This window comes from Zingiber officinale, chromosome 1B, assembly GCF_018446385.1.
Source record: "Zingiber officinale cultivar Zhangliang chromosome 1B, Zo_v1.1, whole genome shotgun sequence".
NCBI classification, from domain to species: domain Eukaryota; kingdom Viridiplantae; phylum Streptophyta; class Magnoliopsida; order Zingiberales; family Zingiberaceae; genus Zingiber; species Zingiber officinale.
In genome coordinates, this window is record NC_055986.1 from 11,513,150 (window position 1) to 11,584,883 (window position 71,734).

A 71,734-nucleotide genomic window follows, 5' to 3' on the forward strand; every position below is an offset into this window, starting at 1 on the left:
AATGTTAGAATTTATCTATATAATATTTATAATCAATATTATGTAAAATATGAAACACAAACTAATATTTCTAAAATACAACAATCTGCTAATAGTAATTTAAAATTTACAAAAACATAATTTTTATTAAAAGAAATGATGAAACGCTCATGAGGACCCTCAAGTTCTACACAGGAAATTGAGAATTATTTTATAACTTCTTTTGATTTTAATGAAGCAGATAGTAAAAATTTCGATATCTTAAAATAGTGATCATAAAAGGCTCAAAGCTTTTCCGTCCTCTTTGTTTTCGCTAAAATAATTTTAGCTTATCCAGTGTCAACGGTTACTGTGGAGTATACGTTCAGTGTCGACGACAACATATTATATGAACGATAATCAACATTGTCTCCCGACTCATTGGAAACCGAAGCATTACTCAACGATTGGACCAAAGCTGATAAAAAAAATCTAAGGATGCAACTTTCAGATGACGAAGTTGAATATTTTGATACTTAGGAACAAATACAACAGAAATGGGAAAATTGATAAAAGAATCCAAGGATACAACTTTCAGATGACGAAGTTGAATATTTTGATACTTAGAAACAAATACAACAAAAACGAGAAATGGAAGCGAGTGACAACATCACTTTCAAATATAAAAGGGTAAAATATAAAAAATTTATGTGAGCTTTGATTCCCCTATACCCTAAGGGGATAGGTAGATAACTTAAATGAGTACAAACTTAACAAAAAAATAAATTAAAATTTTTAATTTTTAATATATTAATCTAGAACCATGATAAATCATGAACCGACAGTTTCGAACTATGAACAACCTGTTAGGAACTGTCAAATCGATAGTTCTAAATAGTTGAACCAACAATTCCAAACCGTCAAAATCACGATCAAATCTAAAATACAGGTCGCCAGTTTCATAGTAAAATGGAATGATAGCATATGCTACTTAATAGGCGATGAAATAGCGAAGAGCAGGAGATTTGTTTCTATAGAAATTGTTAACCGTGGAAAAAAGAACAAGCCGCCTCCTCTTGAACCCCCACTCTACAACTCGCTCGACCTCATTTGGTGTTACACTAAATGAGCTAAGATCAGAAGTGAAGGTAGATGTTATCTTAGTTTTTTGTTACATCAACCGCCACCACTGGTCGATAATTGCGACCCAGCACACAGCACACAGAATATATATGTACGTGCAAAAATCCATCTTCAGAAGAGATTGCAGAAAATATACATGGTTTTGCGTTATTGCAAAAGCTCGCTTCCGGCACCAGACACGAGTCATGCCATTATGAACAATATGCTGGTCGGGTCTGCAGTACTTAAGCTTGGTCGAGTCACGGTTTCTGAGAGCCAAAGGTGTTCTCTCCGCTGTAGACAACGTAAAGGAACCCATCTTCATCTTTTTTCTCTTCGTAGAGATGGCCCATCAGAGTTCCTAACACATCAGAAATAATAGCGCCGTGAGTTGTTCAATCTGAATTATGGATGGAAAGGGTTAAGATGAAGTACCAATCTGTGGAAGCACGTTGTCGACGAACATGAATATGGCCTTCTCAGCACTTAAATTAATTCTCTTTCGAATGACATAAACAAATTGCCCAAGCGTAGTATCTACCGGAACCAAATACCTGAATGAAGCGATTCAGGTCACAGACCATGGTTAATAAAAAGATAGAGAGAAAAAAAAAAGTCTTGCTCACAAACAGTAGATTTCCCTAAAACTCAAAATTATCATGGTTGGTAAAAATAAAAATGAAAAAAAAAAAGAAAAAAAAAATAAAAATTTACTCCAGAATTATTAGTTAGCGAAAGCACAAGGAATTGACATCATTATTAAATTGTAACAAATTGGGTAAGGACACTCACTTTTTCTTATCAATGTTTGGCACATCACTTCTCTCGGCTTTCTCGACAATTACCTGTAAAGCTCAAAGCAAACATGAACCTAAATCCAATTAACCGAGGCAAGTGAAAATGCTACAGTTGCAAACTAACGCATGATTGAACTGCAGCAAGTATCAGAATACTACAACTGGAGCATGATAATTGAGAACCCAAAATTTTCAAGGATCTAAAAGGTGGTTCACTTATGCATACACGGTTTCAGTTCATTGAAACAATACATGTGACGAAGAAGAAAAAGAGTAATAAGGATGGGAAATAGCAAGAACAAGTAAAGGTTCAATGTGTGGAAGAAAAGTATTTTAAAGTTTTCTTTCCTTTGTTTACTTGGGGGAAAAGTTATGAGGATGGAAACTTAAATTTATTTTAAAAACATACATAACCTTGTTTGCTTATCCAAGGATCAGGATACAATAATCTTTTGGATGGGAATTATTTTCCCTCCTTTCATGTCCAGCGAAATTTGGGCCAAATCAAATATGCAGAAAAAAAGTGCCTTTTCCATTCTCTCATTTCCGTTTTCAAGCATGCTTGTTGAAATCAACGAAGGGCACGAAGGGTTTAATTAAGTTTCCAATCTCCATTCTTCCTTGCATCCAACTTTCCTTCAATGTAACTAAAGCCTTAATCTCAAGTGACTCATCAACTAGGCCAGTTTCTTAGTTCAACTTGATTCAATATCTTTAGGAATAGACTAGATAGGAAGAATATAACTGATCAAGTTAGTATCTTTAGGGTTGAACTAAATATGAAAGATACAATTGATCTAATTTATCTTTAGTCTAGTGTAAACATAAAGGGTAGCTCGGTGCACGAAGCTTCCGCCATGCGAGGTCCCAGGAAGGATCCATATGGAATCGATAATATAAGAAGTAAAGAAATAAATGGTCATGTCAACTTCAGTATATTGCAAACAATCAGAAATGCAAACACTGATGCAATTACATGCTTCCTGAAAAAAAATCTTTGAAACTTATCAAATACAAATATGATTATCTAAATGGCAATTCCTTCTAACTATTAGAGAAATAAAAACATGTAAAAAACATATAAATGCATTGAAACAAACAATTCTACTGATTTAAGTGTTGTCTTATTGTGTCATGACAAATAAGATTCAAGTTCCTAAGGTACTTAACAGATCATCTTCATCAATCCAATTTACTCTATCAAAGAAAGAAGACACCTATTGTAATGGTGTTTTAGAGCTGGTAGATTACCTCAAGCAGATGTCCAAAAAGTATATCAGGCAATCTAGTTTATAAAATGTATGCTACATTAATGAGAGTTGAGATTCTATTTTATGTATATGTAAATTAAAACAAGAATCAGAGCTTTTTGATAATCAATAACGGACAAGCTTAACTTGACAAGGAGCCATCCTAAAAGAAGTGGAAAGTTTAAACCTTACCATATTCGTGGTCCTTCACTTTAGACTATTCTATAAGGGGACAAATGTTTTTTTAAAAATTATGAAAGTCATATTTAGCATTGCAATATCCAATATCTTTTCAGATCTACAAATCTCAAATAAATATCATTTTGTTTATACTAAAATCTTTTCAATGAACTAAAATTGGATAGCAACATGAACTAAAATTTAAACTTTCTCCATCTTTAAATGAAATCCAAAACATTAAAAAATTATAATAAGATTAAATTCAAAGGCACTTCATGTAACAGCAAAAAGTTAAAGAATAATATTATCAATTACAATCACTAGTAACGAAGTTAACAATTGAGTCATGTATGAAATATATTAAGACTTTGAATGCAATGACATATATGCAAAATAGTATGTGATTATGCATGAAATTTGTCGATTTTGGCTAATCACGATTACAGAAATAACCAAAAAAACACAATAAAGAAGAACGATATGGAAAGCAATGAATAACCCATACCGGCACTCTACCGGGGTACTTCTCCTTAATCCTCATTGATTCAGCTTTCCTCTTCTCTACAGAACAAATATGAAAAATCATGATGTTTAGACATATTAGCACAAGGAAAAAGCAAGACGACTGATCACTCACCGAGGTCATGCTGCTGCTTGTAACTGCTCTGCCTCGACATCTCTTCCTGCGACCGATCACAGTACAAATTGCAGAAAACAGAATTAAAATCATCGACGCGATCATAGGGCTCGGCCTCACCACGAAACAAACAAATTCGACAAGAAAAAAACACCAGGGAAAACCGGAAGAAAGCCCCAGAAATGGGAAAACAAAATACTGACTTGATTTGAAAGCTATCGGCGATCGATGATGAATCGTTTGCCTTGCGAACTGAAGAAGGCGAGACAATAGACTTTACGAAGCAATCGGGCTAGGGATGGTATCAATGGTATATATATATAACTTTTCTAATGTGTGTGCGCTAAGCAATCGCTAGCCCTAATTCGATGCCTTGAAAAATCATAAAGTAATAAAAATTGACGTAAGATTATGATTATCATATAAATATTAACAAATAATAATAGATAAAAATTAAATGGACATTCATCCTTTATATTTCAATGGGATGGGTATTTTATTTTTAATTAAAGTTAAATGAGTATTTCATTTAAAATGATTGTTTAAAATACTCTTACATTCAACTAACTTTTCTATGCTAGAAATTAGCATCTAGCTTTTATAAATTATAAAAACTAACTACTAATTTTTATAATACATTATTTGATTATTTAACAGTATAAAATTAACAATTAATTTCTATTGATCCGGTGGTCAAGGTAGATGACCTCATTACGAGGGATCAACGCCACGTGGAGATCAAAGGGTCGGGGGGTCCACCGGAGAAGGGTGAGCCGACCGGCTCACCGGACTTGAGAGAAAAGGATAGACCGATTGGCCGACCGATGAGCATCCAACAGTAAAAGGTGCCCTGACAGGGGTCGGGGTTCCGACGCTCAGTTGAAACAATAGCTAAGAGCCGAGCGGAAGGCCTAAGAGAAGGTGATATACTGCTAACAGTCCTTACGTAGCACCCGTCCGGAAGTCTCCCCAGCATATCAATGCAAACGACAAGCGGGACGTGATGGGCGTGCCGCCCGGCCGGCGCAGGGGATGAGGGCCGTCCGGACGACGCTCTTCGTCCAGCCGGCCGGGCGGACGTCCCGGCCTGTGGTGTATAGAGAAGGACGAACATTTCCTGATAGCTGTCACGTCCTATGGCTAGGTCATACTCCGAGTCTGACAACGAGGTGTTCTGTTGTCCCATCGAAGACGTGATTGGACTGTAGCAGTATGGCGACAGGTAAGCTTTCTAACAGACACATACCGAGGTATGGGCTGCGGACACGTACGTGCCTCGGTGGACGTGTGGGAACTCTTTCACCGCTCTATATAAAGAGCCGCATACTTTGCCGGAGGTACGTGTGGAACTCCTTTTGAGCTACTTTTTCCACCACTTGCTTGCCTGACTTGAGCGTCGGAGGGTCATCGCCGGGAACCCCTTCCCGGCCCGACTTCTGTGCAGGTTCGTCGGAGCTTCGTGCTACCAGTCGAAGATCCACGTCAATAGTCGAAGAGTACCCCGTGCCCACGTCCGTTGGTTCAGCATTCGGACAGGATCAATTTGGCGCCGTCTGTGGGAACGCTCCTGCATCCGAACGGAAACAATGGACGAGGCTGGACGACAACACACGGTGACGCTTTCGACGGAGGAACTCGACGCTCTGATCGAGATAAGGGCCGCCAAGCTTGTGGAGCAAAAACAGAAAGCCACAGCCGAGCGGCCGGAGCAGCAAGCAACGTCAGCGTCTGGTGGTCGAGCGGAAGCACCGCCGGCCACCGTTGCATTTCATCGAGCCCTATTCCGTACCCCTGAAGCCGCAGCAGCTCATAGAGATCGGGGATCTTCTTCGGACGAAATGCCTAGACGAGACGACAGAAAAGGGAAAGCCCCCCGAGCGGATGCATCGCCCGAGCGGATCAATCGCCAATTTTCAGAGGCTATTCTACGAGACCCTTTGCCCAAGCATTACGTACCTCCGACGATCGGCGAATACAACGGGACCACCGATCCGGATGATCATTTGGGCAAGTTTGATAACACGGCCACCCTGCATCAGTACACAGATGGGGTGAAGTGCCGGGTTTTCCTCACCACTCTCTCAGGATCGGCTCAACGGTGGTTTCGGAGGCTGCCGGACGGATCCATCACAAGCTTCAAGGACTTCCGAACGGCCTTCCTCCATCATTTTGTAAGCAGTCGGCGCTATCAAAAAACCAGCGTTAGTCTGTTCGCCATCAAACAAGAAGCCCGTGAATCGCTCAGAGCTTACATCCAGCGGTTCAACAAAGTGACCATGGATATTCCAACGGCCACCTCGGAGACCATGATGAATGCCTTCACATAAGGCCTAGTGGATGGGGATTTCTTCCGATCGCTCATCCGAAAGCCGCCCCGAGATTATGATCACATGCTACACCGGGCTAACGAATACATCAACGTGGAAGAAGCGCAAGCGGCCAGGAAAAAAGAAACTCCAACCGAGCGGGCTCCTCCTGCCGAGCGGAAACAGCACGCCACTCATCAACCGCCAAGAGGACCGAGGGCCGAAGCAATCCGCTCCCCTTATGTGAGGTCCCAAGTGCAAGAAGTAGGAGCCGAACGACCCAAGCCAAAGAAGAAATGGACTCCCATGTTCTGCTCAATCCACCGCACGGACACGCATAACACCAGAGATTGTCGGAGCCTTCCTTTGATTGCTCATCCTGTGCCTCGAAGTGGCGGGCGTAGATCACCGTCGTCTGACAGGCGACAAAGGCCTCATGAAGCCGATCGGACTCGAAACGATAGGCGACAGCAATAGACGCCCGATCGGCACCGCTCTCCAAGGCAGGAGAATCGCTGAAAGTCACGAGAACGGTCTCGACCATCCGCTCGGGAAGAAGAGAATAGAAGCAATACTTCCCGAGGCGAGATCAACATTATTGCTGGCGGGCCGATCGAAGGAGACTCCAACCGAGCAAGAAAGGCGAGCGTCCGGCAGCTCCAAATCCATGCAGTCGGCTGCAGCCAAGAGCGAGCGAGCGGACCCGAAATCAGTTTCGGTCCCGGGGACTTGGAAGGAGTGGAAGTACCCCACGACGACGCTCTGCTCATCAAGGCGGTAATAGCCAATTATACTATTCATCGCGTATTTGTTGACACAGGAAGCTCAGTCAACATCATATTTAAGAAGGCGTTCGATCAGCTACAAATCGATCAAGCCGAGCTGCTACCCATGACAACCCCCCTATACGGGTTTACGGGTAACGAAGTTCAGCCGGTCGGACAGATCCGGCTGGCTATCTCGCTGGGAGAAGAGCCGCTCAGGAGGACGAGGACAGCAAACTTTGTGGTGGTCGACTCTCCCTCGTCCTACAACGTCATTTTGGGACGACCGGCGCTCAGCGAGTTCCGAGCGGCCGTCTCCACCTTCTATCAGAAGATCAAGTTCCCCGTGGAGGATAGAGTGGGTGAAGTACGGGGAGATCAACTTGCGGCTCGGCGATGCTACGTCGAGATGATCCGAACAGAAGCCAACTCCGCTCGGAAGGCGCCCCGGATCGAGGTAAACGCCATAACTGAAAAGCCACCCTCTTTAATTTATGAAGAAAAGGAGGAAGTGCAGATTCATCCAACCCGATCGGAGGCCACCACCTTTATTGTGTCCGATCTGGAGGCCAACCAGAAGAAGGAAGTGATCAAATGCCTCCAAAGAAACCATGATGTCTTCGTCTGGTCGACCCATAAGTTGCCCGGAATTTCACCAAGTGTAGCGCAGCATGAGCTCCACGTCCGGCCGGACGCTCGGCTAGTAAAGCAGAGAAAAAGAGATTTCAGCGCCGAGCAGAATGCCATCATCCGGGCGGAAGTTGAGAAGCTTCTGGAGGCCGGTCATATACGAGAAGTGCAGTTCCCGAGCTGGCTGGCTAACGTAGTATTAGTCTCCAAGCCGGGCAACAAGTGGAGAGTATGCATAGATTTTCGGGATCTCAACAAAGCTTGCCCAAAAGACTTTTATCCTCTACCCCGGATAGATCAGCTGGTGGACTCTACGGCCGGCTGCGAATTAATATGTATGCTCGACGCTTACCAAGGCTATCATCAAGTGCCGCTCGCCCGTGAAAATCAAGAAAAAGTCAGCTTCGTGACGGCCAACGACACCTACTGCTATAATGTGATGCCGTTCGGATTAAAGAACGCGGGAGCCACTTATCAACGCTTGATGAACAAAGTGTTCAAAGAGCAGATCGGGCGGAATCTGGAAGTTTATGTGGACGACATTCTCATCAAGTCCGTCCGAGCGGCCGATCTCTTCAAAGTCATAGAGGAAACCTTCCGGACGCTACGCAAATATGAAGTCAAGCTAAATCCCCAGAAGTGCCTGTTCGGAGCAAAAGGAGGGCGTTTCTTGGGGTACATAGTGACCGAGCGGGGCATCGAAGCAAATCCCATCAAGGTGAAAGCTCTACAAGACATGTCGCCTCTAAGAAATACAAGGGAAGTGCAGCGTTTGACCGGTCGGATAACTGCTCTGTCCAAATTCATCTCCAAAACCGCCGACCGGAGCCTTCCTTTTTTCAAAATCTTACGCAAGGCCAATAAGTTTCATTGGGACGAAGAATGCGATCGGGCGTTCGAAGATTTGAAGGCATATCTGAGTTCTCTCCCGGTATTAGCCAAGCCGACTGCGGGTGAGCCCCTTTATATGTACTTGTCTTCAACCGAGCAAGCAATCAGCTCGGCATTAGTGAGGGCAAGCGGGGAAGAGCCTGTGTATTTCCTTAGTCATATTTTAAAAGATGCTGAATTTCGCTACACTGGACTAGAAAAGCTGGCTTTCGCTCTGGTCCTCGCCGCTCGGCGCCTTCGCCCGTACTTCCTGGCGCATACCATCATTGTCAAAACCAATAGCCCGCTCAGGCGTGTATTACTGAATCCAGAAGCATCCGGGCGGCTCATCAAATGGACGACGGAGTTAAGTGAATTTGACATCCAATACCAGCCCCGCTCGGCAATCAAAGCACAGTCCTTGGCCGATTTTGTGACTGAGGTGCAGAAGCCGGAGCCGGAAGCTATATGGAGAATATATGTGGATGGGTCGTCCACTCGGCTCGGAAGCGGGATCGGAATACTACTGCTCTCCCCCCAAGAAGAGAAGATGCACCTATCCGTCCGACTAGACTATAAAGCTACAAACAATGAGGCAGAGTATGAGGCCCTCATAGCCGGCTTACAGGCAGCTCGTCATGTTGGCGCCGGTCGGGTAACGCTCCATTCAGATTCGCAGCTGGCCGCGCAGCAGCTCTCTGGTACCTTCGAAATCAACAGTGCTCGGCTCAAGCTCTACGCTGAAGCCTTTAAAAGGCTTAAAGCCGATTTTAGAGAAGTTATTGTCCAGAAGATACCCAGAACAGAAAATCAAGCGGCCGATGAGTTAGCCAAACTCGCGAGCTCAATAACGTCGATCGTCATTCAGCAGCCAATTGAACAAGTGTTGGTGGTGGCGCACGTCGACCGCATGGAAGGTCTTACGTTTTCGAGTGACTGGAGGGCACCCATTACGGAGTTTCTGCGCTCGGGCGCCACACCGCCCGATCAGAATGAAGCCCAGCTGCTAAGGAGGAGAGCCGGTCGGTTCACACTCATCGGCGATCAGCTTTACAAGAAGGCTTTCTCACGCCCGCTGTTGAAATGAGTGAGCTCGGAGGACTCGGCTTACATCCTCCAAGAAGTACATCAAGGATCGTGCGGAGGGCATCCGGGCGGACGATCGCTGGCTAAGAAGATCCTGCTGGCCGGGTACTTCTGGCCAACCTTACAAGCAGACGCCGCTCGGACTGTGTCGACGTGCCTTTCATGCCAGAAGTATCATAACTTCTACCACCGACCGACAGAGGAAATGAAAGCATCCACAGTCTCATGTCCGTTCGATCAATGGGGGATGGATATTGTTGGTCCATTTCCAATGGCGACCGGACAGCGGAAATTTCTGCTAGTGGCGGTCAATTATTTTTCCAAGTGGGTGGAGGCCGAGCCGCTAGCCAGGATCACCGAACAGATGGTCAAAAAATTCATCTGACAACATATCATCTGTCGGTTTGGCATCCCTCGCCGACTGGTTTCTGACAATGGGCGGCAATTCACAGGGAAGTTGCTCGAGGACTGGTGCAAAAGCTATGACATCGAGCAACACTTCACGTCCGTGGCCTATCCCCAAAGCAACGGTCAAACCGAAGTAGCCAATCGGGAAATTCTTCGTATTCTGCGCGCTCGGCTCGACCATTTGGGAGGAAGTTGGGTAGATGAAGTGTCGGGCGTCCTATGAGCCATCCGAACGACTCCAAAAGGAAGGGACAGGCGTCACCCCGTTCCACCTGGTGTATGGCGGCGAGGCGGTCATTCCGGTTGAAGTGGGAGTTGAGTCCGCTAGGATCCAAAATTATGATGGGGACAACGTCGAGCGGAGGAACCTGGAGCTGGATTTGGTCGAAGAAGAAAGAGCCAAGGCATCCGTCCGGCTGATGGCGTACCGGCAGCGGATGAAGCAAAACTACAACCGCCGCGTAATTCCCAGATCATTCCAGGTCGGCGACCTTGTGTGGAAGAAAGTCAAGCCGGTTGGCGACGTCGGCAAGCTGGAAGCTCCTTGGGCGTGCCCCTTCAAGGTTATTGAAAAGCTCCGCTCAGGCGCTTATTATTTGGAGGATGGAGACGGGCGCCAGTTGGACCGGCCGTGGAGCGCGAATCATCTCCAGCCTTATCGAGCTGGGTGAAAGGTGCACTAATGTAACTCATTTTTGCATATATTTTGATCACCCAATGTCCCTGTAATGCAGGAAGCAAAATTAATTCAAAGGATGGCTAATGTGTTCACCGAGCGGCTGTGTTCAAGTTTGCCTTTAAGGCCGTCGAGCTCCGACGTTAAATATCGAGAGACGAGCCGGCGTCTATAAACGTCCGAGCGGAAGACCGTCGAGCTCCGACGTTAAATATCGAGAGACGAGCCAGCGTCTATAAACGTCCGAGCGGAAGACCGTCGAGCTCCGACGTTAAATATCGAGAGACGAGCCGGCGTCTATAAACGTCCGAGCGGAAGACCGTCGAGCTCCGACGTTAAATATCGAGAGACGAGCCGGCGTCTATAAACGTCCGAGCGGAAGGCCGTCGAGCTCCGACGTTAAATATCGAGACGAGTGGCGTCTATAAACCTTCCGAGCGGAAGACCGCCGAGCTCCGGCGTTAAATATCGAGACGAGCCGACGTCTATAAACGTCCGGCGGAAGATCGCGAGCTCCGACGTTAAATATCGAGACGAGCCGACGTCTATAAACCGTCCGGGCGGAAGACCGCCGAGCTCCGACGTTAAATATCGAGACGAGCCGACGTCTATAAACGCGTCCGAGCGGAAGACCGCCGAGCTCGACGTTAAATATCGAGACGAGCCGGCGTCTAAAACCGTCCAAGCGGAAGACCGCCGAGCTCGGACATTAAATATCGAGACGAGCCGGCGTCTATAAAGCGTCCAAGCGGAAGACCGCCGAGCTCCGGCGTTAAATATCGAGACGAGCGGCGTCTATAAACGCCCGAGCGGAAGACCGCCGAGCTCGGCGTTAAATATCGAGACGAGCCGCGTCTATAAACGTCCGGCGGAAGACCGCCGAGCTCCGACGTTAAATATCGAGACGAGCGGCGTCTATAAACCTTCCGGCGGAAGACCGCCGAGCTCCGACGTTAAATATCGAGACGAGCCGACGCCTATAAACGTCCGAGCGGAAGATCGCCGAGCTCCGGCGTTAAATATCGAGACGAGCCGGCGTCTATAAACGTCGGCGGAAGACCGTCGAGCTCCGACGTTAAATATCGAGAGACGAGCCGGCGTCTATAAACGTCCGAGCGGAAGACCGTCGAGCTCCGACGTTAAATATCGAGAGACGAGCCGGCGTCTATAAACGTCCGAGCGGAAGACCGTCGAGCTCCGACGTTAAATATCGAGAAACGAACCAGCGTCTATAAACCCTCCGAGCGGAAGACCGTCGAGCTCCGACGTTAAATATCGAGAGACGAGCCGGCGTCTATAAACGTCCGAGCGGAAGACCGTCGAGCTCCGACGTTAAATATCGAGAGACGAGCCGGCGTCTATAAACGTCCGAGCGGAAGACTGTCGAGCTCCGACGTTAAATATCGAGAGACGAGCCGGCGTCTATAAACGTCCGAGCGGAAGACCGTCGAGCTCCGACGTTAAATATCGAAAGACGAGCCGGCGTTTATAAACCTACCGATCGGACAGTAGTCAAGTTCCGACGATAAAATTCGACGGGCGACCGGAGCCTATGAGGCCGCCGGATGGATGGTTTTCTGCGCAGCCCTCGGTAGAACCCGACATAATAAGGTTGGGCCGAGCGGCTACTTTACCACATGTACTTGGGCACAAAAAGCTCAAGACCAAGGCAAAAAACAAAAATTGGACGCGGGAAGAATGGACAAATAACAAGAGACAGTTCATCCACGCCGATCGGCGGATTGACAAAATTTATAAAGTTTGCCCCGAACGGCGCGCATACAGAAAATTACAAAATAGCCTCACAGACAGATTCTTAGTCATCAAAATTAAAAAGATGGTCAGGGATGGAGCCCATCATGGTCGCCAGGTCTTCGGCAGGGACGGACAGATCGGCAGGAGCATGACCTTTGTTCTTCATGTATTCCACCGCCACTTTGATTGCCTCCTCAAAAGTCAAGGAGAGCTTGTCGGTAAACTTCTCGCCAAACTCGTCCGAGCGGATGAAGGCCTTGCGTACCTCCGCCGATCGACCGGGCTCTCCATCTTGGTAATCCTTGAGAGCGATCTGGGAAGCATCCAGGGCAGCCTGAAGATTTTGCAAGGCTCCTTCTGCATTGGTTCAATCGGCGGAGCGACCCTCCCGCTCGGCAGTTAGTGAGGTGTCTAGCTCCTTCACCCGTTGTTCCAACCCCCGGTTCTCCACCTTCATCAAGTCCATATCATCAATGGCCTTGAGCTTCCGAGCGGTCGCGGTCTTTACTTCTTTGTCCCGCTGCTTGACTAAGGCTTCAAGGCGGGCAACCTCGCTTGTCAATCCGGAAGTCTTACCCCGCTCAGCTTCCAGCAACCTTTTGGCCTTCTCCAGAGCGGCCGTCGATTGTCTGCTGTCCCCCGCAGCCTTGAGCTTCTTCAGTTCGTCCTCCAGTTCGGCCAACCGATCGCTAATGGCAATCTGCTCCACCCAGTTCTGCGAGCAAACGTGAACAAGTTAAAAACTTAATTCAAATACACGAACAAAGAAAAAGAGCATACCCCGGTGGCCTGTTGTAGGTTGCTATCGCCTAGCTGTCCGGGAGTCAACGCGGCTACTCGGCGCCGAGCATCCTCCCAAGCTTTTACAAGAGGGCCCGTCAAGGTGATCTACTGCTCGGGGACCACTGGCCGATCAGCAGCAGCCATGTATTCCTCCGAGGGGAGGCGCAGGACGGTTTTAATTAAGTTTGGGCCGCTCGGCTCGCTCTGAGAAGCAGCTGCCTCACCGGACGGCCTACCGGTGGACGAAGAAGAAAGTTCGCCCAACCGCCTGATACGGCGCAGAGTTTTCGGTGGACTGGACGGCGGCACCTCAGAGCTTGCCCTCGGTGAGCCATGCGGGGTCGGGGTGCTCTCTAGGGAAATCGTCCCGGATAACATCGGAGCGTCAACGCCCCGCTCGGATGATGGCTCATCAGATGGAACCGATGCAGGTGCCGACTCTGGCCGTCTGCGCTTCCGAGTGAGCAGTGGAACGTCGTCGGCCGAACGACCCTCTACCTCGACTTGAGCGGAGGGTTCTATGTCGCCCACATCCTCGTCGTGAAAGGCAGGAGCGGCTAAGGCTTCGGGGACATCCTGAGTCCCCTCACCTTCTTCGCCGACCGGATCCGCTGGAGCAAGGCCCCGCTCGGCGATCTCCTTGTTCTTGGCCTCCTCAATATTGGCGGCTTTCAGCTTGAGCTTTTCGGTTGCCTTGACGCGCCACATAACTTCAGCTGCAGAAGCAAAAAATAAATCAGTTAGAACAAAATAAACGGGAAGATGAGGAAACTTACTCATGCTGCAGGGCAGATCGGCCGGGGTAGAAGACAAGCCGAATATATACATTACTCCCGGGAGGAGCAGCTTGTCGATATGATAGCGCTGGCCGACCAGCCGATCGGCTGCATGAAGGTAGGCCGCATCGCCTCTAAACTTGCCGAGCTCTGGTTGCGCGGGCATTGTCGTCTGCCATTTGACACGGAAGGTCGGCGGCTCGGGGAAACGCACATAGAAAAAGTGCTCCTTCCAATGTTTGTTGGAGTTCGGCATGTTATTGAAGAGGACGAAACCTATCCTACATTGGAAAACAAAGGTGCCCCACTCGGCTTGCTTGGGATAAAAAAAGTAGTGGAAAATCTTAGGGTCGAGGGGGATGCTGTTCAGCTTAAAGAGAATTATCACCCCGCTCAGCAGCCTAATGGAGTTGGGAACTATCTGGCCGAGCGGGATGCGGAAGTAATTGCAGACTTGCAAGATAAACTTATGGGGTGGGAAGCGTAGCCCGGCCAAAAATTGGTCTCGGAAGAAAAGAACAGTGCCAGGCGGCGGTTCATGAGGCCGATCGGCCGGGGTGGCTAATACTATGTGGTGGTCGGGAGGAATGTCGTAAGTCCTGGCCAGACGCAACGCGTCCTCCTCATCGAAACGGCTCTCCATGGCCGTGTACCACAGACCAGGAGCGTCGTCGGTCGACTGTGAGGTACTAGTCATGGTATAGGACCGGGAATGAACGCGGAATGGAAGGAAAAAGAAATAAAGCCAGGAAAGAAGGCAGAATGATAAAAGCGACTAACAGGAAGAAAGGAGCGAGGAACTGAGGAGAAGAAAGGCTTACTAGTAAACAGATAGTCGCAGGGGGTTTGAGGTCGTCGGAGGTGCAAGGTCGCCGAAGAAGAAGAGAGCAGAGAGGTGTCTGGAAACGAGGAGGTCGAAATGCGGCGAAGAGCAGGGGTCGGGAGCTTTATAAGGGCGGCAGCAATCAATTTCCACCGTCCGATCCAGGTCGTCGATAACGAGGTCATCATCCAGCCGTTCCTTTCAAACGGCGGCTGTCCCATCGGATGTGACGCCACCGCCATACCCTGACAAGAGAAAGGCAGCCACGTGTCAGCAAGTTACGGGTTAACGCACGTGGTTAACAGAAGCTTCGACATAAATTCCAAGGCACGAGCAAGATATCGCCGAACGGCTGAGCATCCATTAGCCCGTCCGAGCGGACTAAGGTATCGGTCGTCACTCGATCAAATCGGCAGTCCAGTCAGTCGGACTTCGCCTCCTTCGACTAGACTTGAGGGGAAGACAAGTGATCCGGTGGTCAAGGCAGAGGACCCCATTGCGAGGGGTCAACGCCACGTGGAGATCAAAGGGCGGGGGGGTCCACCGGAGAAGGGTGAGCCGACCGGCTCACCGGACTTGGGAGAAAAGGATAGACCGATTGGCCGATCGATGAGCATGCAACAGTAAAAGGTGCCCTGACAGGGGTCGGGGTTCCGACGCTCAGTTGAAACAATAGCTAAGAGCCGAGCGGAAGGCCTAACAGAAGGTGATATACTGCTAACAGTCCTTACGTAGCACCCGCCCGGAAGTCTCCCCAGCATATCAATGCAAACGACAGGCGGGACGTGATGGGCGTGCCGCCCGGCCGGCGCAGGGGATGAGGGCCGTCCGGACGACGCTCTTCGTCCAGCCGGGCGGGCGGACGTCCCGGCCGGTGGTGTATCGAGAAGGACGAACATTTCCTGATAGCTGTCACGTCTTATGGCTAGGCCATACTCCGAGTCTGACAACGAGGTGTTCTGTTGTCCCATCGAAGACGTGATTGGACTGTAGCAGTATGACGTCAGGTAAGCTTTCTAACAGACACATACCGAGGTATGGGCTGCGGACACGTACGCGCCTCGATGGACGTGTGGGAACTCTTTCACCGCTCTATATAAAGAGCCGCATACTTTGCCGGAGGTACGTGTGGAACTCCTTTTGAGCTACTTTTTCCACCACTTGCTTGCCTGACTTGAGCGTCGGAAGGTCATCGCCGGGAACCCCTTCCCGGCCCGACTTCTGTGCAGGTTCGTCGGAGCTTCGTGCTACCAGTCGAAGATCCACGTCAATAGTCGAAGAGTACCCCGTGCCCAGCGTCCGTTGGTTCAGCATTCAGACATGATCATCTATAATGGTAGAAATTAGCATCTAATTTTTATAAGATCTAGAAAGTAGATGTTAGCTTCTATCTGTTATAAAAATTAATTATTAGCTTCTATAATTTTATATTATTTTAATTTTATTAATTAAAATAATATTTCAATCGGTAAAATAAATAATTAAGACTCCGTGACATTCATTATATTTCAAATGCACATATGACCATGTAAAAGCTAATATATATCTTCTATAACGTTATGAAACTTTGGTTGATGGATTTGGGAATAAGAGAATGGAATGATAGTAAAAGATGATGTTTAGATTATGAATTTGGGAATGACAATTTAGGAATGATTTCTAGATTTATGGAAATCAACCAAACTCATATAACTAGATGAGTTTAATTTTCATTCTCATTCCTATTACACTTTCCTATCAAACTCATATCAATAATCATCCTCATTATTTAACCAAACATCACCTAATTGTTAACTATTACAATAAAAAACTAGCCAATAATTACTACACATTATAAAAACTAAATCCTGCTTGTACAACAATGTTAAATCAAATGGTATTTTCTAGGATATAATAATAAAAAAAGAAATGTTAATCTGATATTTCTGTTAATTTTATTATTTTGGACATCATTTTAATTTTTATCCAATAATAACCAAATCAATATAAAATAGTAACAAATTATTTTTATATTTATTGACTTGGTCACCATCTTTTAATTTCAGATATAATAAAATGAATGTTTTTTATCCGTTCCTCGTAGTTTCCGCCTTCTATTTCTTCATCACAGTGAACACATTACTATGAATTCGAAACACATTCGTCAAGTTTGAAGCCAAACTCTTCGATCTCAAGAAAATAAATAAAACATTCTGTAAAGTAAAAGGGTTCACATCAAATATGGGCAACGAATTGGTACAAGAATTCTCATCTCCTAACCATCTGGTGACCTGAGTTCGCTCGCTCATACAAATCCGCATTCCCCATTTTCGCTAGCCATTCCCTTGATTCTCCCTACATCGTATCAAAATCCAAGCATTTCAACGCGTGTGAATGGAAATTTCTCAAAATTAATACGATTAGTCAATTCTGATCATCTGCTTGGAAGCAGGCCTGTTTCCTGTGCAGCTCAATACAGTTTGTTGAACTCCGACATCTCGGTGGACTCCCCCAATCTAGGAAAGAAGGCATCCCTTTCGACTAAGTTCTGCAAGGAGACTATAACTTTCATCAGAGACGACCATACAATTGGCGAGCAACAGAAGGCGTAAGCAAAGACCACCAACGCCCTGACAACACCGTCAGAATACCAAGGAAACGCCATCACAAACAGTGAGCCCAGCATTCCCAGCAGTACCGTAAGGACTGGCAGGGGTGGCAGCAGGAAGACATTGATTACGATTGATAGAAGAGATGCGACTCCGAGCATGTAAAGCGACCAACCGAAAAGTGGGTGCACAGTTCGTGGAATAAGGAAAAAGGGCACCGCGTAGGCAGCGAGTATGGACCAAAATGCTGCTATCTTGAGTGTCGTATGTAATATTGTGATGCTTTTCTCTGGTCGACGGTTATAGCACAACTTGGACAGGCCTGGTCGAGCCAACCGAGTGATTGCTATGATTCCGATATACATGACTGCTTGGATCAACAAGACAGGTAATTCTGAACCATACCTGTTCACAAAATCCAAAAATTAGATCTCAAATGTACAATAAAAAAAGTGTTTTTATCATGGAACTGCTTGTGGTTTACTGGTTTTTGAGTGTTTGTTCACGTACCCAAGGTTTTCTCGACGCTGCTCGTGCCAAGCAAGACCCAATGGTAAGACAGGCCAAGACCACCAATACCAAGGTTTTAGCCATGGGGCGCTGGGAAATGTGATCACACTATTTGGTCCGCATGGTATGCTCCATCGGAGTTTCAGATCTGCGATGTAATCAAACAAGAATTGCTCACTACAAAAATTTCTACTATTATTACAGCTTATTTCTAAATGGAAGTATCGTATTATAAGGGATGGCAAAAATTGTAATTCAGGCACTTACAGTAATACGAAGCATCCATCTGGTATCCCAAAGGAAGTCGATAGGAACCAATGAGCTTGGTGCCATTGGAAGGTGGATGAAACATTGGCTGATCAAGCAAGTCAGAAAAATAGCTTGCAAGAAAACCCTGATCTGCACCATCTGGGTTATCACGAACAATTTCTAACTCGTGAAGCATGTCTTTGAATACCTTCATCGACGGCTGCAAGTCAAACAAAAGAGAATGATCTCACTGTTGAAGACAAAATCACAGTTCCCTTTTTGCTACAGATGACTTTAAAGCATGCTCACAAATCATGGGAATCTTATGCATAACTGGCAATGCTGCTTGAATATTGAAATCTTCTCAAATCATCATAATTTATTAAATACAGCATTCTTCTATTCTTCAACTAATGTTTTTCCTTTGTGATATCCTATATATCCCATGCAACAATCTTAATGTTTTTAGTAGACTAAAGCAGATATCCAGGAGTAATGTAGAACTTTTGTGAAGCTATAAGGTCTTTGCCTAGTAGTGTTGATTATATTGCTTCCAGGCTTCTGTGCTAGAAGCTTAAGAAATGATTAGAAAAACTATTCATAAATTGCAGTTGAAGACGCTAAGTTTCTGATAGATTGATATCCAACTTGAATAACATTTTCTTCGTGACTGAAGATGAAATTTGTTGAACACCAAGCAAAATTTCCTGAATTCATTCCACATCTGCTATTAGCAAGATTGTAGAAGAAACTTCACAAAACTGTAATTCATGGAGGCACTAGGAAAAAAAATAACAAAAAATTAAAGTCCGTGTTACATTTCTTGTTACCTGCAGATTAGTGAAATCTGACCAGGATGTTTTCCTCCATATAGATCTAAGATTGGAGGTACCATCAATGCATGCTTTAAATCTAGTTGTGGTACAAATTGGACTGAAGTATTTCAATACACTAGTGGCTTCTATTAAAGTCAATGGTACAGCTCAACAACAGGCTTGCACCATTGAATTTTTCAATTGGATGTGACAGGGCATAAGAAACTAGAATCCAATGTTTTAACAAGTTGGCTATTTCAAGGTTTCTCAACTGACAACTGCTAAATGGCATCACTTCAATGTGCTGTTTGCATAAACATGTTACGAAGTAAATAACTATTTGGTAGCATCTTACATTCAGCTATAGTTTAAGCAGTCCCGTTGTAAACATTAAGATCTCATGTGTGGAGTACATTGCTGATAATGGTTTCAGCACTCTTTAAATTGTTTCACAATGATGAGTGATTATGTTTATTCTACTAATTTGGGATGGACTGCAGGAAAAGAAGTTAATCCTTGCAAAACTAGGAGTTTGAGAGGGGTACCTGAAGAACAAAAAGTCCAGTATGAAAGATGCAGGGATTGATAAACACAGCACAGAACTGCCCACACTGGAAAAGTTCATCAGTACGCTGGAGGAAAATGTTATCAGAGTCGAGCATAACAACCCGGTCATATGAAACTAAGCTCCATGCATAAAGCTTGTTCAATGTCAACTTGAATCTGGTGTTGAAATTGCCTTGGTTCTCATACGGATTCTTCAAATTCTCAACAGAAACCACCTTCACGCCATCTTCCTCTTGCCTGATCATGCCAATTAATCAAGTATAAGTACTTAATGCTCCGAGCGCACTATCAACTGCGTTGCAGTTTTGCACAATTTATTCTTAAATGTTTCTGATGACAAAACAAACTTATGTGATAAATTTGCCAAAAAGAAAATCAGGTTAAACAAAAAAAGTTGAAAGTTTTAAGTTGGTAAACTCCATATATATCATATAAAATTTAGATTCAGTTCAACAATAACTGAAATTTGTGCTGAATGAATTTTGAATTATCATGGTTGTTTTTCTCACTCTTTAATTTGCAATTAAATCAGGTGAAAAGTTCAGAAACTTATGTTGGCCATGAAAGGAATCATGGAATTAATAATCATTAATCATGGAAGTTCAAACTGAATTAGAAATATGTACGTCAAGAATATAGTGCCAATTTGTAATAAATTAACTTGGACTTCTTCTTCTTTCGGTTCAACCTATCTTGAATCTAGCAGTTCTCAAATAACTGGTCAACGCCGATAAAAATCTATGGCCCAAAAAAGTCGTCGTTTGCTTTCAAAGCACCTAAAAGTTTTTAAAAAAAAAAATGAAAATGGATATCACGAAAAACATGCCACCGCGAAGTGAGAAGAACAGAAAACATTAGCAAAAAAACCTAGAAAACCACCCCATTCGTTCACGCTACAGACTAAGAAGGCACACAGTGCAAGGACAATTTCGGTAGGAAACATAAATCCATGACATCTAATGCTCCTTTCTTCTTCCTCGGATCACTTTATTCTACACTTTCCAGAAATAAATAACATGATTTAACAAAAAACCGGTGTCCAAAACTCGTGTAAGATCGACAAACCAAAGACAATTAAATTTGTAGCAATTAAACCACAAATTCTTTTTTTCAAAGAGAAACCTTTCTGTTTTGAAGGGAAAAAAAAACAAAGAGTAAAGTTTGAGTAAACTAAACTTTCCTCTGAAGCTCGTTTCAGAAGCAAAGCCATCAATTAGATCAAAAGGTACCACGCCAAAAGAGAAAGCTCGCCAAAAGGGGGAGATTTGAGAGGGGGTGGGAGAGAAATAGAGATCTCACAATGTTTGGACCCATCGTTTGGGCACGTCCACGGAAGCGATGACGACGAGATCGGCGTCGACGCCAAGTCGCGCAAGAGACCTCATCATTACCCTCGTCGCCACATAGAACTCGTAATCCCTCGGCGTCCCCATGTACATCATCGCAGCATACGCGTTCCTCCGCCTCGGCGCGGTCGTCGCGACCTCCTGGGCAGCCACGAACGCCATCACTGGTGCCAGCAGCAGCGCCAAAAGCAACCCCAGAGGCCGGCCGCTCCCCATCTCAGCCACTTCCAATCTCCGAACACTCGGAGGAAAAAAAATACCAAGTTGAAACGGGGTAAGATCAGATCTTTAGGTTACCACAGTTCGGATCTCGGCTTCAGCACCCTTCCCTGAGGCTCATTCTTCAGATCTCCTCCGTATCAATTGCCAACTTGGCACATCTCAGCCACGCGCTACACCCGGCCGGTGGAAGCAACCGAAGTGGAGGCAAGGCTGAGGGCAGCGGCAGATCGCCGAGATTGGGAAGAAGCAACCACTCCAGCCCACGAAGACGGCCAGAGAGCGAGAGGCGAAGAAAGAGATAGAAGGAGCGCCTAAAGAGAGTTTGGAATTAAAACCCACAGCTATGTGAAATAAAAGAACAGAAAGACGCGGACACCCGATTCCACCCATTACCGACTGTGACTGAGGATCTCTGGTCCCCACTTATACGCCTCCAATTGTGTGATTCAAATTAATCGGGTACTCAACACGGTGGCCCACTTCATATTGTTAGATAAAGCAAATTGTATCGGTTACGTTGACGCTTGCAAAGCACCGGGTGATCCACTCCACCATTCCGGACATATGCCGTGTTTACTTCAACCAATGACAGTGGAGGTAAAAACAAAAATAAAATTAAAAAAATCTTATTTTATTTAGAATGAAGAAAGTGAGAATTTTATTTTATTTTTTCGATTTTTTGTTTTCATCTAAATCGAACACAAATAAGAATAGATATTAATAAGCGCGTGTGATTATTATTTTCCCATTTTTTAAATAGGCATGATATATGATATAAAACAGAAATAAATTTCTACAACTTAATTCTTGAATTATTTCCCTTTTTGTAGATCTTGTTCCTTTGCAGTAAACACAAAATAAGAAACTTTTATTAGAGATTCTGATAAAGAATTATGAAAATCAGATTAGGATTTTATCATTAATAAATTGCTCACCAGGCGTTTAAAAAAATTAGTTGTTCATTTTACCATTATACCACTATTGATGACCTTGTGTAGGACATGCACTCAGAATCTAGTTTAATAAGTCAACTCGAAGGTTAATTAATTAAATTCGGGAAATTGCGGCTACGCGCAGTTCATAGCTCGGAAAGGCCGGTCTGGACTGGAGAAGGTCAACAATATTTGGGTAACATATAATCAGCCGGTTACATCTGAGTGAAATAGCATTCGAGTCCGGTTGATCCATTTAATTATAATATCGGGTCATATTTTTTAAAAAATATTAAAAAAATATTTTTCTAATAATTTTTTTATCTAAATTAAATTTCGACCCGATCGTTACCGTCATTATCTCACACTTACCAATTAAACCAGCTTTAGGGTCAAAATAATTTGAATAAAACAACTATAAATTAGGTTAAAATAAGGAAAAATGGTTAAAAACTTCCTATAACAAGCTATTGTTCCTCCCCAATCCAAGTTTATTTCCACTCCCTATGTATAAACTTTAATTTATTTTAATTTCCTAATACATATCGATTTATATAATTATATTTTATTTTTATAGGCAAATATTTTAAAAAGAGATATAATTCTTTCTAAATTTAGCGTACTTAAATTAGACTCTAATATATTTTTTATTAAATTAAGTACGACTAATTGATTCAGTTTATGTCAATCATTAATATGATTCTCAATCGATTAGTCAAGTAAAAAAAAAGTTGTGCTCAATTAAATAAAAAATATATTAATTTATTTTTAAATTACGTTGAATTTAAGAGGAATTATTCGGATTTTTCTTTTTAAATTTTTTATATTTATAAAAATAAATATAATTAAATAAATTGATATCCATTATATTTAATTACAGAGAGTGAGAATAAATATTTTTTTTGACATGATGATGCACGGTAAAGTTTAAATAATGGTTAGAAATTTTAAAACAATTTATTATTAAAATAACTATAAAACCATTTTGATTAAAATAATTTCAAATTTAAAATATATAGATATATTTTAGATTAAAAAATAATGAAATATAAGATGAGCTAACCAGCATATATATGTTCAAGGCTCGGTTGGCTTTTGTCATCTTACATCTGGTGTCACGGTCTCTAGATTTTGTTTAATTACCACGAGACACCAGCTGTACTCGCTAACATACAGCCCAACACTGTATTATTTTATCTTAAGGAGCTACCCAATCCTCACTTTTAATCACAATTAATTAATCATAATCAAGTTAATTACTAGGACGATGAAGAGAGCACGATGAAACCAGAGATCTTTGAATCAAAATTCGATCGATTTCAAAGAGGAATAATAATTTTAAAAAAACACTTATATATTGTGAATCAGAGAAAAAATTAATACTTTTTAAATCACTGTTACGATGAAGCCAGAGGTTTATAATCGGTACGTTATTATCTCCCCGTGGGATGAACGAGCTGAGAGAACACGGCGGTGGTGGTCAGGGCATCGGCCTCCTCGCCGGTCCCACTTCCTGCGACAAAGCTGTCGCCGTCGCCGGCCGCCGATGCAGGCTTAACGGCACCCTCATCTGCGACGGGGTTCCCGCTCTCAAAGCTCTCTTGCAGCTGAAGTGCATACTCGAGGTTCCACAGCACGCTGCCCATGGAAGGCCTGTCGACTCCGTGCTCCAAGAGACACATCTCCGCCGTCTCCGCGAACTTCTTCAGGCACTCCGGGCTGATCTTCCCTTCGAGAAGGGGATCGACGATGTCGCCGAGGACTCCTTTCTTCTGGCAGTGCAACGCCCAGTCAGCGAGGCTGACCTGCTCCCTGGGAAGGCTGGGGTTTAACGCTGCCCTCGCGCAGAGCACCTCGAACAGAACCACGCCGAATGAATAGACATCGGATTTGTCGGTCAATTGCTGCCGCCGGAAGTACTCTGGATCGAGGTAGCCGAAGCTTCCCTTCACCACTGTGCTGACGTGGGACTGGTTCATGGTCGGGCCGGTCTTCGACAGTCCAAAGTCGGAAACCTTGGCCACCCAATTCTCGTCCACCAGAATGTTGGTGGTCTTGACGTCTCTGTGGATGATCGGGTACCTCGCGCCGGTGTGCAGGTAGTGAAGCCCTCGGGCAGCTCCGATGCATATCTCTAACCTCTGCTTCCACGACAGGGGAGGCTTGTTGCTCTTGTAAATGTGCTCCCTGAGAGTGCCGTGCCCCATGTAGTCGTAAACCAAGATCATCTCCCCGTTCTCTTCGCAGAAGCCGATGAGGGAGACCAAATGCTTGTGCCTCAGCTTCGAGAGCATCTCGATCTCGGTTTGGAACTCGTTCACGCCTTGCTCCGAAGAAGGGTTGGATCTCTTGATCGCCACTTTAGTTCCCTCGTCGATGATTCCTTTGTAGACTTTCCCGAATCCTCCGACTCCTATAACGAGTGACTCGTCGAAGCTCTTGGTTGCCTTCTTGATCTCTGGGAAGGAGAAGTACCTGCAGTTCGCGGCGGCCAAGTTGGACAAATGGCTGCTCGCGGTGCTCTTGCCGGATACCGTGGAGTTTCCGGTGTAAGAGTTGCCGCCGTAGAGAGGAAGCCAGTTGCCGCCGGCTGAGTCATTAACGTCCGTCCTCTTCTTGCGCTGGTAGACCACGAGGAAAATGGCAAGGGCGACGCTGGCAACTGCAGCTCCACCTGCGGCTCTGGTGATTATGTGCAGCTTGCCGTTGGGTTTAGACTCGAAGCCGGGCTGGTCATCCTCCAATTCCGCTTCCGCCAGGAGAGCAGACGGCTCGGGATTGGGGCCTGCCAAGTTTCCGGCATTGTCGCTCACCTTAAAGATCTCCAATCCGTTGAGAATGGCGTCGTAGTACTCGGGTTTGGCCGAGACAGAGGGGTGCAGTGCCACCCATATCTGGTCTTCACCGGGCTGATCGGCGACGAACACCGCGTAGTCCTTGTGCATGGGGACGGCCGTCTCAGAGGTCCAACCGATGACGTCGGCTTGCTCTTGAGCGGTTCGGTTGTTGATGAAGATGTCGAACACTCTCTCGTTGACTTTGGTCATCTGGAGCTCGCAAAAGTGGAAGCGGACGATGTAGGTGAAGTTGGCGTCGATTTGGAAAATCCATGTCAGATTGTAGTTCATGTTGACCTTCGGGTCAGGACCCATCGACCTCGCCGTCTGGTAGACGTCGGTAGGGGCGAAGTAGTCCGGCGATCCTTCTGGGTATTGGAGCTTGAGATCGTTGCCTGCCGCGAAGGTGACGCCAAAACCGGCACCGTAGAGGTAAGGGGAGTCGTCGTACCAAGTCCGGCTAAGGCTGGAGTCGTTGTTCGGCGGCACGTACTGGCCTCCGACGTTGAGCCGGTACATGGTCAGCACGGCAGAGGTGCCGACCTCCACATCTTGATCCGAGAAGCCGACCAGTTGCGCGGGCTGGTCAAAGATGTCAGGCATCGATATGACCTCGATGCCGTTAACGAAGGCGAAGGAGGCGTTGTACTTGTCGGACGGCGTGAAGGTGAGGCTGATGCTCCCATCGGAGGACGGCAAGATGGAGAATTCTTTGATGATGTAGGCCTGCGTGAGGGCCTTGGCGGTGACGTAGGCGCTGAAGTTCTTGAGGAGAGTGATGCCGTCTCCAGTGGAGACGGAGAAGTAGGAATTCTCCGGCGGGAGGCCGTTGTAGGTGGAGGGGTAGAAGTGAAGGCGCAACCAGTGCCGGTCGGACTTGTTGACGGCGAACCTGTAGGTGGACTCCGAGGAGAAGATACGCGCGGTCATGTAGGGGACGTCGGAAGGGAGAGATGGGTCTTGAAACACAGCGGTGGCGGGAGTCGAGTCCTTGGACGTGAGGGTGGTCTTGGAGGAGGTGGAGTCGGCCAGCCATTTGCGCCCGTCTGCATCGGCAGCCTCCGAGGAGGAGCCGCAGTCGAGGAGGATTTCGTCGGAGGGCACATAAGCGCCATCAGACACACAAAATGCCAAAACTAGAAGGATAATATGTAGGAACCGGAGAAAACCGGAGGAGGGGTTCATGATACCGGCGATGCTCGATTACTGACCGGGAATTCAATCGGATTAATGAATTGGATCAGTCCATGGAGAAGGGAGGATGAGGGGGCAACAGAGGAGAGGAGAGAGGAACTTTTCATGAGCCTCTCTGCGTTCTCGCTCTGCCGGTGGGGACGTTGGTTTGGCCGCTCCAAATCATTTGTTTGATTTGGAAAAGAAGAAGAAGAAGAGGAGGCTTTGACGGGAAATGGGAGGTGGGGCGTGGCGGGAGCTGGAGGAGAATGAAAGGCGGGAAAGTGGGCTATTATTGGCTGGTTGGTTGGCGGGAAATTATTGGACGGAAGAATGGGTCAAACTCGTAAAGGATGACGTGTCAGTACAATAGCTCACGAGCTATTGTACCGTTTTAAATAATTCGTCACACCATTCTAAATAATAAATCAACGATCTTGATTAATTTTAGGATATTGTGAAAGAAAAGGTAAATATTGGGAGGAGAATGAAAGATTTTCCATTTTATCAGACGCTGCGGAGTTTCTCGTCGGAACAAACAATCGCTGCGAGACTGTGGGAGCTTTCACGAGGTTTTTTTCGTTTCTTCTTCCTTCTCTTCAATTTTATGATCGCCTTGCTGATTTTTTTTTTCTTTTTTTCTTTTTATTTCTCAAGTTCTGAGTCAATTTTGCCCTAAATCCACTTCTAACTTTGCAGCGAAAAGGAGATGATTTATTTTTTTGGGGGTTATTCTAAAGTATGTTGGAGAGGCACGATATCGGATATAGGCGATATGGAACGAGTAGTATTGTATTTGGGCAAAAAATCAAAAGGACGCCTCAGATTTTACAAATCACAAAAAGGACGTCCCTTTTTCTGAACAAATCAAATGGGCGACCCTACCATAATTTGATTTTGAAATTAGCTCTAGAGGCGGAGAAATCTCGTATGAGCACAAGAAATACAATACAAAAAAATGAAATCAAATATAATGAATACACAATTTTACATAAATCTTGCTTTGAGCGCTTTCTTATTGCTCAGGAATTGCCTCTTGTTTGATTGAAAATGCAGCAACACTTCTCCCTCAACTTCCTAAGATTTGGCGTGTGGAAATTTTCACTCCCCTTTATATGACTGCTGTTAGATGTGATTTCCGCCTACTAACCGATTAACTTTTCTTCCCAATTGATTGTCACGTCATAATTCAACCGTTCGACCGCCGCTATTTTTCAAACACCTAATCGATATGTGAGTCATACCAATCGATTCGGCGATTCCTAATCGATTACAAAATCGATTCCGAAGCTTTCTGTTCTCTCAAGAAAACATAGCTAATCAATTACCCTAATTGATTACCATGCTGAATCGATTACCCAATCTATTCCAACTTTTCTGTTTGCGGAGAAAGCAACGCCCAATCGATTGGCATTGTTTGGATTAATTACTTCAATCGATTTCAACCCTTCTAATTTTTGCGAATCAACCTCCAGCCTAATCGATTGGAACATACCCCAATCGATTAGGCACTCAACCTAATCGATTGACCTTGGGCTAATCGATTGTCTAACCCTAAACTTTAAACTCGAGTTTAGGGTCCCTTTATCCAATCCTAAAGTCATATGTGACTAATTAGGACTTCCCGTTGCCTAGCATCTGGTCACCCTTGACCTGTTAGAGCTTCTTCATTAGGTGTCCGGTCAACCTTTGATCCACTTGGACTTTTCATCTCGTGCCAACTCCCATTGGACTTTTGATCACCAAGTGTCCGGTTAACCTTTGATCCACTTGGACTTTTCTCTTGCCTAGCCTGCTTGGACTTGCACTGCCTAGTTGACTAGTTCCCAACTAGATCTTCACTGCCTAGCCTCGTTAGGTCTTTCATTGTCTAGTTCTCAACCAGGTCTTCACTATCTAGCCCCACTAGGACTTCAATTGCCTATTTCCCAATTAGGTCTTCACTGCCTAGCCTCCCTAGGACGTTCACTTCCTAGCTTCATTCATTAAGATTTTTTCGTTGCCTAACCTCCGGTTAAGATTTCTCGTTGTTTAACCTCCAGTTAGGACTTCCCTATACAAGTATCTGGTTCTTTCTTGACCTACTTGACTTCTCTATCACATATTGTCAAATATCGAAACTCAAGCTCGATCCAATCCGACCTTAGTCAAACTGGTCAACCTTGATCCAATGACGATTGCACCAGCACTAAACTTTTACACTAAACACGTTGCAGCAATTACTAGATAGCTTTTACATAGTATAAATCATAAATCTTAAGCTCACCATAAACACGTTGTAGCAATTACTGAGTAATTTCTAAACGTTATAGCAGCTACCAAGTAACTTCTACACGTTATATCAGCTACTCGACAGCTTCTACATGGTATAAATCTTAAATTCTAAACTCAACCTAAACACGTTGTTACACGTTGCAGAAGCTACTTGGTAGCTTCTACAACAACACTAGATCAAGGGGTAATTTTGGGATAAAATCATGGGAGAGACGCCCATTTGATTTTTTTTTTTTTGGAAAAAGGGTGCTCATCTAATGTATAAATCCTAAATCCTAAACTCAATCATGAGTTGATGCTTTATGTTGTAGAAGCTACCTTGTAGCTGCCAACCACGTTGGATCAAAGGGTAATTTCAGATTAAAATCATGGGAGAGACGCCCATTTGATTTTTTTTTTTTTTTTTTTTTGGAAAAAGGACACTCATATGATGTTTCTCTTAATTTGGGGCACCATCTTGATTTTTTTCCCCTCATTATTTTCATAGCTACATCGTTACAAGGATGCCTAGAAACTCGTATTTTTCTATTTGGGCAGAAACAAAACGGAGGATTGAATGAAATTATGTTTCATTCTCAACTCGCATTTCAATGTAAAAATGGCGATGTCTTCTATTGCAAACAAGTAAACTATTATGATTCGATATCTATATTAGATGAATTAATAAACACATATTTCAATGTATAAATGTTCATGGGAACCTTAAAAAGTGAAAAGATCTAATTATCATATGCTACTTGTAGATTGAAATCCTTGATTGGTTACTTTGCTTCAGTAGCTTTTGAGTTTTCTATACTGTGTTCGCTAATATCTGCAATGATCTATTGCCTGTGGTAATGACTGCGAATAAATTGCAATCATTCTGCCATCTCAATGAGCTGGGGAAATGGCTATAGCTGAAACTGTGATTTACACATTTTCAAGTTTGCTTGACAATTTTCCTCCTGCAAAAGAACTTCTCACATGAACACTTAGACTTCATTTGACAGTATTTTTGGACCAGGGTAAATTTGCTTCTCACTATGTTTATTTCTATCTGTAGTTTTTTTGTTTTAATTGAAGTACCATAACATTCTATGATACTCTGCACTCTCCCTTGCATGCTTTTATTTCTGTGTGTCCTTAGTAATAATTCTATGATATCTTAATGGGTTCTGTGTTCCCCTCTCTTTCTAAATCTTCATTCTAGTCAATAACATGATTTATAAATTAAAACATGTATTACATCATATGAATACTTTTTATTGGATATTGAAATAATCAAATTAGAAGTGGAATTTGGAGATTCTGTTGTCAACTAACATGGTACCAAGACCTAACTTCTTTAGTACATCTCTGTATAATCATTGTGTTTATCTAACACTCATTGTACTTTTAGCACTAGTGATTCACTCTGAAACTGCAGTAAACAAATTGAAAAGATCTGTACCTAACACTTCCATTTGAACAAGTAGTTCATTGATCTTAAAAACAAACTGTGCTACAGATTGCATGCCAAGATCATTTGTTTAAGCCTGTTAAAATAAAGCTTTCTTTTTGATCATCCTATCATTAATTCTGTTTGCCAGAATATTCTTGGCTCTCAAGTCTAATATTGTAGTTTCAAGTTATCATTAATCATTATACAAATTGATTTGGTGGGTGACAACATGTGAACATGATCAGAGAGACTGAAATGCTGTGATCTGTTAGTCCCATGACATTGGAATGTGAAATTCATCAACTTTTTTTTATCATGGGAAAGTGTGACTAGCTACTCTCTGTGATCTTTGATTGCTAACTGCTTCATGCTCACTTCAGAATCATATATGAAGATGTTTGACACTTCAAATAGACTTCAATTTTAAAGTATACGAAGTGGAATTTCTAGATATTGTCTATATATTCAACATGTCTAAATCATAAAAGTAATGTCTCTACAGCACAACTTCATGAATAACAGATGGCTACTTTTGCATGCTTCTTTCGTTTCAGGGTTTCAAAGTTCGTTCACTGAATAACAGATGGCTGCTCATAAAATTGCACATGCTGCGCTAAAAGGTCCTAGTGTTGTTAAGGAGATCTGCATTGGCCTCACACTCGGACTCTTTGCCGGCGGCCTGTGGAAGATGCACCACTGGGACAAGCAGAAGAAAACAAGAGCTTTCTATGACATGCTGGAGAAGGGCGAAATCAGTGTTATAGTTCCAGAAGAATAATCAGCCTCTATTTTTCTAGCTTTCAGAAGAGTAATCTAGTTGAATACATGTCAAAATTCTTTGTTTTAAAATAAAAAAAAAACTACATTGAGTCTATTGTAAGTAATCTTACTTATCGAATCTTATTCTAATTGCTAAGCAATAGTTCACATCTTTACTTATTGCTCTGTTGCACTATTGCGTCGGTCATAGATATCATTGGCATCAAATTGATTGGCCGTTAGTGACTTGCAATGGCCACCATCGGCGCTTGGCCGTTGCTTTTCCAAGGCAATGAATGGCATTTGGGGGACGCCGATAGCCAACAGAGTCAATGGTGGATACGTGACGTCCAATCTCTGCGTCGAGTAGTCGCAAAAACAAGGCTCTGCTTCTTCGGAGGGCAGTGACAAATTTGACTAAAGCAGGAGCAACAGTTTTCCATATATTCTATCGCAGAGTGCCCACCTTCTCCAATCCAGCGCCACTGATTTGGGATGGAAATGGCAAGGTGCATGATCTCAAAAGGCTGCAAGTGGAGTGGAACGACGGCCACCACCATTAAAGAACCCTGCACCTTATGCCTTTGTTTTGAATAATTGATCAGGAACAGGGGAAACTGAGTTTGATCATTGCTCCTCCATCGAGTGAATGATTGTGACACAATGTCGACACTCAGGCTCCTTACCAATATTCTTATAGTGGTAAAAATCACTGTCAAGCTTTTCTAAAATTCATCTTCAGTTTTAAGTATTTTCTTTCCAAAAAAATTAGTTCCTATCATGTTTTTTTACATACAATCGACAATACTAAACTAAAAAGATCAGTATATTTCGACACTCAGTCAGACAACTTGGTGGATGCTCCCACAGTAGTCACTTTGTTGCCAAATGCCATATCACTGTTTATGAGATGAAGAGTAAATTATCCTATCTCATTATCCACATACATTATTATGGACAATGAGATAGGACGATTTACTTTTGGCGATTTGAACCCAAAGTAGAGTGTCAAATGAGTAGGAAAGCGCTTGAATTGAACTGAGTCATCGGCGACTCAATCCGATAAACGACAATATTCACTTAAATTTATCTTCAATAACACATTGTTTTACTATTAAGATGGGTAATGGGATTCGCATGCATCATGGCATGAAATGAACCAACTCAAATATTCTCTGGCTTAAGGGAGTCTTATTCACAGATATTAGAGATGGCATGAAATGAACTCTTAAAGTTCTTGACGCGACGTACGTGGACAGAAACAATAGAAAATGATGCTGATAATTTAGATTAAACAGACGTGGGTAAAAGTATATATTCCTGGATTGCTATGGACCACTTAACAAGAATAGTTTAATTATTGCATTGAGACTTCGATCGAAATTATGAATCGAAATTAATAATTAAAATGTCTGAAATTACCAAAAGGACTGCGTAGCCTTTTCTCCTTGCAAGGGCGACTCTGTCACGCCCTGTGTGAAAACGAAGGCGTCAACGGAATCCTTCTACCTCCCCCAAGGCCAAGCTGATAATATATATAGAGACCCCCTCTAGCATCGGGGAGTGTGGCATCGACTGATCGTCTCCGAGTTGTAGCATTTTAATTAGTGTCCATGGGAGGGGAAAACGAAGAAGGTGAGATGATGCTTGTTCAGAGGATCTCGGGGATCTATGAGAGGATCTCCAAGCTGGGGAGTCTGAGCCCATCCGAGGAGGTGGACGGGCTCTTCACTGAGCTGGTGCATTTGTGCATCCCTGTCGTCGCAATTGAAGTGTGCGAGCTGAGTCCGGAGGTGCAGGCCATGAGGACTAAGCTGATCAAGCTTTGCGGCGAGGCAGAGGGGCTCTTGGAGTGCCACTACTCCGATCTCTTGGCCTCCTTCGACAACCCTCTCGACCACTTGGAGCTCTTTCCCTACTACAACAATTATGTCAAGCTGAGCCAGCTCGAGTATACCCTCCTGGCGCGTCACGCTCCGGCGCCTGCCCGCGTGGCGTTCGTCGGCTCGGGGCCCCTGCCGCTGAGCTCCATCGTGCTCGCCGCGCGTCACGTGCCGGCGTCGGCGCAGATCGACAACTACGACGTCGACGCGGCGGCCAACGAGCGGGCGCGGCGCCTGGTGAGGGGGGACGGCGGTGTTCCTGGCGGCGCGCGGCTGGAGTTCCACACTGCGGACGTGATGGACGTGACGCTGGCGCTGCGGGGGTACGACGTGGTGTTCCTGGCGGCGCTCGTGGGCGTCGAGCGCGAGGAGAAGGCTCGGGTGGTCGAGCACCTGGCGCGCCACATGGCGCCGGGAGCCGTCCTCGTGGCGCGGAGCGCGCACGGGGCGAGGGCCTTCCTCTACCCGGTGGTGGACCCGGCGGAGGACCTCAAGGGCTTCGAGGTGTTGACGGTGCACCACCCGGCCGACGAGGTCATCAACTCGGTCATTGTCGCCAGGAAGCCAACGCACGGCGGGGTGCATCCGCCGGCGCCGGCGGTTCTGAGGCCCTGCAAGCGCTGCGGGATGGTGCAGGGGTTTCATCACTTAGGCCACGAAAGCATCATATAATTAAGAGGTCGATCGGCGGCGCGCCGGAAGAACTTCACTACTCTAAATTAATTACTTAATTATATATCTACTTTAGCTTTAATTTAATGATGTATCAGTGCTGCAAGAAGTCTTTTTTTTTTTTTTTTTTTTGCCAAGGAATAAGTGGCATTTCTATGTTGTCATGCATATCATAAAATAGCAGAGTCTGAATTACAGTCTTAATTTATATGCAATTATAGCTAAACCTAAACCCTACAGGAACCCTGCAATCTTGTCTTCTTGCAAAAGAAAAAGTAGATGCTTTTGGTCCGATGCTACCTAAGAAGATTGATTTGTATGATAATATTTTATAATCAAGACGATTGCGTAAAGACGTCGAGAGAGAGAAAGCGTGTGGAGCCATTTCTCACGGCCGAGAGCTCGCACTTTTAGACCTGCGAGGCCCACGCATGCAGCTGTTCAGAGGACGATGATGTAACGAACAAATTCCATATATCAGTAGTGGTGCAAAAAAGCAGCACGTTGGTAGAGGTTGGTTGTTCGTTAATTAGTTAGTTGAGCAGTAGAATTTTCAGCTTATTTGCTCAGGAAGGAGCGGCTCTGTTGCTATATATTACCAGAAAGACATATTCAGGAAGGAGCGGCTCTTACTCTCCTGTGCTAGCTCCGCCACCTTCGTCGCTTGGTTGCTGTCTAATTTGGAGGAGAAGATAGAAGAACCTGCTCTAGTTCCGTGATCAAATACAACGGGAGAACTCTGGAGGATTTGAAAGAGTTAAAAATGAGAGCAAATGCCTCTATGGAGCTCGTAAGAAGGAGCTGTCAAATTAGCTGGTGAAACGGAAAACAAATCATGATTTTCTACGTATGCGGAGGTCAATCGTCCTGTTGAACGGAATTAAAGTCAAAGAGGTCAATTATAATACCTTGATTGATTTGCCCAAGGTAAAAGAATTTATCATCTTAGTCTGTCGGATCCAGTGCTCTGACTCTTCCAATAAGCCCATCCCATCCCATCCCAGAATGTCAGCTCTCCGGCCATCACTCCACTAAACCAGCTTTCTTTCAACTTTTCTGATCGGTCCACCTGACTCTCGCTCCCAGACCCAATTCTAGGAGCTCAACTTCTCTACGCAATTCTAGGAGCTTACCTCTCTGATCCGACACCCAATTCCATTCGGCCTCACCAACTTACTATTCAGCTCCCTGATCCGACTCCAGAAGCCCAGCTCTATTATTCCTTAATAGAGCGCTCTGCTCAGCTCCATTCAGCCTTGTCGACTCACTGCTTAGCTTCCTCGACCATTCTAGATAGGTGATTCGCCTCTCATTTTGCCTAAATGGGATAGGTCCTTTAGCCCCATAGATGTTCCTCTCACGGGCTAGTACCATAAATACTACAGTACTTGAATTGTTAGAGCACATGAAGCGATATGATTATATCAGATACGGAGTATGGGCAGTGTCATATAACGGAAATACAGTGATGAATATTTTCTCTACTGTGATATGACACTTAATTAATGAGGAGAGAATATCATTTCATCAAAATTATATAAAAAGCTCGTTCCAGGTCACAAGTATGCAGACATCCACGCTCACATTCACTAACTGATACAAATACATTCTCTTCAATTGTTCATCTCCTCCATTTTTCCCCCACCAGAAACTAACTTGAGCCTTGAAATGCTTGAGTCAAGGCACCTCTATCCTCCATTCTAACTCTCCTTCTCCTAAGCTTTGTGGGCAATTATGGAGGTTCAGAGCTTCTTTCCTTCATCCTCCTTGGCATGCAATGACTCCATTAATATAGAAGATAGCTCACCGTGTCACCGGTGGCTTACCCATTAGCGATCTTAAATAGGAACAAACACAACAAAAATATCCAAATTTAGTAATGAAATTTTTCGTCACTATTTGTTCAATAAACTCATTTAGTGACCGATTTGCAACGGAAAAAAATAGTCATAAAATTTTCCGTCACAATTTAATTTAATGACCAAATTAAAAATTTAGTTGCAAATTTAGCAACCGAACAATAATTTCGGTCATTAATTTTAACGACGGAAATATTTTCTATCACTAAATTTAGCGATGGTAAAATATTTTTCCATCGCTAAATTTATGACTGAAATACTTTTTCAATCGCAAATTTGCAAATGAAAATTTTTCTCATTCTAAACATAGCGACAGAACCAAAATATAATTTCAGTCATTATTTTTGAGATCAAATTAAAATTTTGATTGCTATGTTTGCGACCGAAATTTAAATTTGGCCGCTATATTTGGGACAATTTTTTTAAAAATTAGCATAAAAAATTTTAATTCCCGTCGCTAATTTTCTTATCAATTTCAACAACACTCTCTCTATTTTCCTTATTTATAGGGGTGACAATTCGGTTCGGATTCAGGTTGACGGGTTCGGGTTGACATGTTGGCGGGTTAGCAAATGACAACATGAACCCGACCTGATTATTAATTTGGGTCAAACTATTCAACTTGAACCTGATCTGTTTATTTGCACTTGACCCGAACCCGACCCGTTTGACCCGTTTAACCTGTTTGACCCGAACATGACCTGAATTCATTAAAGAAATTTTGTATATTAAATTATAAATTATAAATTATAAATTAAAAATTAAAAATAACATTTATCTACACAAATTGAAAATCCATATCATAAATGATAAGCCATAGCAACATTACAATCAATAGCATATCTCTATGTTTAGGGTTTTAAAATTTTTTAAATTTGTAATTTTAGTTTAAATTTATAATTATTTATAAATAGGTTCGCAGATTGTAATTGGGTCATTTCAGGTTGACCCGAACCCGACCTATTTATTAATTGGGTCAATTGGGTCGACCTGATTTCGACCCGAACCCAAAACTACCCAACCCTAACCTGATTTTTTCATGTTCGGTTTGGGTCGTGTTTTCGTGTCGGGTCAAAAATTGCCACCCCTACTTATTTATACCCTGTTATATCAAAATATCACAAACAATACATGATATATATCCAAACTTCACAACCAACATACACGATGGACAAATAAAATACAATCAACATTCACATCCCTAAGCCATATTGTAAACAATATTCAAACAAAACATCAAACTGTAAGTACCCCGTGTTAGTTTTGATATGGTCAACTAAGTCAAGTTAAGTCCTGTGTATTTGATCCTTATGTCTAAGCTAAGTGTGCATGAGCTTAAGAACACAAGAAGTCGAGTGAAAAATGCAACGAATGAAAAAGATGGCATGAGAATCGAGTTGACGGGCTTGGTGCATCCGAGGGATGAGAACGTCAGTGGAGCTAGAAGGATGCACGCAATGCTTTGACGGATGAGAAATCGGAGCAAAAGACTACTCGAGGAGAGAAGGTCGGATTTAGGCTTGGGTGAGCTCAACTTTGGATGGCCAGAAAATCAATCAAGTAACCGGAGTGGAAGGGCAGACAAAAAGTCAACTCTGAGTTAACCCTTGTTTGGGCGTTCGAAGTCCGAGTGCCCGGACTAGTTTAATTCCACCCAGGGCCCCTCGTCGAGTGGATCATCTATGGGTCCACGTCTGTAGTGGTCCTGACACCTGGGAGTGGATAAATGCTTATCCCTTTATCATTGCCAAGTGGATCGAGGCGACCAACTAGGGGCGCCCGGAGCGTGCCACATCATTCAACAATCATTTCGACTAATGAGCCTATAAAAAGAGGCCTGGTGCTCGAGATTTATGACAACACTTTCTATATTCCAGTTATTTCATTATGTTCTTCAAGTTTTGTGCTTTCAGCGTCTTGTACGAGATTTCTCCACCTTCGACTTATGTTGAAGAAGGAGACCACTAGTTGAGCTCTATCTACCTTGGATTAGCAACCTCTCCGGTTGCAAACCAAGTAAATTCTTTTGTCTGGTACTCTCTTTATGCTATTTAGTCTTGCTTTTTAAAGTGTTTGTCTTAATTAAGTCAAAAGCTTCGAGAAAGGGTATTTTTGTCTTTTTAGGGCAATTCACCCCCTCTTGTCGGCAGCACGAGACCTACAATTGGTATCAGAGTGAGGACGCTTTAGAAGAACTAACCGCCGACCAAAACATACAACAAATAGTCGGACTAAGCATCTATCTCCTAAGTTCAAGGGGGAGTTTGCAACTTGGAAAAAGAAAATGGAGATATTCTTCAAAATAAATTTTGATTTCAGCAATGAGCCGACAAAGAAAAATATCTATGGATAAAGAAGGACCAAGTCGACTTTGTTGTTAACGGCAAAGGAGAATTCTATATGCTGAGCGCTTTACCACCATAAGAAGTCAATCAGATTTGAGCCTACGAGTCAACCAAAGAGCTTTGGAAGAAATTCCAAGAACTTTACGAAGGGACCTCAGAGGCGAAACTCACAAGACGGGACCTGCTCCAGAACCAAACAAGCAACCTCTGAATGGAAGAAGGCGAAACAGTCATACATCTACATTTGAGGATCAAGGATCTGATCACCGAACTCAGGAATCTCGAAGAAATGGTAATAAATCGGGATTCATTAAGGTACACTTTAAATACATTTATGAGAATACTTGAGTGGATATCGATAGTCAACTCGTTCTACATCTCTAAAGACCTCGAAGTGAGTACCTTAGAAAATTTGTTTTCTACAATTGAATTTCATGAATCGAGATATGCAGGCTTAAAGAATAAAGAAGAAAAGACGACTCAAAACCTAGCATTGAAAGCTAACTAGAAAGACGAACCAAATTCAGACACGTCACTTGACGAAGACGAAGTCACGTTTATGTAAGAAAATTTGGTAAATTCATTAAAACTAATAAATTTAACAAGTCACAGGCTAAGAAACATTCACGAAGCAAACGAAAGGTGTGATGTTATAACTACCAAGAAGAAGGGCATATAAAGGACCATTGCCCAAAATTGAAGGACAAGGAAAAGAACAAAAGACCAACCCAGACAAAACACAAAAATCTAAAGGTGATATGGGATGAAACATTATCATCAGAATAAGAAATCAAAGCTTACGTCGAACTTGCACCGATGATAGGTCACCAAGAAAACAACGAATCGAGCTCATCTGAAATGAACATCAAGAGCATCGACGAAGGGGGAGCCACTTTAGAAGAAAGCAGCAATATAGGGGGAGCATTGGATAACGAGATTGACAAGATAAGTCAAGTACGATCTCTACCTCATGATAAATTATATAAATTTATAAAAATGCTTTCAAAAAATTTGTGTCAGTTAGAAATTGAAAATAAAAAATTTAAAAAGGAAAATATAGAATTAAAAATAATATTAGTAAAATCTTGTTGATTAAAAGATTTCGACAAGTTAAAAATTGAAAATGAAAAATTAAAAGACCAAATAGAAATATTGAAAAGGAATGATGCATGCCCAAATCTAGGTTCTTTTCACAATTCTAAAGTTTTGAAATTATTGTAGGCTTAATTAGTATTTTAGATATCATAAGGGATAAATTAAAAAAATAATAAGAAAATTAATTCATACAAAGTATCTGATTAATCCAGTAGATAAAAACTTATATTGAGTTCTAAAATCACATTGATGCTAAATTTTCATGCATGTGTTAATTTTAATTTGCCTTAATAGTTTATTTGCATGCTTTAAATCGTCTAATTTTATCAAATAAATTGTTTTGTAATATTTCTCTTTGAAATTAATTAGATCTTAATTTTTTTCTTGAAAAAACATTTTATTAGTAAGCAAAATTATGAAAATCTTTTTACCGTTAATAAATTTTCTATGATTTTTTGCCAAAATATTGATTTTTAATATTATTTTTTTAAAAAAAGTTAATATTTGAATTTTTTTTTTTAAATATATAATTTCTGTTTTACATACTGAGAAAAAGTTACAAGAATTTTTTAGCTCAAAATCTATTTATTAAGTATTTTTCTTTACAAATACATCTCTCTGTATAAATAATTTATTATTGTTTATATTAATTTTGTTTATTTATGAAAATTTTATCATTCTTTTAGATAAGTATGTTTAACCATTACAAAATTTTTTAGATTTTTTAATAATTAAAAATAATTTTAAAATTATTTCTTCTAAATCTGACTTTTAAATTGTAAAAATTTAAATTTTCGAAATATAAATGTCATAATTTTTTTAAATATTAGTCACTATTTGTGTAACCCTTAAAATTTTTTTATACCCCTATTTTTAATGTGATTAAAGGGGAAGAATATTAGATTAAGTTTAAGGGGAGGTACACAATTTTTTTATTAAATGTTTTAATTTTACATATTTATTAATTGCATTTCATGTTTATTAATTGTAATTATTTTATTGTTATGTTACTATTTTTTAATCCAAACTTAACTTGGATTGATAACATCAAAAAATGGGAGATTGTAAGTATCCCGTGTTGGTTTTGATATGGTCAACTAAGTCAAGTTAGGTCTTGTGTGTTTGATCCTTGTGTCTAAGTGTGTAGGAGCTTAAGAATATAAGAAATCAAGCGAAAGACGCAGCGGACGAAAAGGGTGACATGAGAATCGAGTTGATGGGCTTGATGCATTTGAGGGATAAGAAGTAGTGAAAGAGTATGCCGGTGGAGCGAGAAGGACGTGCGTGACGCTTCCAAAGGACAAGAAGCTAGAGCGAAAGACTGCTTGAGAAAAGAAGGCCGGAGTTGGGTTCAGATGAGCTCAACTCTGGATGACCAGAAAATCACCCAAGCGACTAGAGCGGAAGGACGGACAAAAAGTCAACTTTAAGTTGACCCTTGTCCGAGCGCTCGGAGCTGGTCCGAGCATCCAGAGTCCGAGCGCCCGGACTAGTTTGGTTCTACCTAGGGCGCCTTGTCTAGTGAATTATCTTCAGGTTCACGTCAGTAGTAGTCCGGGTGCTCCGAGCGGGTCTAGGTGCCCGGGAGTGGATAAATGCTTATCCCTTTACCATTGCGAAGCGATCGAGGGGACCAGTTGTAGGCGCTCAGAGCGGGTCTAGGCAACCAAAGCGTGCCACATCACCCAACAATCACTTCGACCAATGAGCCTATAAAAGGAGGCATGGTGCTTGAGATTTATGACAACACTTTTTGTATTTGAGTTATTTCATTCTGTTCTTCAAGTTATGTTCTTTCAACGTCTTGTATGAGGTTTTTCCATCTCTGACTTGTGTTGAAGAAGGAGACCACTAGTTGAGCTTCATCTGCCTTGGATTAGCAACCTCTTCAGTTGCAAACTAAATAAATTTTTTGGTCTCGTACTCTCTTTATGCTATTTAGTTTTGCTTTTTAAAGTGTTTGTCTTAATTAAGTTGAAAGTTTTGAGAAAGGCTTTTTTTTTTATCTTTTTAGAACAATTCACCCCCTCTTATCAGCCGCATGGTGTAAGTATCCCATGGTAGTTTTGATGTGATCAACCAAGTCAAGTTAGGTCATGTTGTGTTTTGATCCTTGTGTCTAAGAGAAGGATGACACAATAAGTCGAGCAAAAGATGCAACTAGCGAGAAGGATGACACAGGAGAGAGTCGATGGGCTTGGTGGGTCCGAAGGACGGGGCACTGTGGAAGAGTACACTAGCGGACGAAAAGGAAGCACGCATCATTTCCGAGGGATAAGAAATCGGAGTGAAAGGTTGCTCGAGGAAAAGACCAGAAAATAGGTTCGGGTGTACCCTATTCCGAATGGTTGAAATCACCCAAGCGAATGGAGCCGGAACAAAGAAGAAACGAACAGTCAACATGTTGTTGATTGCCCGGGCACCTGGACCAAGTCAAGGCACCTAGACGGTCCGGGCGCTCGGATGCCCAGGGCTATCCCAGGGTGCCTCGACGAGGCGTTCCTGTTCGAAGGCGGTCTGAGCCCTCGAAGTTGTTCTAGACGCCCGAACTAGATAAAATATTATCTTTTGCCATTGCATAGTCATTTATGAAGAGATAAGATTTGCCACACTGGAGGTGCTTGGAGAGGGTCAGGGCGCCTAGACCGTGCCACGTCAGCAAACAATCAGTTTCGACCAGCAGAGTATAAATAGAATCTTGGTCTTCTCCTTTTCGAACAACATACTTTGTACTTCAAGTTTCTTTCTGTTTTTCATTTTCGAGCGTCATTTTCGTGTATGAGGCTTCTCTGCCTTGGACGTTTTATTCAAGACAGAGATCTTCTTACTGAGCTGAGTTTCCTTGGAGTAGCAATCCTTTGATTATAAATCAAGTAAAACCTTGTGTGTCTCGTACTTATTTTAATTCTATTATATTTTGATTAAGTGTGTAATTGTGTTAAGTCTGATTGTTTGAGAAAGATGTTTGCTGTTTTATTTTGTGCAGGGAAATTCACCCCTCTTTCTGGTCACAAGGGACCAACAATTGGTATTAGAATCCAACCACTTCAGAAGGACTAACCGTCGAATGAAGCACAAAAGACGATGGTCGGAACAAGCATCCACCTGCCGAAGTTCGAGGGAGACTTCTCACACTGGAAGAAGAAAATGGAGGTATATTTCAAAACTGATTTTGATATATTTCTAATCCTGAAAAATGATTTTGCAGTATCTATCGACAGCAATGGCTAGTTAAAGAAAGAAGAAAGCTGGACAAGGAAGGAACATGCCGAGTTTGTGGCCAATGGGAAAGCAGAATTCCATTTGCTAAGTGCGCTGTCACCACAAGAGGTAAATAGAATCGGAGTCTACACTTCTGCAAAAGGCCTCTGGGAAAAATTCCTAAAGCTTCACGAAGGATCCTCTGAAGCCAAACTTACAATAAGAGATCTTCTTTGGAATCAACTGACAAATCTATGACTAAAGGAAGGTGAAATAGTTCCTCAACTGTATGCCAAGCTAAAGGAGCTAGTCACTGAACTCACGAATCTCAGACAAAAGGTAACCAACTGAGATTCGCTAAGGTATGCACTTAATGCTTTTTCTAGAACACCTGAATGGTCAACTCTAGTAGATGCATATTACATCTCTAGAGGTAAGTAATTTAGAAGAGCTATTTTCTACATTTGAAATTCATGAGTCTAGATGCACAGATCTAAAGAATAAGCCGAAGTAAAATATTACATTAAAGGTGAAAATGGATGAACAAGATTTTGAAACATCTCTCAATGAGGATGAAACAACATTCATGGTAAGGAAGTTTAAAAGATTTTTTAAAGCTAATAAGTTCAATTAAGTGTAGGCCAAAAGAAGAAAAAGGAAAGTGAGGTGCTATCATTGCAATGAAGAATGACATATGAAAGACAACTGCACAAAACTGAAAAACAAGGACAAGGACAAGGACAAAAGACTAGCCTAGAAAAAACACATAACCTAAAAGTAATATGGGACAAAACGTCATAAGAATTGGAGATTGAAGCCTACGTTGGACTTGCGCTTATGGCAAGTCACAAAGAAGATGATGAAGCAAGCACATCCGAGATAAGCATCGAGAGTATCAATAAAGGGGAAGCAATGTCAGAAAGAAGCAGCACTACAAGGGAAGCTTCAGATAATGAGATCGACAAGGTAAATCAAGTACGATCTCTACTTTCTGGCCAGTTATTTAAATTTATTAAAATGTTAAAAAAAATCCTGTCAATTAGAAAATAATACTAAAAATTATTAATGGGAAATAAAGAGCTAAAAGGAACTTTAGCAAAATCTTGTCGACTAGAAGATTTCAATAGAATAAAAATAAAAAATAAAAAATAAAAAATTAAAAGAACAAATAGAAAATTTAAAGAATTATGTATGTTCGAATATTGTAATTTCAAATTTTAAAAATTATCAAGAACTAAATTAGTATTTTAGATATTATAAGGGCTAAATTAGAAAATTATCACAAAAATATATTGCTAGGAAGTATTTTATTATTCGGGTAGGAAGGATCCTATATTGGTTGCAAAATCATGCTTAGATTTAATTTTTATTCATGTCTTACATTTAAATTGATTTAATAATTTTTTCTTAGAATTGTATAAATAAATTGTTTAGTATAATTTTTGTTTGAAATTATTTTTATCTTAATTTTTTCAAGGAAGAGGATTTTATTACTTATTTGTAGAAAAAAATTTCAAAATTTTTTAACTATTGAATTATTTTTTATGAATTTTTTAACAAAAATTATATTTTTCATTTAAAAAATATTTTGCATAGTGTTTTTTACAAACTTTATTTTTTTGAGAAAATTTATCATGTTCCTGTCAATGAAAATAGTTTCAAAATTTTTTACTCATTATTAAATTTTCTATGAATTATTTATCTAAATACTAATTTTTAAATACTAAAAATTCTTAAATATTAAATTTTTAAAAATTTATTTTTTCTAAAAAATGCTTTCTCTATCATATTCTCATAAAAAATTTTAAATATTTTTTTAGCTTAAAAACTATTTTTAAGTATTTTTTTAAAGAAGATACATTTTTCTATAGAAAAGAATTTATTACTGCTTAAATTAATTTTAATTTTTTTTGAAAATTTTATCACTTTTTTGGATAAGTCTGTTTAACCAATATAAACATTTTTAGAATTTTCCAGCAATTAAAAATTATTTCTCTAAAAATGTCTTATAAATCGTAAAAGTTTAGATTTTCAAAATTTAAACTTCATAATATTTTTTAATGTTAGTATTTTTTTTTAGCCCTTAGAGATTAATTCAAATTTATTTCAAATTTCTTCTAATATTTTTCCTATTTTTAATGTGATCAAAGGTGAAGAATTAGAGATTAAGTATAGGGGGAGGTTACATTTTTTTCATTTTGCATTAAATGTTATTAATTATAATTTTTGTACTTGCTATTTTACTATTATTTATTTTTAGTTTATCCTAACTTAACTTGGATTACTCACATCAAAAAGGGAGAGATTGTAAGTTCCTCGTGGTAATTTTGATATGATCAACTGCTCTAATGCCGCGACCCGATCCATTAATGCTTAATTTTCTAGCTGTAGCTCTTGCACATTAGTCGATGAAGAATTGGGTCAACTCATGATCCTAAGAGTCATCATATGATCATATGCAACCCATACATGAGAGCCAAGGCCGTAAAGGTCGTCTTTTTACTTCCATCAGCAACATCATAATATATATCATTCATAGCTTCATCTGATAAAATCTGTAAGTCCTCTCCCTCTACAATAAGTTGAGATGTCTATGCAACTCGATCAGTCATATCATCTTATTAAAGAAAAATATTATTTTTATATAATAAATAATTAATAAAGCTAATTATTTTTAAATGTGTGTGGTAAAAAATGTATATTCTTACATCTATGGCCTTTGATTTCGCATCCACAAATATGTCATCCTTTTTCTTATGGGTGTTACGTAATACATCCTAACTAGTACCAATTTTTTGTAAAATATTTTCCTAAAAAATAAAATATTTAAAAGATTAACATAAGTTTATTACCAATTATTGTAATGTTATTGTAAAATCACCAATTATATTGCATGTTCAACAATAGATTGGAATCCAGCCGTATACTTTGATGATCCCGTACTCATGCCATCGACTTTAGCCGTATACTTTGATGATCCCATACTCATGCCACCAACTTTAGCATTTCTATTGCTTTGCGTAGTCACTGAATTTCATTGTAATTTTTTTGCAACCCAAATGTTCTACCATACAACCCAAATCTCATCTAGTATATATGATGACTTTATTCCCTTTCTTCTCCACTTGCACATCAAGCCATTGTACAACTTCTAACAATAATTGTTCTATGTTGATTTGAATTCCACCTCATATTCTAGATTGTAGGTATACTTTTTCTACAATAATATCAAAAAAATATCAGTATCAAAGAATATCATTCAGTATCAATAATATTCATATTACTTACAAAAAATTCATGAAAATAAAAATCTTTCATATCTTATTCTATATGCCTCCATGTGATACCAAAAGCACATTGTCATTCTTTAAATTTTTTTGACATGTACGCAACAATACTATGACCATTGGGAATAAAATTGCATAAAAAAATTAATCATGTTTCAATATAAAAGAAGAGCTAAATTTGAAATACTAATAGCATCAATATATATCAACCCCTAAAAATACTCAACACAATCTGACCACTCTATTCTGGTGCACTAGCTGAAAGGATTATATCTATAAAATAACATTATAACACATTCACAATCCAACATGTAGAAAGCAAACATATTAATAACAATAACAATTTTCAACCTTAATATTTAATATCATTATAATCAGAATCATTAACATTAACCGTTTCTATTTCTTTATCGCTAGACACTATCAGATCAAACTACTCCTCACTGCTAGACAACTCTCCATAATCTATTTTCTTGTAAATGACATTTACATGTATAAGTAATTGGGAAGTGGATTGAATATCTGAATCAACTGAATATATCTCCACTTCCTCATTCTGAAATGAATTATGGTTTTGGATCATGATGGAGTTCAACATTTTTATGTTTGAGTGAGGCTTGATTCGACAAAATGATAACCATTTACTAGATCTCCTTCTCTTCGTCAAATATTCAAGATAGAAAATTTGCCCAGCTTGTACCATGAAAATGAAAAATTCAAACTTGTCGAATCTTTTATTTGCATAAACATCAATTAAATTGTAATTTACATGTATTTTAGTACTTATTTTTGGAGTTGGATCATATCATGAATATTTGAATAATACACCTTTTTATGGGCAAAGCAGGATATTCGACCTCAACAATTTTATCAAGTTTGCCATAGTAATCAAATTCAATACCAACGTTGGTGGTAGATCCTTTTACGCAAACACCTGAATTAGAAGTTATTGTATGTGAATCATGTTATGCCATGTGAAATTTGAAGTCATTCACAAAGTAATTAGAAAAAACTCTTATGTTATGGAGAGGTCCTGACACAATATTCTTTATCCTTTCACCTTACACATTTGAAATTTTATAGTCCTTTATCTAAAAAAGTAGTTATGATATAAATTGACTATAGCATACATAGGAAAAAAATTATTCTCAAACTTACATATATAGATTTCTAACCAAAGTGCAAATTCTATCTTTATCTTCTTTTCTAATCTCACTTGCACTTATTATGGATTTTCTAATTGTAGTTGTTGTTTGTACAAGTTATCAAGGAGTCATTTTAAAACATATGGTATGAAAAACAAACATAACAAGATAAATGTTTCAAATTATAAGTTAACTCACTTTAAATAGGGTTTGACCTCATCACAGTTCCAGAGTATATATGTTCTTGCTGTATGGTATTCATTTGGATTTAACCATCTACTACCAAATGCACCCATCGTCTTACCAAGTAACTTAAAAATAGAAAGAATCTCTCTCGGTCTATTGGTTGAGTATCATTAGCATTTTAAGGACGCTTGTGATTCTGAGTTTCACATTATCAACAAAATAATATGAGCAAAAAGAAATTTTTTAAACCATATAAGCATTACACATTGACCCCTCAACTCTTGTTTTATTATGAACATTGTTCTTTAATCTCCTTAAAAATCATTTAAATGGATACGTTTATCTGTACTGCACAGGACCAACTAGTCATGACTCGTAAGGTAATGAACTGGTAGATGTTTCATTACATCAAAAAAAAAATTAGGTGGGAATATGCGCTCAAGTTTACATAGTGTAAGAGATATTTCTATTTCGAGCCGAAGCATTTTCGCTATCATAATAACCCTTGATGTCAAATTTCTAAAAAAAAAACTCAATTCTATAAGTGCTCGCCAAACATTATTAGTAAGTAGATTATGGAAGGCGATTGGAATAAGCCTTTGCATGAACATGCGATAGTCATGACTCTTTATTCCAAATATTTTTAATTTGTTCATATCCACGTATTAAGTCATATTCGAGACATACCCATCAAGGAATTTGACTTCTTTCAACAAACTACATAATATTTTCTTATTTTCTTTATTCAATGTTTAACAAGTTTTTGGAAATTTACTAGTTGTTTCATTGTGATGCAACTCAGGTCTGTTAACTAATTGTTTTAATTCCTTACATTTTGTCATGTCTTTAGTTTTACCCATAATATTTATCACAGTATTGAAAATATTATCAAAAAAATTTATCTACATACATCACATCTAAATTATGTCGAATGAACAGATACTTCTAATATAATTATAAGTCCCTTGAGGCAGGTTAGAGGTGGTGAATAGCCTTGTATTTTAAAACACACTTTCTTTTGCTTTTTTATTTAACAAGGACAAACACATTAATTAGTTAGAAATAAAATCATAGAATAAAGAAGAGGTAAGAATGTTTTACTTGGTTTGCAACTGGAGAGGTTGCTAATCCAAGGCAATGAAAGCACTAAAGATCTCCTTCTTGAAAAGCGGAAAAGTTTCTTACAAACGTTGAAGGCTCAGTAAAGAAATTATAGACTAAAGAGATGAAAGCATAGAATTCGTTTTACACGTCTTGTTCTAAGCTCTTAGTGTTGGACACAAACAATCTAATGCCAGAGATTTATGGGTAATAGTTGAATTTAACCTACATTGAATTAAATTCAACTTACAGTCAAAATGACCTGAGTGGATAATCTTAGGTTGGCAGCAGATGCTGGTTTCTGTAAAGTACAGAGCGAAAGACCAGGTCAGCAGAGCGGAAGACCAGGTCAGCAGAGCGGAAGACCAGGTCAGCAGAGCGGAAGACTAGGGCAGGTCTGCAGAGCGGCAGACTAGAGCGGTAGGGCAGAGTTGCAGTGTGGAAGACTAGAGCAGCAGGGCAGGTCTGCAGAGCAGCAGACCAGAGCTACAGTGTGGAAGACCAGAGCAGCAGGGCAGGTCTGCAAAGCGGCAGACCAGAGCAGCAGATCAGAGAGGCAACGCAGGTCTGCAGAGCGTCAGACCATATCTGCAGAGCGGAAGACCAGGTCTGCAGAATGGAACGACAGGGCTAGTTTGTAGAGCGGAAGACCAGGTCTGCACTTGATCTGGCAAAAGACAGATCGGGCGAGGAGACTGGCTGACCGGGAAAGCTGACCGAGGCCTACGAGTGTCGCAGTTTCCTTGAAACAGATTTGTCCACTTCCGGCTGTGCTTCAAGGCTTACAAGGGTCGTCTGTTTCCCAAGATACAACGGTAGATCGTGAATCCGACCAAGCACTGGTGGTCACGGCGAACTGAGTGACACCCGATTGCTATCACGGGCACTCCGCCGAGCAGGAGCTGCACGACAGAGGAGGAGGAAGAAAATGGAGAGTCTTTGCTATGCTGTGCGCGTAACCCTTTTGCCTGTAGTCACAACCTCCTTTTATAGGAGCTCAAATGAACGACAAAATTAATGATCGATTAATGATCATTACTCACCAAGCTACGAAACGTCAGTGTTTCTCTCGCCCATTTTGATTCTGCATTAATCTTCCTTAATGCATCCGCTACACAAGTAGCAAAATGTTGGTTGTTCCACTTGGGCGAATTTTACCCAGACCGATCCGACATTTGTGTGCGTAGGTCGCGCTCGCACACGAGTCAACTTGGTTCAGTGCAAATCCGGGTCCTGGATTTGCACCCCCCTGCGCACCCACGCGTGAGAGAGAGCCTCTCCCCATGCATTTGTTCACAACCTCAATGTATGTGAATCAATATAAACCAACAAAAGTGCCTTGAAACTTCCAATGTGAGACTAAAGTCTCATTCACAATGGAGCATCTTTCCTATTCCATTTCTTCTCCATTCACTTATTCAACACTTAGGACCAGGTCTCTATTTATAACTTAATGGTCGAATTTGTTAGTTGGCTGACGTGACAGCTCTGGGCGCCTAGAGCAGGTCTGAGTGCCCCCAGTAGTGCACCTTATCTTCTTCGCAACGACACTTCAACGACTTAATGATAATATTTTATCCTCGCTCGGGCACCTGGATCTGTCCAGCGCCTGGATTAGTCTAAGCACCTGGATTGGTGTTGACATGGACTCTAAGAGTTATCCTTACCGCAATAGTCCAAAGAGGCACCTGTGTTGTACCTGTTAGGATCCTTCGTACGGAGGCTAGAGAGGGTGGGTGTGAATAGCCGACCCCAAATCGTCGTTTCTTTCTACAAAACGTGTTAGCGCAGCGGAAAATAAACACAGAAACGAAAACAAGAAGATCAAACCTCAACGCGTCGATGTAACGAGGTTCGGAGATGATACTCCTACTCCTCGGCGTGTCCGTAAGGTGGACGAAGCCTACCAATCCGTCGGTGGATGAGTCCCCGGAGAACCGGCTAATAACTACTCCTTGTGGGTGGAGAAACCTCGCCACAATACTTGTAACAACAAGAAAGGAGTACAACAGATACAAGAAAGCAAAAGACAATATGAAACACTTGCTTGCCTTTCTTGTTGACTGGAGTGATGAAGCAGCAACCTCACACCAGCAGCAGCTGACTAGAATCCAGTCGAGAAGCTCACGTGAAACTTCAGCAGCGAGGAGCTCAGCAAAGCTCTGATAGCAGGTAAGAGCAGAAGCTCTAGAGCACCAGAACAGAAGTTCTAAGAAAAAAAGCGGAAGAAGAGATCAAGAAGCAAAGGCTCGATCTCCTTTTATAACCTGCGAAGAAGAAGACACAGGAACTAGCCGTTGTGTCGCAACGGCTAGGACCTGGACCGATCAGGCTCCACCATGATCGGTCCAGAGCCCCTCTGATCGGTCATGGGACCGATCAGGCTCTAGTCTGATCGGTCCCCAGACCGATCAGCCATATCTTCACAGAGCCACTGATCGTGCTCTGATCGGTCTGTGGACCGATCAGGCTCTAGGCTGATCGGTCCCCAGACCGATCAGCCAACTCTCTGTGAGAGTTGGCTCGTCTCTGATCGGTCTCCAGACCGATCAGAAGAGCCTCAGTAAGCCACTGATCGTTATCTGATCGGTCACCAGACCGATCAGATACCCAGCGTATCGCTGGATCGATCCACTGATCGATCCAGAGCTTGGTTTTTGCCCAAACCAAGTCCCAAGTCTCCCACACCAACCTCCAGTCAACCTTGACCAGTTGGTACATCATGCTTAGCATCCGGTCACTCCCTTGACCTGCTAAGACTCTTCACCAAGTGTCCGGTCAATCCCTTTGACCCACTTGGACTTCCTTTTCGTGTCAAGTATCCGGTCACTCCCTTGACCTACTTGACCTTCTCAACACCAGATGTCCGATCACCCTTGATCCATCTGGATTTTCCCTTGCCCGGCTTCACTCACCAGGACTTCCCAACTGCCTGGCTTCACTCACCAGGACTTTCCCTTGCCTGGCTTCACTCACCAGGACTTTCACCAACTACCTGGCTTCACTCACCAGGACTTTCCCTTGCCTGACTTCACTCACCAGGACTTTCTCGAATGTCTGGCTTCACTCACCAGGACTTTCACCTTCACCTAGCTTCACTCACTAGGATTTTCACCGTGCCCACTCCCTGTTTGGACTTTCCCCGTGCAAAGTCTCCTACTGGGACTTTTCCCTGTGCCAAACTCCCTGTTTGGACTTTCCCCGTGCCAAGTCTCCATACTTGGACTTTCCGCGTGCCAAGCTACCTGCTTGGACTTTTCCCGAATCAGGTCAACCAGGTCAACCTTGACCTAAGGTTGCACCTACAATCTCCCAAACACCTATTCTTGTCAAACATCAAGAATACAACTCTCTTCTCGTCAAACATCGTCAAACATCAAAACACAACTCGAGTCAGGTCAACTCGAGTCAGGTCAACCAGGTCAACCTTGACCTAAGGTTGCACCAACAATCTCCCCCTTTTTGATGTTTGACAAAATCCAAAATCAAGTTAGGTTAACCCGATAACCTAACTTAGGTTTTCCAATGTTCTTCCTTGAACATTCTTCCAAAACCTACACTCTCCCCCTTTGGACATCTCTCCCCCTTTTTGACACACATCAAAAAGAGGGAATAAAGGTCAAGAGTTTCTTCCTAATGAAAGTCCCATACCTTTCATTGAAACCCTTAATTTCCCCCTTGATACTAAACTCAACACTCAACTTAGTGACAGTCTCATATCACTAATCCTCAAAAGTCTTAAGGAGTAAAAACTCCCCCTTGACAATTGGTTAACACTCCCCCTAAAGGTCAACTCCCCCTTGACCATTGCACCAACAATGTCTTGGAGAGTTTCAAACCTTTAGAAACCCGAAACTCAACTCCCACAGCTGAAATTTCAGATCACAGTCGAAATTCAGCAAATTCAGCGCGCCTGATCGGTCACCGGACCGATCAGGACCCCTCTGGATCGGTCCCCAGACCGATCCAGCCTTCCTTGGATCGGTCCAGTGACCGATCCAAGTTCAGATCAGGCGGTTTCTGATTTCTTCTCTCCCGAAATTCAGAAACTCACAACAAATTCCAGAAAATTCGAAAAATTGTGAAATTTTGAGAATACATTCCTCATACCATATACTATCAAGGAAAAATAGTTTTCTATGAAAATAACTTCCATTTTCAAATCTTGATACAAAGTTCAAAAGTCTTTGAAATAATTCAAAGTTAACTCATCTTTGTATCAATTTGCTCAATGATGAATGCTATCACTAGAAAAGTTTCATCAAGGTTTTTCAAACCAAATTCAAAATGATTTTAAACCTTTTTAATTTAGGACCACAATCTTAGGGCTATATGTACATGACTTGTACATAAGCTTTCCCTATGATCCCCATTTTCGAATTAGGCTCATCTAGGTACAAGAACTATGCACCTTGATCCTAACTCATGATTCTAATATCTCACACACATCTAAGGTGTATAAAACACATCCAAGTCAATTTTGATGTGAGATATGGGTTTAGGTTATCTTAGGCTAAGTTTTCATGCATTTTCTAAAACAACAACTTGATCTCCATATCAAATTGTGTTGTTTATCCTTAGATCAATTTCATTGATTATAAATGCAAGAAATGATGACATGACATAAAAATATATCATAAATGAAAACATGTGCCAACATCATGATGTCATGGCATAAAGTATGAAACTTAAATAAAGCATGACATATAGATAACCTAAGCATTATCATGACATTTTAAATGATCATAAACTAAATATGATGTCATGACATGGCATATGACAAACAATATATGGCAAATAGCACATAAAGGTATAGAAAATACCTAATTCTAGCCTTAGTTGCTATTTTTGATAATTTTGATCATTTTGCCATAGGTTCTATATTCCTAAGTGTAATAGACCTAAAATCATATACTAAAGATTTTTAGATCACCATGTGCCAATTAGATTGATCCTAGAAAACTCCTCAAATGAGATTGGCACATCCTAATCACCTTAGGAATAATTCTTAATTTCATTTTCAAGGCTTGATTATACCTTGAAAAATCCTAAAGTGCCACCTTTTGCCATGATTAGGTTAACTACCTATTCAAGTAAGGTTGGCACACCCTAACTCATCTAGTGTGATGAAATCACGCTCCTAGGAACCCAATACCTATTGGAGCTCATTGGGTTCACTAAATATTCACTAGGGATGACTTCCCTAGCAACCCTCCTAATGACCCTCTTAGGCTTTAAAGCCTTGGTCATTTGGGACTCATCAAGATCAACTCTAGGGGTGACTCCCCTTGTGACCTTGGTGATGATCTTCCTATCCCTAGATTTTGTTCCATAATCGAATGGAACATTGTGATAAGTGGTCTTGACCACTTGGGACTTAGGTTTGTGACCCAAACCTTTCTTGTCCTTGGACATTGGTTTTTGACCCTTAAACCCTAGAGATGACTTCTCCAAGTTCTTAAGAGTCTTTTCCAAAGTATCAAGTCTTGACCTCAAGACTTGATTCTCCTTCTCTAATACCTCAATTTTTAATTTTTCATTTTTCTTTGAGGTATTCCTAGGCATATGTCTAGATGATTTGGGATTTCTATCTAGGTTTCCCTTAACCTTAGATGAGTTAATCCTAGGGTTGGCTTTCCTAGTGTTATCCTTATCTAGACTAACATCTTTGGCACCTAAGCACATATATTGGTTCCTAGAATTAACATGCTTATCATTCTTGACAATAGCAATAAGGCTACTAGCATGCATCCTACTAGAATTGCAAGAATGTGCCTTAGAGATTACCTTAGGGTTTGCCCTAGCTCCCCCTATACATGTGCTCGATCTCTTGTCCTTGTGAGGTTGCCTCCCCCTTGGACATTGGCTCCGATAATGTCCCCTTCGCTTGCATTGAAAGCACACCACGTGCTCCTTGCCTTTTCGTATCGGGACTCCGGCTTCCTTGACTTTTGGTGCCGGTGGAGTCTTCCTAATCCTCCTTGGACACTTACTCTTGTAATGTCCATACTCCCTACACTCAAAGCACATTATGTGTAATTTGCTAGAAATTAAATGGCTTGAGTTACCTAGGTTTGAGGATGGATGAACGCTCTCTCCTTCATCCCTTCCGGAGGTAGAAACTTCTTCTTCTTGCTCCGAACTTGAAAAAGAAATCCCCTCCTCTTCTTCTTTAGATGTTGAGTGGCCCTCAACTTCTAAATCCACATCCCCATGGTGTGAGCTACTTAGCTCACTTGACTCCTCTTCATGACTTGAAATGGAGCTTTCTTCATGGAGCTTGGCCAGATTGTTCCACAATTCCTTGGCATTGTTGTAACCACCTATCTTACACAATATATCATTAGGTAAGGAAAATTCAATGATTTTCGTTACCTCATCATTGATGGTTGATTGGTGGATTTGCTCCTTGGTCCACTCCTTCTCTAGGGTTTCTCCTTTCTTGTCCATCGGAGACTTGAAACCTAATTGAACACAACTCCAATTTTCAAGATTAGTCATAAGAAAATACCTCATTCTTACCTTCCAATACGCGAAGTCGCAGCACTCGTAGAATGGTGGAAACGTGATGTCTTCTCCGAGTCGATCCATTCTCTAGCTTGTGCTCCCCCGGGTGTTAATCCGACGAAGAGCAACCTTGCTCTGATACCACTTGTTAGGATCCTTCGTACGGAGGTTAGAGAGGGGGGGTGTGAATAGCCGACCCCAAATCGTCGTTTCTTTCTACAAAACGTGTTAGCGCAGCGGAAAATAAACACAGAAATGAAAAAAAGAAGATCAAACCTCAACGCGTCGATGTAACGAGGTTCGGAGATGATACTCCTACTCCTCGGCGTGTCCGTAAGGTGGACGAAGCCTACCAATCCGTCGGTGGATGAGTCCCCGGAGAACCGACTAATAACTACTCCTTGTGGGTGGAGAAACCTCGCCACAATACTTGTAACAACAAGAAAGGAGTACAACAGATACAAGAAAGCAAAAGACAATATGAAACACTTGCTTGCCTTTCTTGTTGACTGGAGTGATGAAGCAGCAACCTCACACCAGCAGCAGCTGACTAGAATCCAGTCGAGAAGCTCACGCGAAGCTTCAGCAGCGAGGAGCTCAGCAAAGCTCTGATAGCAGGTAAGAGCAGAAGCTCTAGAGCACCAGAACAGAAGTTCTAAGAAAAAAAGCGGAAGAAGAGATCAAGAAGCAGAGGCTCGATCTCCTTTTATAACCTGCGAAGAAGAAGACACAGGAACTAGCCGTTGTGTCGCAACGGCTAGGACCTAGACCGATCAGGCTCCACCCTGATCAGTCCAGAGCCCCTCTGATCGGTCATGGGACCGATCAGGCTCTAGTCTGATCGGTCCCCAGACCGATCAGCCATATCTTCACAGAGCCACTGATCGTGCTCTGATCGGTCTGTGGACCGATCAGGCTCTAGGCTGATCGGTCCCCAGACCGATCAGCCAACTCTCTGTGAGAGTTGGCTCGTCTCTGATCGGTCTCCAGACCGATCAGAAGAGCCTCAGTAAGCCACTGATCGTCACTCAGTAGGCTACCGATTGGTTACTGGATCGATCCACTGATCGATCCAGAGCTTGGTTTTTGCCCAAACCAAGTCCCAAGTCTCCCACACCAACCTCCAGTCAACCTTGATCAGTTGGTACATTATGCTTAGTATCCGGTCACTCCCTTGACCTGCTAAGACTCTTCACCAAGTGTCCGGTCAATCCCTTTGACCCACTTGGACTTCCTTTTCGTGTCAAGTATCCGGTCACTCCCTTGACCTACTTGACCTTCTCAACACCAGATGTCCGATCACCCTTGATCCATCTGGATTTTCCCTTGCCCGGCTTCACTCACCAGGACTTCCCAACTGCCTGGCTTCACTCACCAGGACTTTCCCTTGCCTGGCTTCACTCACCAGGACTTTCACCTACTGCCTGGCTTCACTCACCAGGACTTTCCCTTGCCTGACTTCACTCACCAGGACTTTCTCGAATGCCTGGCTTCACTCACCAGGACTTTCACCTTCACCTAGCTTCACTCACTAGGATTTTTACCTGGCTTCACTCACCAGGATTTCCCGACTGCCTGGCTTCACTCACCAGGACTTCTCCGACTGCCTGGCTTCACTCACCAGGACTTTTCCCCGTGCCAAACTCCCTGTTTGGACTTTCCCCGTGCCAAGTCTCCATACTTGAACTTTCCGCGTGCCAAGCTACCTGCTTGGACTTTTCCCGAATCAGGTCAACCAGGTCAACCTTGACCTAAGGTTGCACCTACAATCTCCCAAACACCTATTCTTGTCAAACATCAAGAATACAACTCTCTTCTCGTCAAACATCAAAACACAACTCGAGTCAGGTCAACTCGAGTCAGGTCAACCAGGTCAACCTTGACCTAAGGTTGCACCAACAGTACCAGGGTGGTTCGGCCTCTCAGATTGGCCCGGGTGCTCGGAGTGGCCCGGGCGCTCGGATTGGTCCGGGAGTCTGGAGTTGAAGCGCTTAACTAGGTCTAAGCACCTAGACAAGTTAACTTCGTATTGAATTGTCCAACTGTTACTCCGGTCGCTTAGGTGATTCTCTAGCCATCTAGAGTTGAGCTCACCCAAATCCAACTCCGACATTCTCCTCTATTAGTCTTCTACTCCGGCTTCTTGTCTCTCGGAAGCGCTGCACGTATCATTCTCGTCCGTTGATGCACTCTTCCACAACACCTCGCCCCTCGAATGTACCAAGCCCATCGACTCGCTTCCTGTGCCATCCTTATCGCAAGATGCATCTTTCACTTAACTTCTTGTGTTCCTAAGCTCTTGCACACTTAAACACAAGGATCAGACACAACAAAACTAACTTAACTCGATTGACCATGTCAAAACTATCTCAAGGACTTACAATCTCCTCCTTTTTGATGTATATTAACCTGAGTTAAAGTTAAGGTAAACAAAGACATGATATTTTATTTTATGAAATAAAATAACAATTAAAGCATGAATTTTGCAAGAAAAAATTACAATAAAAATCTCTCATAAATTTAATCTCTATATTACTCCTCTTTGATCACATAAAAAATAACATGTTAAGAAAATAATTTAAAAAATAGTTAGAAAAATATGAAAACTTTTTCTAGGGGTGTTTCAACAAAGCTTTAGTAAATTACTTTTTTTATTGGAAATAATTTTCAAAAAGTTAATATGTAAATCAATTAATTTACTTTTTTGACAAAAATAAATTAAAAAATATTTTTATGTGTCAAAAAATTCTATAAATTTTTACCAAACTCAAACATAAATAATTTGATTAGGAGTAAAATTTTCAGTAAAATCAAATATTAATGTCAATCGTAATAAATCTTTTTTTAAGAATAGAATTATTTTCAAAATTTAATTTTTTAAAGTAGTTTTCTATCTCTAAAATTTTGGCTAATTTTTTCAACACCCAAAATATAATGGTAATCTCCTGAAAATTTTCAAAATTTTTAAAATTTATCTCTGAAAGAATTTTAAATTTTAATTATATTTTTTATACAAAAATCATAAAAACTTGGTTAATTATAAAAAAAAATTTAAAAAAAATTATTCTAACATAACATTTGATTCACTATAATAAAAAAAAATAAATTTTGAAAAATAGATTTTCATAGTTATTTTTAATGATCAAAATTTATTTTTCTAGTCAAGAATTTTTAAAAATTGTTCATATGTCAAGAATTTGTTTTAAAAAAATTGTAGTTGAAAAAATTATCTTGTAGCACAGTAAAAAATTTCAACTCAAATTGTGAATATTAATTATATAAAATAATTAAATTTTGTAAGTAAAAAAGTTGAACTAAATTTGTGTTTGATGTATTTATAAAAACTAATTTAAACTAAGCAGTATTTAGGAATCTAAAATAAGTTTCTACCTAATGGATTTATTAAAAAATTATATGGGATGAAAAATAGTTAGAAAAATATGAAAAAATTTTATAGGGGTGTTTCAACAAAGCTTTAGTAAATTACTTTTTTTACTATAAATAATTTTCAAAAAGGTAATATGTAAATCAATTAATTTAGTGTTTTGACAAAAATAAATTAAAAAATATTTTTATGTGTCAAAAAATTCTATAAATTTTAATCAAACTCAAACATAAATAATTTGATTAGGAATAAAATTTTCATCAAAAACAAATATTAATTGCAATCATAATAAATCTTTTTGTAAGAACAGAATTATTTTCAAAATTAAAATTTTAAAAGTAGTTTTCTATGTCTAAAAATCTGGCTAATTTTTTTCAACAACAAAAATATAATGGTAATCTCCTAAAAAATTTTAAATTTTATCTCTGAAAGAATTTTAAAATTTAAATTACATTTTTTGATAAAAAAATCATAAAAGCTTAGTTAACTGTCCAAAAATTTTGAAAAATTTATTCTAACAGAACATTTGATTCACTATAATAAAAAAAATTTAAATTTTGAAAAATAGATTTTATCAGTTATTTTTAATGATCAAAATTCATTTTTCTAGTCAAGAATTTTTAAAAATTGTACAGAAGTCAAGAAATTTTATTAAAAAATCTGTAGTCGAAATTATCTTGTAGCACAGAAAAAAATTTAAACTCAAATTGTGAATAGTAATTATAGAAATAATTAAATTTTGTAAGTTAAAAGTTGAACTAAATCTGTATTTAATGCATGCATAAAAATTAATTTAAACTAAGTAGTATTTAGGAATCCAAAATAAACTCCTATCTAATGGATTTACTAAAAAAATTCTATGGGATATCTTTTTATCTACTTTTGTAATTTGTCTTCTATGGTTCCTAATATACCAATTAAGTCCATCATAATTTTTAAAATTTGAAAAATTTGAACATGGATTATTCTTTTTCAAGGATTCTATTGTTCTTTTAACTTAGAATTTACCATTTAAACTTTGTCAAAAAGTTCTAATGGACATGCATTAGCTAATTTTGTTTTCAAATCAATATTTTCTCTTTTCAATATATTATTCTTAGACCTAAGTTTGCGCATTAATCTAGACAGAATATAACTAATCAGGAGGTAGAAGGCATACCTTATTTACCATATCTGATCTGAAGACGGATTCCCCCTCTTCATTACTACTATCTTTTGATGTAACTCCCTCTTCATCGATGCTCTTAATTTGGTGAATCGCCATTAATGCCAGTTTGGTATATTCCTCTAGTTCAGACTCTTCTGATGACTCATCCCATGTTATTTCGAGGTTCCTTTGTTTTGGCTTTCTTGATCCTTTGTCTTTGTCTTTTAATTTTGGATAGCTTTCTTTTATGTGTCCTTTCTCATCACAGTTGTAGCATCATACTCTTCTCTTGTTCCATGAAAACTTCTTAGCCTGAGACTTGTTGAATTTATTAGTTTTAAAGAACTTTGAAAATTTTCTTACCATGTAAGCTTTTTTATCTTCGTCGAGAGATGTGTTGAAATCCGATTCGACCTTTGTCATGTTCAGGGTGACATTGTTGTTTGGCTCCTTGTCCTTTCTTATGTCTGCACATCTAGATTCATATAGTTCAAAGGTAGAAAATAAATTTTACAAACTACTTACCTCGAGGTCCTTGAAAATGTAGTAAGCGTCTACTATCAAGATCCATTCGGGAGCTTTCGGGAATGCATCTAAAGCATACCTTATTGAATCTCTATTTGTTACTGCTTCTTCGATGTTAAGTCTGGTGATCAATGCCTTGATATTCATGTGTAGTTGAGCCATTGTTTCTCCCTTTTCCATCTGGAGGTTTGTCAGTTGATTCCGTAGTAGATTCCGTTTTGCTAGCTTAGCCTCCGAGGTTTCTTTGTGCAACTCCATAAACTTCTCCCAGAGTTATTTGGCTAACTGGTAGGCTCTAATTGGGTTGACTTCTTGGGGTGACAGAACACTAAGCAGATAGAACTATGCTTTATCGTTTGCCATGAAGTCTGCTTGCTCCTTCTTGGTCTAGTGATTTTCTTCTTTTTCTTCACCGTTCTGATCGATGTGTGTTACAAAATCATACTTTATAGTTAATAAAATATCAAAGTCAGTTTTTTTAAAAAATACCTCTATTTTTCTTTTCTAATTGGTGAAATCCTCCTCAAACTTTGGTGGATGAATGCTCGCTCCGACTATTTATGCTTTAGATGACGATTAATCCTTCTGAAGCAACCTCACTCTGATATCACTTGTAGGTCCCTTGAGGCTAGCTAGAGGGGGTGATTAGCCGTGCAATTAAAAACACATTTTCTTTTACTTTCTATTTAGCAAAGACAAACATGTTAATTGGTTAGAAATAAAAGCATAGAATAAAGAAAAGGCAAGAATGTTTTACTTGGTTTGCAACCGGGGAGGTTTCTGATCCAAGGCAGTGAAAGCACTAAAGATCTCCTTCTTGGAAGGTGGAGAAGCCTCTTACAAATATTGACAGCTCAGTAAAGAAATTATACACTAAAGAGATGAAAGCACAGAATTCATTTTACACGTCTTGTTCTAAACTCCTACTGGTCGAATTTGTCCTTTAGCTGACGTGGCAGCTCTGGGCACCTGGAGCAGGTCCAAGCGCCCCCAGTGGTGCACCTTATCTACTTTGCAATGACTCTTCAATAACTTGATGATAATATTTTATCTTCGCCCAAACGCCCGAATCTATTCAGGCCCTTGGATTGGTGTTGATGTGGATGGCAAGAGTTATCCTTGCCACAACGGTCTAAAGAGGCGCTTGCACTGTACCAGCCTGGTCCTGGCGCTCGGATTGGTCTAGATGCCTAGAGTTTGGGCGCCTATACAAGTCAACTTCATGTTGACTTATCCGGCCGCTGCTCCGGCCACTTGGGTGATTCTCCGACCATCTAAAGTTGAGCTCACCCGAACCCAACTCCGGCCTTCTCCTTGAGTAGTCTTCCGCTCTGACTTCTCGTCCCTCGGAAGTGTCGCGCACATCCTTCTTATCAGCCGGTGTACTCTTCCACAACACCTCATCTCTTGGATGCACCGAGCTCGTCGACTCGCTTCCCGTGCCATCATTCTCTCTAGGTACATCTTCCACTCAATTTCTTGTGTTCCTGAATTCTTGCACACTTAGACACAAGGATCATATACAATAGGACCTAACTTAACTTAATTGACCACGTCAAAACTATTCTGGGGTACTTACAATAATAACTCCTAAAATATGCTTCTTTTCTTCCAACTACACTTGCACTGCCTAACAATGAATTTATTTAATTCATCAGAACCAGTTTGAGTTACTTGTACAAATCCATAGTTGTCTATTTCCTTAATGATTTCTTCATCTGACTTAATTGATGGTGAAAGTTTTTTGACTATTTTATTTTTGATGAAATCTTTCTTATTTCAATTGAAAGAGTGCTCAACTGATAAAAATTTACGATGATTATCAAACTAAGATACCTTCCCACTGCATGGTAATGAAATTTATCAGACACAGTCATGCAATGTGGACATGCTAATTTAACAGCAGTGCTCCGTCCTTACAATATTGAGTATGCTAAAAAATCACTAATCATCTATAATAAAGCAACATGCAGGATAAATTAGTTTTACTTGCAATATTATAATTCTCCGACTCTATATTCAATAATTCATTTAGCTCGACAATCAGAAGTTGTAAAAAATATCTATCTACTCTTTTGGATTCTTTTGACATGAAATAAGCATGGTAAGGAACATGAATTTATCTTTCATGCACATCTATAGTGACAAGCTATATGGTATTATTATAACTGACCAAGATGAATATTACTATCCAGATTGACAAAATAGCTTAAATTCATTTGCTAAAAGTCTCAATCTTTCATTATGAGGTTCCATTACAAAGGAGGAAAATGTTGTATCAAGATGTTTACGTGTAGATGAGTTAGAGGGATGACACATTATATCTCCTACATGTATATGTTGATGATTCCACATTATGCGGTCCGTCGTTGCGGCAGATGTATACAAGCGTTATAGTCTAGCAATTAATGGAAAGTAATATATAACTTTTCATAGTAACTTTTTGTTCTTCTTCCTTGGTATGTGATTGTACTGCTTATAATGAGGGTGATTATACATTCTGTATTTAATTAATTCATTGTCTTTATTCCAAAAGATTATATTGTTGGGATCTAGCGCGCCCAAAGACACAGAAATGTAGCGGAAATTAACTAGATCCTCTATCCAACAGATCCATGCGAAGGGAAGAAACATGTTCTGAAAATAATCTATGCTAAGCTACATGATAGGATTATACCTTTGTTGTGTGCCCTTCGCAATCCCAACAGCAACCTCTTCTTGTTTAGATGCATATCTCAGCACGTTCAAGCGTCCGCGCCTCTACGGTATCCACACGAACACGCCTTGTCTTTGATTGTCTCACAAACAAAGCTAGATGGAGAAAAACACACAAGGTGGTGCTAGCAACCTTCAAGAGTGTGTTCGACCAAGCAAGGAAAGGAGAAAGAAGAAGAAGCAAAGAGACTTTTCACCTTCTCAAGTGATGAAAATCTTATGAAAAATATCATCCAAATGATATTTATAACCATCCCATGGAATACCAAGAGTCTCCACCCTTTCATCTTCTAATCCAATGGCTCAAAATTAATCATTCAATCCAATGGTTCAATTTTGACCATTCAACTTCCTTAGTGAACTCAAGTTCACCCAATGAGTCCAACCCATTGATTCTCAAGCAACTCGACTCAATTCAACAATTGGATCCCTTTAAGTCTAACTCAATGAGTCAAATTTGGATTACACTTAATCCATTGATTCATCACATGAACCCATCTCCATATCAACTTGTTCTTTGTGTGTGACCCTATAGGCTCTCGTAACGTTAGCAATGTACTCAAATCACCATTTGCGCTACATAAACAATGAGTGACATCTAGCATGGCATCATTGCTACCCAAGTGACGAGAAAGTCGAGATTTGACCTAACCTGTCCATGGCTATCATCATGTATGACTTGGTCCCTTTATCCTTGATATCTAGATTGATTAATGAGGCATAGATTGTATCATCCTCTTATCAATCTTTGTGTTTCTTGATATCCAAGTAGACACACTTATCAAATAAGCTCAATATCTCATATTGACTTATTTACGCATGACCATGCTTTCTTGTGTCCACTAATCAAGGGGCTCACAGTTATCGCTTCCGTCATATGGAAAGGATAAATCCCATCTACATCACTCACATCCCTCCGCATAATTTATTGCATACCCAGTGATCGACTTTATAGTTCACCTTGTTACGGGTGACGTTTGACGATACCAAAGTATACACCTCCTTATGTAGATAACCGTAGTGACTTCAGGTCTAAGGACTATTGATACCAATAGTCACATGAGAATGTTTATGACACTCATACGATGATCCATAAAATATTCTCATGGCGGGTCATTCAGTATATATTCTCTAATATATACCCATGTGTTAACCTGATATCTCATATCCATGACTTGTGAGATCAAGTCATCCGCTGACCTACATGCTAGTCTCAATGCATTAATATTGTCCTTGTATATTAATGCTCTACTAGGAATAGTTAAGAGTAGTGTTCTCTACAATATCTCACTATCAATTCAACCAATTGATATATTGTAGATAAGAACCTACTATTCAAGGACATTATTATATTTACTCAATCGGCACTGAACTGCAATAAATATAATAACCAATTTTGTCTTTTATTAATAATGATATATGATACAAAATGAGCCCTTTACAATCATCTCATAATTGGTACTAGGGCTAATACTAACACATATAGTTATTTATACAATAATCAATCTTTTCCATAGGCAAACTCAAACCTCTAATCAATTTCTTTGTATTATAGAAGCTATAGTAATCATTATATTATCGAAAAGGAGCAACTCTGACATTTGACAAATATCATCATAACATTGTTCTGAGAAATGATGTTATGCCTTGATGTTCAATAGTCTTGCAATAGCTGATAATTGGGAATGATCAGAAAGAATATTTTTCCACACTTCTCTTTTGCTAGCCTTTAACATGTCATATAGATCATCAATATTTCTGTGATCAAATGCATTCATCGTATCGTAAATCATTGATTGCATTGTATTGTCACAGTATCATCATCGTAAAAAGTTATATTTCTACATTTGCAATGATTACACGGACGACGTAACTTATCTTCATTCATATATTCTGGATGACACTTAGCAAAGTTCACAAACTCTTCAACTCTATCAAAAATATTCATCGGTAATAAACCATTTTCTAACCTACTATACACCCAAGCTTTATTCATATACATTATAACTTAAAGAGAAATAAATTTGCAAAATTGTTAATTGCGTAAAGCTAAACATGCGTAGAGTTATAACATAAACTTAATTAAATCATTAAAATATAGTACTATCAATAACAATCAAACTTAAACTAAACATGAAGTTTGTGTAAGTACCCTGTGGTAGTCTTGATATGATCAACCAAGTTAAGTTAGGTCTTGTGTGTGTTTGATCCTTGTGTCTAAGTGTGCAGGAGCTTAGAAACACAAGAAGTCGAGCGGAAGATGCAGCTAGCAAGGAGGATGACACGAGAAATTAGTCGACGGGCTCGGTGCATCCGAGCAACGAGGTATTGTGGAAGAGTACACTGATGGATGAGAAGGACATGCACGACGTCCGAGGGACGAGAAGCCAGGAAGGAAGTCTGCTCGAGGAGAAGACCGGAAGATAGATTTGGCCGAGTCCAATTTCGGATGGATAAAATCACTCAGGCGATTGGAGCAGCAGAAGAGCCAATGGGGAGCTGCGGAGCTATTGGAGGTTCCCTCAATGTGGTTGGAGGTGCCTCCACGCCTTTCTATGGGAAGACGCCTTAAACAGGGTTAAAGGCACCTTCAACCACCCATAGAAGGCACCTTCAACTCTTTGAAGGTGCCTTAGACTGGGTAAAATTAAATGTTAGCGAAGATAAAACCTTATCTTCGCTTGCCTCGCTGGAGGCACCTTCCAACCTCGGATAAGATTTTCTATGAGCTATAAAAAGACCCCTGGACCTAGGAAATATAGTATAACTGAACAACAACTTCTGTGTTAACTTTTCTAATCATTTCTGAGCTGTCAATGTGTGTAAAATGCTTCTCTGCTTTCAACGAAGGAGAATTTTAGTGAGTTTTCATCTGCCTTGGATTAACAACCATCTAGGTTATAACCAAATAAATCCTGACCTTTTACCTACTCTTTTAAGTTGTTATTTCTATTGGGGTTGCAAGGTTGCAAACATAGTCTCACATTGAAAATACATGGGAAAGATCATGGATTTACAAGAGAAAAGATATCTCTGTTGGCATGAGGTCTTTTGGGTAGAACCCAAGAGCAAAATCATGAGGGCTTAGGCCTAAAGTGGACAATATCATACCATTATGAAAATATCTAAATTCTTTTCTATCCTACAATTGAAATCAGAGCCCGGACTGCCAGAAGGTTTAACCGTCGACTGTGCACAAGAGTTATGGTCTGATTGAGCCATGTAGGTACAATATTGACCTCGAACAAAGAAAGTGGGGGCTCCTATGTTCGGATCAAGAGGACCAGACACCAGGCAGGAAGTTCTAGTTGTGGCTAGGTAAGGAAGTCTTTGTAGGTTGGGTGGACCGAGGGGCAGAAAGACCTGGTGGGTCGAGAATCAGATGTGGAAAAACCTGTGGTCCTTTGTTTTGGGGGGGGATTATTGGGGTTGCAAGGTTGCAAACATAGTCCCACATTGAAAACACATGGAAAAGATCATGGGTTTATAAGAGAAAAGATATCTCCATTGGCATGAGACCTTTTGGGTAGAGGCCAAGAGCAAAATCATGAGGGTTTAGGCCTAAAGTGGGCAATATCATATCATTATGGAGATATCTAAATTCTTTTCGGTTCTACAATTTCTTTATGTCAATTATTTTTTGATTAATTAACTTGTGCTACTAATCTAAGTCAAAAGAAAAAGAAAGAGGTTGTTTTTATTTTACAGGCAATTCACCTCCCTCTTGCTGGCCCCGCTATACCAATACTTGGTATCAGAGCCCAACCACTTCAAAAGGACTAACCGTCGACTGAAGTACAAAGACAATAGTCAGACCTAGAATCCACCCACTAGTGTTTGAGGAGGAGTTCGCATTTTGAAAGCGACGAATAGAGGCATTCTTTAATACAAATTTTAGTATTTTATTAATAATGAAATATAGTTTTGAAGTACCAAAGAACAAGAACTCGAAGAACACCTTTGGACCAAAAAGCAGCGCGACGAGTTTATGGCAAATGGTGAGGCTAAATTCCACCATATGAGCATACTACTAGTTGAGGAACTTGACAAAATTGGTAACTACAAGAGTACAAAAGAACTTTGGAAAAAATTCTTAAAACTCTATGAAGAACTAAAAGAAGCCGAATCTAACTCCTCGATAGACACCGAGTCATCGTCCGAAGAACTCGAGATCGAGGAAATTGCCGAAACGACATTTATAGCCGAATACCTACCTGAAGACAAAGAAAGCTCATCCGAGACAAGAATTGATGAAGGGGGAGAGTCTTCGGAAGAAAGCAGCGACGAAGGGGGAGAATCGGACAATGAAATCGTAACGGTAAGTAAGGTATGTTCTCAACCTCCTGAGAAATTATTTGAATTCATTAAAATACTTTATAAAAATATAGTGGATTTAGAAAAAGAGAATGCAAAGTTAAAATTGACTTTAATAAATGCATGCGGTTTGGAAGATTTTGATAAATTAAAATTTAAAATGATAAATTAAAAGATAAAATAGAATGACTACAAAAAGACAATTCATGCTCAAATTCTTTACATGTTCCAGAAAGAAATTATAAATATCATCAAAAGCTTAACTGGTATTTTAGATAGCATAAGGACTAAATTATAAAAATGGAAAGACCATTAATTCCCAGAAAATATTTGGTTAACCCAGTAGGACATAATTTATTTTGGGTTCCTAAATCTTACTTAGATAATTAAATAAATTTTTATTTGTATGCCTAAAGTATCTTTATCTTATTAGACAAAGTAATGCATGCCAAAAATTTAATTTACCTGATTTATTCTTGTCGATAAAATCAATCATTTTTGTTTGGTCAAATTTTTTTTGTTCAAAATTTTATTTGTATAAAATGAAAAATGATATTTAAAAAAAAATCATAAACTTATTCTATTTAAGGCTGACAAAAATTTTCAGAATTTTCTGAAATAGATAACGAATTTCTAAATTATTTTTTTGAAACAAAAGATTAATTAGTCAAGATAGAATATTTTTAAAAATTATATCTAAAACATGTTAGCTTACTAATAATTCTTTTTAAGCATCCCTAGAAAAATATTTCAAATTTTCTAACCGTTTATTTTATTTTGATGTGATTAAAGGGGGAAAAGTAAGTACAAGTTAAGGGGAGTAAGAATTTTATTGCTTAATTCATTATGAATTGAATTTTATTGCTTAATTCATTATGAATTGAATTTTATTGCTTAATTCATTACGAATTTTATTGCTTAATTCATTACAATATTGATTCTAATTGCAACTTCTTTACATAAGTTATGTTATTGTATTTTTAACCCTAACTTGAACTTGGGTTCATGCACATTAAAAAGGGGGAGATTGTAAGTACTCCGTGGTAGTTTTAATGTGGTCAACCAAGTTAAGTTAGGTCCTGTGTGTGTTTAATCCTTGTGTCTAAGTATACAGGAGCTTAGGAGCACAAGAAGTTGAGCGGAAGATGTAGCTAGCGAGAAAGATGATACGAAAAATGAGGCGACGGGCTCGATGCATCTAAGCGACGAGCTGCTGCGGAATAGTACATCTGTGGACGAGAAGGACGTGCATGATGTTTGAGGGATAAGAAGCCGGGGAGAAAGCCTACTCGAGGAAAAGGTCGGAAGATGGGTCCGGGTGAGCCCAATTCCGGATGGACCAAATCACCCAGGCGATTGGAGCAGCGGAAGAGCCATCGGGAAGCTGTAAAGCTGCCCTCAATGTGGTTGGAGGTGCCTCTGCGCCTTTCAATGGGAAGGCGCCTTCAACCACCCATGGAAGGCACCTTCAACCCTTTGAAGGCGCCTTAGACTGGGTAAAATTAACCATTAGCGAAGATAAAACCTTATCTTCTCTTGTCTCGCTCGAGGCGCCTTCCACCTTGTTGGAGGTGTCTTCCAACCTCGGATAACATTTTCCAAAGGTTATAAAAAGACCCCTGGACTTAGGAAATATAGTACAACTGAACAACAACTTCTGTGTTAACTTTCCTAGTTATTTATGAGTTGTCAACATGTGTAAAAGACTTTTCCACCTTCAACGAAGAAGAATTTTAGTGAGCTTTCATCTACCTTGGATTAACAACCATTTAGGTTGTAACCAAGTAAATTCTGGCCTTTTACCTACTCTTTTAAGTTGTTATTTCTTTATATCAATTATTTTTTGATTAATTAACTTGTGCTATTAATCTAAGTCAAAAGAAGAAGAAAGGGATTATTTTTATTTTACAGATAATTCACCCCCTTTTTATCGGTCTCACTGCACGAATAGTTTGAACCTCAATAGAGATAGTACAACAGAAATAAAAGATAGTAGAAGGCTAGAAATAAGCACTCAAAAAATTTAGTGTACATGAAAATAACAAAAAAAAAAAACAAAATTAGCATCAATCACATTACATAATGCCTTAAATACAATAATCACATTACATTAGCATCAGTCATGCCCTGGGATTAACGTCTCTACCATGCGCTTTCAATTGTGTATCTGTATTTACCTCCCTCCATATCCGTGGTGCCGACTCTAGGGAGACTGTTGATGTGGTGGTTCCACATTTTTTTTAAATACAATAATGAAATTCTTTCAATAAGCTCTTGGTCGACCAAGCTCGTGGTCACCGAAGCTCACGATCGCCCAAGCTCACAGCTGACCAAGCTCGCGAGTAGGGCTAACTAACCAAGGTAGCGACTGAGCTTGCGATTGGTCAATTTCACCGCCAACCGCGAGCTAAGGCCGACCAAGCAAAGGTTGGCCAAGCTCATGGCTAGTGGTGAGGCTACGAGCTTAGCCGTGACCAAGATTGAGGCCGCGAGCTTGGCTGTGGTCGGCCAAGCTCATGGTTGGCCTTGTGGCTAGGGCTGAGGCACACCTGCCTCGCAGCCTGAGGCGGCTACCGAAGTCACACCAGCCTTGTGGCCTAAGGTGACGACGAGGAGATCACGCCGCAAGAGAGTAAAGGTAGAGAAGATTACTGAGGCCAGAGAGGAGCTCACGCTGAAGGAGATCACATAGTCGGATCGGAGGAAGATCAAGTGAGCGAGGGAGGAGATGACGCCACCGAGATTTAGTACTAGGTTGCATGAGCGTAAGTGAATTTTAGAGTGCATTAGCGACTGAATTAATTTCGGTTGCTAATTTAGCTACCGAAATTAAATTCGATCACTAAATTAGCTACTGAAATAAAAGTCTATCGCTAAATTAGCGATCGGAATTAAAATCGATCATTATATTAGAAACTGAAATTAAATTTGATCACTATATATATTGGCTATTGAAATTAAATTTAGTCCCTAAATTAGTCATAAAATCAATAACACAATACTTCAACCCTAGATATGACATTTAACCATAAATTAGCGCTAAATATGAAATTAAATAATAAATTATCCTTAAACTTTAAACTCTAAATATAACGACCAATTTATATGTCAGTTGTTGAATTTGCCTCATAATTTAGCGACTGGAATTTAATTCTACCGCTAAATTAATAATTGAAATATATTTTGGTCTCTAAATTAGCGACCGATTTTTTATTTCAGTCGTTAATTAGCGATCAAATTAAATTCTGTCGCTAATTAACACTGAAATAAAAAATTGGTTGCTAATTTAGTTACATAATTAAATTTCATTACTAATTTTGTCATTGGTCGAGGATATATTTCTTTGTTTTTAGTGAAACTGGGTTTACAAATACACCTGCAAGGCCAAGGCCTACAACCCTGCTCATATGTCTGGATGATGGCATGCAGACATATGTGTGGGCAGAAGATGGCTGGAGTTTTTCTGCTAGCTGATGCCATAACTTCAAAATGGTGAAGGCGACTGTATCTGATCACTTGAGATTCTCATGTCTCTTGGCATTGGCAAAGAAGCATGAGGCTACAAAGCGCCAGGCCATTAGTCATTATACAAAATCTGAGGATTACTGATGCTCATGGACTAGAGCCATTATACTTCCCAATTGAGAAGGAAGTGAAGTTGATGGGGGATAAGAATCTCTCCGATCCCATGCTTGTCGATGGTACCTTAGCCCTTGTATTGGTTAAATTAACTACCAATAAACCTGCCTTCCCCTGATTGGCTCATTCCGTGATCAAATTGAAACCATGTTACTGAATATATTATTGGAAATTGTGGATGTTGATTCAACTCCCTAACTTCGATCAATCAATTTGTAGATAAATCAACTATTTGAACCGGTGGAACTAGATATGAATCTAATACCCTTTATATTCTCTACACTATTCTAGATATCAACGTTACCGATTTAATCTGGTCAGTCACTCATTTAATATCGGATATTGACATTTTTTAAGATGATATATATTTTATTCCGCTTAAATATTTATAATTTAATAAAAATTAAAAAATTTATGCATTTTTCTCAATAAAATTAATTCGGATCAATTTTTGCCCTTAAATTATTCTAACTGAATTGTCCTGCAGAATTAAATGGGTGATATACCTGAGGACTTCAATAGCACGCAAGTGATTTATTATTGGGATATCCGTCTCCAAAACATGGACGGCACTTGCACTGTTGATGTTTCACAAATTATCTTGGCAGATGCTTTGATGTGCTAATGTTTGTTCGATGTGAGTTGTCAACTGTTTATTAAAATAAATGTATTCATACACTGAAAATTATTTTAGTTGGATGATTTTATCCTCGGTGTGATAATTTATTAATATCAAAAAATATTAATGAAAACTTATTCAAATAATTAATATTCTTATGCTTACTTTTTACTGGAAAAAAAAATCATACAATACACTAAAATTCTAACTTTAAATTTTATAATTATTTATTAAAGGACGTAACCATTACATGAGCAGGAATCCAATCCAATTTATCTTGATACGATAACCAGGAGCAGGTATTTCATCAACACACTGAACAGTTAGTCAATCCAATTTATTAAAGCTTTTTTTGAGTAATTTGCAATCATCTCTTCAAATGAAATTTCATCAACACACTGAACAGTTATTCAATCACTTCCATTGATAATATTCCAACACAGATCATCACATATAGGGAACAACCAGTGCACATATCATATCAAGACCTAACAAGGACGCTAGGACAGAACAAATCCACACACATTTACAGATTCATGTTACCAAGAAAACCAAAACCCTCGCTGGAAGACACTGTTCCAATAGACACACACAAACCTACCAGATGCTGCGACAAGAGAGGTTATAGACTGAAGAAAGCCGTAGGCAGGGACGGATGACACAAAGCACGAAGGCAAATTCTACATTTCATAGATCTCGCACATTTATCTGTGACGCCTCAGAATTGGAGCATTTCAGCATTGGCCATGATTGGCTGCGCCGGACAAGGAAGCTGCCATGGCTTCAGAATAGGGTGGGCGGGCATCTCTGGAATGTCCATGGCCATCCCGCTGAATTCCTCCACAAAGCGGAGCACCGAGTTGACCGACTGCAGCCTCTGCGTCAACTCGTCGAGCTGCGCACGCAGGATGGCGTTCTCGGACTCCACCTTCGCGTACCGCTGCGTCACCGCGTGGATTTGGGAAGATAATTGGGCGCTTTGGGTCTTGATCTTCGCCTCTTCGCTCACCAGCTCGTCCAGGCGCTGCTGCTTCCTCATCCTTGACCTCCTCGCCGACTCCCTGTTGGACAGCATCCTCTTACGCTTCCTCTCGTCGATCGCAGGGTGAGTTTCCTCTTCGGAACTCGAAGCTCGTCGAGCAGGCAAGGAAGACATCGCGTTTTTGTTCTTAGTAGTAGAAAGGTATTACGATTTACGAATCTAAGTTACTTGAGATCGGATTAGAAAAGAAAAAAGGAAACAAATGTTAAAAAAAAAAATCGGAAATCGAAATGGATCTACCAGATCACGAGATCACATACGACCAGTAAAGGAGGACGACGGAGAAGGAGTGGAGGAAACAGACGCTAAGAGCAGCGAAATGCATACAGGGCTAGAAGACGATGGTCTTCAACGCGATTAGAGACGCAAACATCAAGAAATCTGTTCGATTGTGAGCAAGCAGGGTAGATCAAGGATTAGAGATCTGAAGGTACGTTCACAGAGAAGGATCAAAATATCAGATTTTGGGAGTCGGATCTGGAAGAAAACGAAGCAAAGAGCAAAATCAAGCCGGAGAGGGATGATCTTGAAGCTGGATCTGGATCCAAAAAAAG

At 40.7% G+C, this 71,734-nt stretch overlaps 6 protein-coding genes across 6 annotated transcripts in view; 2 read left to right on the forward strand and 4 right to left on the reverse strand.

Moving 5' to 3' along the window:
* Positions 1 to 1,089: 1,089 nt before the first annotated feature.
* Positions 1,090 to 4,297, reverse strand: LOC122050722 (autophagy-related protein 8f-like). Its single transcript, XM_042611609.1, has 6 exons — positions 4,148 to 4,297; positions 3,945 to 3,990; positions 3,813 to 3,868; positions 1,873 to 1,925; positions 1,516 to 1,634; positions 1,090 to 1,441 (listed from the first exon to the last, which is right to left on the reverse strand). The coding sequence occupies exons 2-6, from the start codon at positions 3,982 to 3,984 to the stop codon at positions 1,341 to 1,343; spliced, it is 369 nt and encodes a 122-aa protein (XP_042467543.1). The 5' UTR covers positions 3,985 to 3,990; positions 4,148 to 4,297; the 3' UTR covers positions 1,090 to 1,340.
* A 12,687-nt stretch (positions 4,298 to 16,984) lies between these two features.
* On the reverse strand, positions 16,985 to 21,444 carry LOC122050733 (putative glucuronosyltransferase PGSIP8). Its single transcript, XM_042611617.1, has 5 exons — positions 20,850 to 21,444; positions 19,529 to 19,787; positions 18,187 to 18,388; positions 17,920 to 18,067; positions 16,985 to 17,814 (listed from the first exon to the last, which is right to left on the reverse strand). Exons 1-5 carry the CDS (start codon positions 21,110 to 21,112, stop codon positions 17,271 to 17,273), a joined length of 1,416 nt encoding a protein of 471 aa, XP_042467551.1. The 5' UTR covers positions 21,113 to 21,444; the 3' UTR covers positions 16,985 to 17,270.
* Positions 21,445 to 23,386: 1,942 nt separating this feature from the next.
* On the reverse strand, positions 23,387 to 26,345 carry LOC122050743 (receptor-like protein kinase ANXUR1). Its single transcript, XM_042611629.1, has one exon. The coding sequence runs from the start codon at positions 26,070 to 26,072 to the stop codon at positions 23,484 to 23,486; it is 2,589 nt and encodes an 862-aa protein (XP_042467563.1). The 5' UTR covers positions 26,073 to 26,345; the 3' UTR covers positions 23,387 to 23,483.
* A 3,963-nt stretch (positions 26,346 to 30,308) lies between these two features.
* LOC122050765 (cytochrome c oxidase subunit 5C-like) lies at positions 30,309 to 30,670 on the forward strand. The gene has a single exon (XM_042611647.1). It carries the CDS (start codon positions 30,338 to 30,340, stop codon positions 30,530 to 30,532), a length of 195 nt encoding a protein of 64 aa, XP_042467581.1. The 5' UTR covers positions 30,309 to 30,337; the 3' UTR covers positions 30,533 to 30,670.
* Positions 30,671 to 32,048: 1,378 nt separating this feature from the next.
* LOC122050754 (nicotianamine synthase 9-like) lies at positions 32,049 to 33,311 on the forward strand. Its single transcript, XM_042611638.1, has one exon. The coding sequence runs from the start codon at positions 32,127 to 32,129 to the stop codon at positions 33,066 to 33,068; it is 942 nt and encodes a 313-aa protein (XP_042467572.1). The 5' UTR covers positions 32,049 to 32,126; the 3' UTR covers positions 33,069 to 33,311.
* Positions 33,312 to 70,544: 37,233 nt separating this feature from the next.
* LOC122050776 (bZIP transcription factor 53-like) overlaps positions 70,545 to 71,734 on the reverse strand; it is a 1,314-nt gene continuing 124 nt past the window's right edge. Inside the window, exon 1 of the mRNA XM_042611656.1 lies at positions 70,545 to 71,734. This exon is cut by the window's right edge and continues 124 nt beyond it. Within this exon, the coding sequence (XP_042467590.1) occupies positions 70,857 to 71,294 (438 nt within the window). The 5' untranslated portion in view covers positions 71,295 to 71,734 and the 3' untranslated portion in view covers positions 70,545 to 70,856.

What these genes read in the sequence shown, in the direction of transcription:
- LOC122050722 (XM_042611609.1), bottom strand. Translation starts at nt 3,984, where the DNA reads ATGTCGAGGCAGAGCAGTTACAAGCAGCAGCATGACCTCG. An exon ending in CAAGCAGCAGCATGACCTCG is followed by an intron (nt 3,869 to 3,944) that starts GTGAGTGATCAG and finishes TTTGTTCTGTAG; the next exon opens with AGAAGAGGAAAGCTGAATCA. An exon ending in AGTACCCCGGTAGAGTGCCG is followed by an intron (nt 1,926 to 3,812) that starts GTATGGGTTATT and finishes TGAGCTTTACAG; the next exon opens with GTAATTGTCGAGAAAGCCGA.
- LOC122050733 (XM_042611617.1), bottom strand. Translation starts at nt 21,112, where the DNA reads ATGGGGAGCGGCCGGCCTCTGGGGTTGCTTTTGGCGCTGCTGCTGGCA. An exon ending in AAACGATGGGTCCAAACATT is followed by an intron (nt 19,788 to 20,849) that starts GTGAGATCTCTA and finishes TGGCATGATCAG; the next exon opens with GCAAGAGGAAGATGGCGTGA. An exon ending in GATGGATGCTTCGTATTACT is followed by an intron (nt 18,068 to 18,186) that starts GTAAGTGCCTGA and finishes ATTACATCGCAG; the next exon opens with ATCTGAAACTCCGATGGAGC.
- LOC122050743 (XM_042611629.1), bottom strand. Translation starts at nt 26,072, where the DNA reads ATGAACCCCTCCTCCGGTTTTCTCCGGTTCCTACATATTATCCTTCTA.
- LOC122050765 (XM_042611647.1), top strand. Translation starts at nt 30,338, where the DNA reads ATGGCTGCTCATAAAATTGCACATGCTGCGCTAAAAGGTCCTAGTGTT.
- LOC122050754 (XM_042611638.1), top strand. Translation starts at nt 32,127, where the DNA reads ATGGGAGGGGAAAACGAAGAAGGTGAGATGATGCTTGTTCAGAGGATC.